This window comes from Thermobia domestica, unplaced genomic scaffold (genome assembly GCF_964235325.1).
Source record: "Thermobia domestica unplaced genomic scaffold, izTheDome1.hap1.1 HAP1_SCAFFOLD_118, whole genome shotgun sequence".
In the NCBI taxonomy this organism is placed as follows: Eukaryota; Metazoa; Arthropoda; class Insecta; order Zygentoma; family Lepismatidae; genus Thermobia; species Thermobia domestica.
In genome coordinates, this window is record NW_027655890.1 from 398,927 (window position 1) to 460,988 (window position 62,062).

General features: G+C 36.4%; 1 protein-coding gene across 1 annotated transcript; it reads right to left on the bottom strand.

Annotated features, from left to right (window-relative positions):
• Positions 1–4,312: 4,312 nt before the first annotated feature.
• Positions 4,313–60,668, bottom strand: LOC145676366 (uncharacterized). Its single transcript, XM_081747219.1, has 2 exons — positions 60,008–60,668; positions 4,313–7,579 (listed from the first exon to the last, which is right to left on the bottom strand). Exons 1-2 carry the CDS (start codon positions 60,328–60,330, stop codon positions 5,572–5,574), a joined length of 2,331 nt encoding a protein of 776 aa, XP_081603345.1. The 5' UTR covers positions 60,331–60,668; the 3' UTR covers positions 4,313–5,571.
• Positions 60,669–62,062: the final 1,394 nt, after the last annotated feature.

The window sequence follows — 62,062 nt, forward strand, 5'->3', positions numbered from 1 at the left end:
AAATTCTCGACACGAAAAAAATGAAGAAAATACGCAGTGACGGGTTTGAAAAAAAATTGCTCATTTACATCTAGATAGTATCTACAATCTCTGAAAGTTTGAAAATTTTTCGATCACCCCCACCAAAATGAAAAATATTCAATTTTGAGCATCTCGATACAATAATTTAGTAAGGGGAGGTGGTGGGGGTCAAAAACTTTTTGAGGTAATTTAGGTCCAGGGTTACCTTTTGGAACAATAGCGACGCAATTTGGATCAAGGGCCGATTTTACTATCTTACTAGGAAAGACCCTGACATAGACAGCGGGACGCTCATCAAAGCAAGAAAATTAAAACGTTTACTTTACTTAGTTTTCCATCTAATTTTAGTGAAAAGGACACTAGTTGGTAACAGTGAATTCAGTCTAATCTTCGAACCCCGACTTGGAGACGACAAAATTAACTTATTTCTGTATGTGTGTGTGTGCCTAGAACAATAACCCTTTGTTCGAAAGTTGCTGAGAGACTTTCTCTACTTCAGTTCCCATTAGAACGAAAATTAGCAGGTCACCCCAAGTGTCTATGTGACATCTAAACTAATTTGTGATTGGACAATTTATGGTCATCAACCAAAAGTGGACGTTATATTTAGTGAGTGGTTGCTAGTGACGTCACCGACGGTGACCAGAAGAAGCACAAGCTAGTCAGGCGAGGAACAGCGAAGCCCCATCACGGGCGAAAGAAATCGGACGACAGACTGAAATCTCCACAACGGAGAGGTAGTGTAGAGAGCAGCCCGGCAAACTAATAGTCGACAATGAAGTCAAGTGCTTTAACCGAACGGCAGGTTACAAGGAATATTTTGTAGTTCTTGAATATAAGTCGTTTGTGATTGAACAAAGAAGAAAGCATCTCTCTTGGTCATCAAGCAGAAGACACTCGTCAGTGGTCTTAAAGTGCAGACAATTTTTATTGCCAGGATACCAAGTCGTCAGAGGACCATTTCGTCATACTTCTCGACAGGACACGTTGTTCTATAGAATTTTACCTGGATGCAATTGTAAGTAAAATGGCAAGTTTGTTCTGAGACTGCGACAGGAGTATTCAGTGAATTATCTCTCGCGAGGGCTGTTTCATCAATTGTGTTAAGATCTAAAATCATTTTAATTAGCCAGCACGCCTACTACGAATTTATTAAAAAAAAGTAAAGTAAGATTCATTATACGCATTATTGTGGGAATAAACCACTTGCGCCGAGAGTTAAAATTACATATTTTAGTTTAATCGATCTTTAAGTAAAAAAGAAAGTTTAGTTAGTACAACAGAATTTATTTTAAAGCTTCTCACGGCCGAATAAATAGTTCTTGCAAAATGTCAAGTGTATTTCTTATTGTGTTCTGTTGTGTATGTTAGGTTACTTATCTAAAGAGGAAATATGTAATTCAGATAATTTTGAAGCTGAAATATGATCATTTAAATGTATATGTTACTGACGTAATCATTTAACTTTCAACTTGACAACCCTTCATACCGCGAGGACGTAGGTTGTGGTACGTGCTTTCTGATAATTTGCAGGAGCAGTGACCTATCCCTCGCACGAAGTCCAAAAGGTAAAAAGAGTACTTATAGTGTTAATCATCACACACAGATAACTCGAACACGACCGACGACGTTCCGTACCAACTTTCACTCAATCGTACAAAAACATGTTATGTATCTCGGTGGAGCAAGATGTTTGGGAGACTTAGAATATATATTGGCTATTGAGTACAAGGATAAATAGAAGCGACCTTTCACACCAGCGATAACAACCCTTTGGCCGTAGGAAAACTTTCTATGTATTAAGATCGTCTGTGAATTAAGTGGAAATGTTAGAGTTAAACAGTAGCAAAGGTAAAAATCGTGCTTCAGTTTCAGAAGAATATTTGTGCTATCTCTTTTTTATCATTTCCATTCAAACACAGAAGTAACGTTACGGCTATAGTTCTGTGTTTGACAACGCAACGCTGTAATATATCAAGCTGGAAAGGCAGTGAAATACCGTTATTTTTTGTTGCTACATTACGCACTCTTAACATAATTTACAATGATCAACACAGATAGCAAGAAAACAGTGAGAGTGACTTGGGCAACGTCATTTCACGCGGGAGAAGTGTGCCAAATCACATGCTCCATAATCTGTATTTGTGTTGTGTGGTGATTGTACAGACGAATGCTGGTCCAAAGTGCAGTGAACAGAAAACCGCGTTTAAGTATACTACCAAAATATACAAAGCATTAAAAACGAATTTACGGATAGTGCTATTAATATTAGTTAGTTCCTGGAATATTACTGTTAGTGATGAGTGAATCATAGCTGAGTGATCCGGAAGGGAACATTGAAATGCCTTTTCACAATCAATTTTCTATATAGAGGAATGGCCGCAAGACCAGAGGGGGCGGAGTGTTAGTATGTACTACAATAAATGGAGCAGCAGAGGCAAAATGATCTCATACGTGAGCGTGAAATCATTTGAGCCGGGGTAAGTCTGTGCAAAAAACAAACTTCAACCAGTGTATCTGCAGACCACATAGAAACAGCCATCGAAGTTTACTTGAAACATGCCACGGTATACTTTCAAATATTGTCACAAGATAACAAAGTTGTTCATTTTGATGACTATAACTTGGGCTTAGAGTGGATCGACAATAAACATGAGATAGCATCAGACACAAATGAGACCCATTCGTCGACTATTTTATTCAGAGACTCGATTTGGGATAGTACAATATGCATAAAACGAGTAAAAGTAACACCTTAGATTATGTCCTCTCTACTTTTTCGACGGAATGTATCATCTCATATAAAAAGATACATTTCCTTGACCATGAATCTCTGGAAGTGACCTATCGCGTATCATATGATAGTCAATGAATATATATTAGAAATTGATTTGGAAATATACGCCACAATTCCCAAGTCTTCTTTTTATTTCGGAATGTATCTCGAGTCTCTTTGACGTGTTGGAAATTCCATCGTTTTTATTTTATGAATAGTGCAAAATCTTTTACTGTTCTGTGAACATTGGCAAAGATATCCAGTGCCACGTACATTGTTCTTTCTAGAAAGTGTCTGCGGTAACATCTATAGAACCCTATAAATTTAACCGCAACTTCCTTTCACCATTCAGGTAGAAGCTTTCCTTTTGAGTTGGGTTGCTGTCTTTTGGGGATTGACTATGATAGGGTACGCGATCGGTCACTTTCCTAATATAAGACATCACACGAAAAAGCTACTCAGATGTAAATATATACTATATTTTAAAAATTCAGACACCAGCATCAACAACACTAAACAACAATGGTTTCTTATCAGATTTACGTCTAAACTTCTAGAATACATCCTCCGGTGTACAATGATCTATCAAGTGCAGAAAATGAGGAAAGAACAAAATTCTAAAAAGCATAAGGAACGTAGTCCCTTTTTAATTCATTATCTCATTTATCTATATAAGTCCTAGAGAGGATTAGTTACTCTTATTTTCTCTCCGACCTCAGAGAGCCGCTCGCACGGACAATATAAGCTAGCCCTTTCTGTGTTCGACAGCATCTATTATTTCTTTTCCACTTTCGCTCATTTTTAATAGATGTTTCAGGGGAGGCTGTTTTCTTTCTTCTTGGAAAACACGCCGTTTCTCCCATTTTTAAATCTGGATTGAGAGATCACATGTCATCCTAAAGCAACATGTCACTTCTCTCAGACACATCGATCGTCTGCGAGAAAATTATCAAAGTTTTCAAATTCACCTCTTCCTATCTTATCACAGCTCAACATGGTTTATGTCTACTGCTCTTGCCTCACTAACCTCATTAACGTATTTAATCCCGCTGTACATTGTGTTTCTAACAATGCAAAACTTGACGGCGTCTATCTCGGTTTTATTAGTGCTTTCAATTCCATTAACCATTCTAATCTAACTTACAAAATTTGCAATACATTCTGTGTTCATGTGACACTCATATCATTGTTGAATAGAGAGTTGTTTTGGTAAGATAGATTTCTAACCCTAACATCCGGGGAAGCACTGGGAAGCGTAATTCAAACATTCTCATTGACATTGAACATGAATGACTGGACTAGCTGCTTCAACTCGAATTTTAAGAGAATGCTCTTATTTCCAGAAAACTGCAGTCTTCAGAGAAGTGAAAAGAACAGAGGACCCGAGCTGCTTCAAAGCGACATTGATAATATTTCCTTCTGGTGTAACACATGGCTTCTAAAAGTGCATCCCATCTAAAAGTAAATAAGAGTAAATGGATAACATAGCATGAGCCGTAAAGAAAAATATTTACATACTTCATAAAACATAATCGATTTGGCTATCTCAAGAATCAATACTCATAAGTATCTCAGAGTTACTCTTGGCACAAAACTAACTTTCACAGACCATACAAAGACTTTCACTACGCATTCAATGCGTCTTCTAAAACCTCTGAACACATTAACATAATTACAGAACATCTCATACCTAGCAATTCATACAGAGCAATAAGTTTACAAAAACTAAAACAAACTTATCTCAGCTACTGTGAATAATTCTTCTTATCAATTACATGTTATTATTATTATTATTATAGTTACTGTGATTACTATTACTATTATTAGTGCTTTATACTATCATCTCTTGTGATTTGTGAACTTTTAACAAAATATCTTGCCATACTCTTGGCTTGTACAGAGTTTGTCATCTACATGTTAACATTTGTCTTAAGGAACGTGATATTGATGGATTTTGTCGCCACTTTTGACAAGTAAGATATTTCGCACTTGTATGTGTTTCTATGTTTGTAACCTGACTACATCCTCTCATGTACAAGCATGATATTTTAGTAAACCGCGTCACATATTTTTTGTGTATTTCCACTAATAAAATATGAATTCAAGTAAACGATTTTCACACTTTTGCACACCAATTTTTTACCTGTATGGGATAACATGTCTTTCTGGGACTAAACTTCGACCAAATCATTTTCATAATTATGGCACGCTCAATCCTTCACATCTATATTAATAAAACTGTTGCCAAATATTAATTTCAATGAAATCCACCCTACCTATTTAGAACGATTTAGTTCCTTCCTTCAGGTAGTAAAATGTTTCCCGTGAGTATTTTAACACGTGCGTTGGGAAATATGAGCTTGATATCCACCTTTTATCACGTGCGTCCTGCGGTACCTGATACTTTTATCTGTATGGTAAAAAGTCTTGGAATTTTAGAAGATTGAGCAAATACTTTCGGCACTTATTGCATATATGAAATTTCTAGCTTATGTGCATTAAAATTTATCTTGGCAAATTTAAATGCGAATGAAATTAATCGTACGACATTAGTTTTACACCCATGTAGTTATGTTTAGCCAATCTTGAATTGAAACTTAATCCCCTCCCACACCCTCGGCTTCTGCGAGTAGTGTCAACTGTATCAAGATGTATATCCGAACTAGAACCCGACGAAATCATTTTCGATCTTCATTGGAGTGAGCTTTTACAGCTCTGTGGATTAATTTGTGATTAGCCAAAACTGAAAAAAAAACCGTAAACACTGTTCTACACTACTGACGTTTGTCGGCTGTGTGGATTAACCTGTGTCTTGCCAAAGTTGAAAGTTGACTAAATCCCTTTCCACACTCTTGGCATATGTGAGGTTTCTCCCCTGTGTGGATCGTCATGTGATTTGACAAGACTGAACGTTGACTAAATCTCTTTCCACACACTTGACATTTGTGAGGTTTTTCTCCTGTGTGGATTAACGTGTGTGTAGCCAAATTTGAACGAACTCTAAAATCCTTGCCACACCATTGACATTTGTGAGGTTTCTCTCCAGTGTGAATTAACATGTGTTTAGCCAAATCTGAACGTACTCTAAAGCGCTTTGCACAGTTATCGCATGTGTATCGCTTTTCTCCTGTATGGATTAACATGTGTATAGCCAGACTTGAACGCACGCTAAATGCCCTGCCACACTCTTGGCATTGGTGAGGTTTTTCTCCTTTGTGGAACATCGTGTGACTTAACAAGGATGTACGTTGACTAAATTCCTTTCCACACTCTTGACATTTGTGACGTTTTTCTCCTGTGTGAATTAACATATGTGTAGCCAAATTTGAAACTACTCTGAATCTCTTTCCACACTTTTCGCATGTGTGTCCTTTTTGTCCAGTGTGGATTAACATGTGTGTAAGCAGACTTGAACGGACACTAAATGTCTTTCCACAATTTTGGCACGAGTGAAGTTTTGCTCCTGTGTGGATTTTCATATGACTTGCCAAGCCAGAGCGTAGTGTAAATCCCTTACCACACTCTTTGCAGTTGTGAGCTTTTGCTCCTGTGTGGGTTAACAAATGTATCGCCAAGCTTGAACGTACTGTAAATTGCTTACCACACTCTTCGCACATCTGTAATTTCTCACCTGTATGTATCATCGTGTGTTTTGCCAGGTTTGAAGATTGACGAAATCCCTTTCCACACTCTTTGCACCTGAAAGGTTTTTCTCCTGTGTGGATTAACATGTGTTTTGTTAAGTACGAACGTTGACTAAATCCTCTTCCACACTCCTTGCATGTGTGAGGTTTTTCTCCTGTGTGAATTAAACTGTGATATGACAAGCCTGAACGTTGACTATATCTCTTTCCACACCTTTTGCATGTGTGAGGTTTTTCTCCGTTATGGACTAACATGTGTGTAGTCAAACTTGAACGTACTCTAAATCCCTTTCCACAGGTATCGCATGTGTAACCCTTTTTTTCTGTGTGGATTAACATGTGCATAGCCAAACTTGAACGTACACTAAATCCTCTTCCACATTCTTGGCATGTGTGAGGTTTTTCTCCTGTGTGGATTAACAAGTGAGTTCTCAAGTATGAACGTTGACTAAATCCCTTTCCACACTCATTGCACGTGTGAGATTTTTCTCCTGTATGTATTAACATGTGTACTGCCAAGCTTGAACGTAGCGTATATCCCTTACCACACTCTTTGCACGTATATAATAACTCACTTTTGTGTATCATCATGTGTCTTGTTAGGTGTGAAGATTGACGAAATTCCATACCACACTCTTGGCACGTGTAAGGTTTTGCTCCTGTATGGATTAACATGTGACTTGACAAGTGCGAACGTTGATTAAATTTCTTTCCGCACTCTTGGCATGTGTGAGGTTTTTCTCCTGTATGGATTAACATGTGTTTAGCCAAATTTGAACGGTCACTATATCCCCTTCCACACTCTTTGCATGTGTGAGATTTTTCTCGTTTGTTGATTAACATGTATGTAGCCGAACTTGAACGTATGCTATATCCGTTACCACACTGGTTGTATAGCTGGGAATTCTCAGCTGTATGCATGGACTTACGTCTTAACGAAGTTAAACTTTTATCAGTCTTTCGGTTCGCATGATGCTTTTCACTTTTGTGTGTTACCATATTACTTGACAAACGCGACAAAATTATTTCTTTTTCTAACTGCTTCGTAATATCAGTTTTCTCATCTGAATGAGAAATGGCTTCCTTTAATATAATACACGTATTCACTTGTCTGTGACGATCATATTCGTTGTAGCGCCTGTAACAAGTTCAATAAACAAGGAAACGTGAATTGAGTTAATAAGTAACAACCAAAAATGAAATTATTCATTCTATTTCAATATAAAATTACGTTTATTTTTGTTCTGTTACAATAAATATTATAGAAACATGGAACTGAGAACTATTGAGGTGTCTTTAAATCTCTATATCTTGAAAGAAAAGTGTGTAATTTGCTTTACTATATCAAATTTTTCAATTATTTATATATACGATATCAGAGTTAAGTGCATACGAAGGCATATACCGGGTGAGTCAAAATAAGTGTTACAAGCCAATATCTCGCGAACTATACTGTTACACAGTTGTGCCTCGAAGTCCTAAGCCGGACCCAAATTATGGGCGAGACGCCCGCGCTTTTCAAATTGTGTGTGTAGTATGGAAAAGAGAGATAGGGAGAACGGAGTCAGTTGAGGGTCAGATTGAATTAGTGACCTGATGCCTCATTGACACCAATCCACACGCATGTATTAGTGGTATGACCCTAGCTATGATTTACTCAGATCACAGAGCTGGGTCCTAGATGCAATACTTAGGGAATACCACGAAAGCAGTAAATACATGAAATCTATTATGTAGTTAGAGTTAGGTATAAAATAAAACTATAAAAATAAATGTAAAATAGGAATTTCAATCCCGGCGTGATAGAGAAAAAATCATAGAAAAACCTAGAAGTCTTAACCACTATTGAGCATGCGCGTGAAGAAGTCTCTCCCATGCTCGATGAGGCTCGTGACGTAGCGTTCGAGCTACGTCAGAAACTGGCAGAAATGCGTGGGACGTAACGCCTATATAAACGAGGCTTGTTCGCCACTCCGGTTGATTCTGAAGTCGACGATCATCGAATGTGTGTGCTCCCTAGATCCGGACGCTTAGTATAACAACAGGTATGTGATTATTTTTTCTAAGTTCCCCCTTCACTAGAGATGAGCACTTTGAGATTTGTAGTAGCACTTTGTGAATGTTTAATGACGAATACGAAGTCCCTTCAATCTGAGACCCAAATTCCCTCTTCGAGACTTAATAGTTTTCCCTTCGGGCCAATGCAAGTTGCGATGCACGGAGTTCATGTTTCACTATTTTCAATAAATCGCGGTTTAGCATAAATCCTTCTAGCACCCATTGGGTATTATAGGGGTTGTGCTCCCACTTAAGTAATGTAGTCTAACTTCCAAGTTGTCTTTCCAAGTAACCGATTGTGTAAAATTCATCTGTATTCTTATTTTTATTTTTTTTTAATAAACAGTCAAATATAATGGTCTCTTTGATTTAGTCAAGCTATCCCACCTAATTAGATTCAGCTCACAGTCTTCATATGTTACCTGGGTTTCGATTTCTAGTACCAAGCTCTACCACTGATAGTGCGCTTTCTCATCATCTTCGAACCAGTAAGCTAAAGACGTTTTCGAGACCGAGGCTAAAAGGGAGTTGGACTCCGAACCAACTTTGTAATACTGGGTGAAGAGTGAAGAAGTGATCTCAATTACGATTTCACAAAGGAAAGTGTACACAATCGCTACGCCAATCTCAGAACAACAAAACATCATATATATATAACATTTTATGGTGTTCGGTGTTCGCCGGGTAACCAACTGTGTGTTCTTGAATCACTAAACAAATCTCTGGTGCTCATTCACTTTATAGGGGAACCAACTATCTCAGTTGTTCTAAAACGCGATTTTAGCAAATCGGGAGTGATTTTTTTTTTTACCGAAGAGCTTTCACTAGATAAAAGTGAAAGGTGTACGCAAAGTTTTCTTTTGACTAGTCAAGTGGGTTATCTGTAATATGTAAAGTCAGTAAAGTTCAGTGGCGTACTTAGCCTAGGCGGTGTTCAGCCTTTGACTCTGATATACAAATATAATTTTTTGCCGCTCTAAATAGTGCGTTTCACAAGTAGTGAAGTGGCGACGAAAAAGTTTTTATTCTCAACTTCTCTCGCTTTAATTTGTTATAAGTCAGCGGAATAGTTGCTAGGTTCCGCAGAGCAAGACTCAGTTCACCTCACGACGCTTTTTTTTTTGTGTAGTAAGGGAAATGGAAAATCGGGACGCGAGTGTTAATACAGAATACAGCTCTTGTCTCATGTACTTGCAAAACCCTAAGTCTGCTTATGCTTCCGCTCGCTTTGGTGGGGTCACAGTCAGTTTTATCTCTAGACAACAGAACCTCCCGTTCTACGGGATGAAAGTTCGACTAGTTTGTCCGGCGATAAGTGGCTAATACCCTCACCACGTATTTGGGGAGGATCACAGGCAGTTTTATCACTAGACAGCAGAACCTCCCGTTTTACGGGATGAAAGTTCGACTAGTCTGTCCGGCGATAAGTGTCTAAAATCCTTTCCCATGCAAAGCTTGGGGGTCACAGGTATCTTATTCTTTAGGTCCAGCAGGGCCCCTCTGTACTAGGGGTGCAAGCCCGACGGCTGCCTGGGAATAACTGCCTAAAACTCACCATTATGCAAATGCAATACCTAAAATCAAAATGCAGGTACATGAACCAATGGTTGGATAATCGAAGTCCCCCTTGTGAATTTAAAAAAAAAAAAAAAAAAGTTAAAGAATAGAAGTAAAAAGTAAAACTCCTCATAAGTGAACAAATAGGCATTATCTTTTATAAACAGCTGTCTAGTCACTTTCCGTTTCCCGTTCTAAAAAGTAAAGCAAAATTTATAAAGAAAGGGAAGTTGAGTATTTCAAGTTCAAAGGAAGTTAAATGAAGATATTGAAATAATAATAAATCTCATAATACGTAACAATTTGACGTAGTATTTCCGAAGGAAGTAGCTATCAGTGATTAAATTCTTACTATATCAGAGGAAATAGGTTGATTACCCACTGCCCTGGTTTGAGAGGCCACTGACTTGCGAAAAACAGACTTATTATCAAAAATGAGTTTCGCGCAGAAAATAAAAGAAAAGCTATTAGATTTAGGGCAGTCCCATTGTCCTAAGACACCCACGGGCAAACACCGTTATATTTTAGATCGGTGGAATAATTATTATTGTATTGAGTGCAATAAAATAAAAGTCCACGGGCATTCTCCTCCTGAATTTGGCCGTTGGAAAAAGAATCCATTACCGAGATACTTGGATACGTGGAGTCAGCCAAGATATCGTGAACCAACGACCGCGAGCCCGCAAACCCCAGAAGCACCAGCGAGTGGTTGCGATTTAACGCCGCTGGCCGCGTCTAGTCCTATCCCGACTAGAAATGATATAGAATTACAAAGTGCTGGTTCAAGTGAAAAACCAACGCCAGCTCCTAGGACGATATATGTGAATTCAGATACGGACGAGACCCCACCGGGGGTAGATCCAAAAACTCTAGTGAATGAAATAAATTTAAAAGACGAACTAGAGGTAGCCGAACTAATAACTGCAGGTCAGGAATGCCCGCAGGCAACAATTGAGATAGAAACAACAGCAGGTGTAATACCTGATGTCCCCTCGAACCAAAGTCCCTTAGATAATAATAAGTTAGCTGATAAGGAAAATAGATTAAGTAATTTAGTGTTAAGTGCAGAAAATAAAGATATTGGGGTATCGAAGGGACCAGATAGCCCAGTAGCGCTATATTTTCGTATTAAATACGAACTGTCAGATCCTAGAACGCCGTTAGAAATGCAAAGACCCAACTTTCAATCTTTTTACGCTGGTAGTAGTGATGAAACTGTTTATGCTGAGATCGGTCCTAGAACTATGTATGCTAACTTAGATACTGAATCACGAATCTCAGTGAGTAAGGAGCCAATTTACGAAAATATTGGTCTCGAACCCAAGGCAATCACGAATAAAGAGCCAATTTATGCAAATATAGGAACCGAACCAAGGGAAACGAAAATTGAGAACCCTGACGAGAATAATGAAAATGAATCGCGCTCTTTGTCACAATCTAACGATGAAGCGTTAATAGACCAGATTAAGCATTCATTACAAACAGAACTGTCCTCAGCAGTAGGAAACTTAATTCGACCTTTAACTAAACAACTTCGGAACAAGAAAGTACAGGTCACAGTTGTTCGTCGCCAAGGTGACGAAGAAGAGAAATTAGGTATTTTATTCCAAGCGGACCCCTCAGCCCCCTTTGAAGATTTATTACCTGAGGAAAATGTAGTTGGAAATTTTGATATGGAAATACAGACCGACGTTTTTCAAAAGAAAGATGTTAGTGTTCAGACCGAATATAAGTTTCCTAAAATGATCCGAATTGATACAGACCGTGAACTTAAGGTTCTTCGGACAACAGCTACCCAAACTAACGCTGTCATGTTTGAAGATAGCCTAACCCTCCAAGAGAAACTGCAATATTTGGACAGTATAGATAACATACTCAGCGTAGTTAGTAAAGTTAGGTGGTCAAACGGAGATATTAGTAGTGCCGACTCAGATGGGGGTGAGTCGTTGAAAGACGATTGGTTAGGTTACGAACTAGAGAAATTACAAAACGACGAAATAGCGAAATTACAAGACGACAACCCGGAGTCTTCTTCTGCGTCATCCCTGGAGGATGAGTCAAAACCTTCGTGGAACTCCGAAGAAGAACCCCGATATGACCATTGGGATCCTCCCACGGTTTCTACTCCCCGAGCAGCGAACCAAGACCCTCCCACAGAGTACGCTGACCAGAGAAATGACCTCGTTGCCCCTGCTCCAATTGAGAGTAGGTTAGGCGAAGAGAAGAAAAGTGATGATGCTTTTCCCTCAGTTTGCTCTGACCACCTGAAGCAAATTGAAGAGGAAGAAAAAGAAAATAACGATTCCTGGTCTGAGAGTAGAATAAACGAAAACATTGGTAAAATCTATGATTACGCGGAATTTGGTGCGTCAGTAATTTGTTTAGATGAAGTAGAAAATAGAGACGATCCCTCAACCTCTCCAACCCAAAGTGAATCCAACAAACAAACTGATAGTGTTAAGAATATTGGTTTACAACCCTCATCTAGTACTAGTTCTAAATTTAGTTCCTATAATGAACCTAGTGAATCACCTGCGACTAAAGAAATGAAAAAATACCAACAAGAGGAAAAGTTAAATCCCTTACAGATAGTGTTTATTTCGCCACCTAGTAGCGTAGTTACACCCATGGCCCCCATGGAGAAATTTGAATTTTTGCGAAGGGAAAAAGACAGAAAAATCAGTATTTAGCGAACAAGATAGAACTTATACATCAGAATTTAGTTCAGAACAAACCTCCGAGTTAGAAAATAGAAGCGTAACTGATACCGACTATAGGTCCGTCTCTGAAAATTTCGACACCTCGGTTTCTTTAGACAGGTCCTTAGATCTGAAAGATGAGCCCGTCTCCCACTCATCAAGTGAAGATAAGACCTCTGATAAGCAAAAATCCAATTTTTCGTCCTTTTTAAAAGTAGATCCCGAGGATAAGCCTCATATAAATTTAAAATCTGAGCAAGAAATTAAAACTAGTCCGGTTACCGAGCCATCATTACCATATAGTTTTGAGAAACCTAAATTTACGGATACAGTAGTAACAGGCAAAGTTAGCAACCCTCCTCCCGAGGGAGACAATCAAAATTCTACTATTGGTGCTAGACCACAAGCATTTAAGATCTATCCAAATGTTGAAATTCCCTCCTTTTCTGGTAATAGACATGAGTGTGTGGAACTTTTCCTGCAAGAATATGAATTAGTGGCTAGCATATACGAATGGTCAACCCTAGAGCTAGTAAATTACCTTCCTTACTGTCTAAAAGGGGAAGCTTTCTCCTTCTATTTAGTAGACCTAGCAAACATTTTACCTTTAAACTATAGTGAGATGAAGGAAAAACTTATAAAGGCTTTCCCTAGTATTGGGTATACTGCAAGATTAGAATATGACGTTGAGACAAGAAAACAACAACCCAATGAAAGTACTTTAGCATTCATTTATAAGTTAATAAAGGATTTGAAATTCTTACGAGGTTGGGTTAATGAAAGTGAATTGATGAGTAAACTTAGAATGAGTTTGTTACCTGATATCCTAAATAAACTGATGCTTGAGGTAGCTGATTGCGATAATCTCGAACAGTGCCTACAATACCTTAGAAAATTTCACACGGCACAAAGATTAATTAGTCAGAGAATTAGCCATGACGTAATATGGGAAAATGACCGCCTGGACTGGTCTAGCATTAAAGAACAACACCAACCAGGATTTGTACAGATTAGTTCTTGTTACTCCGACGAAGTAGTAGCAGAACCGGGTTACAAAACGTATAGGAACAATCACCAAAATACCTATGGCCTTGGCCATGGGCAGGCGCAGCTTTGTACAGTCAAGATAAAAATAGGAGACCGCTGGGCGCAAGCTCTTATAGATTCTGGCTCTGAAATTTCGATAGCTTCAAAAACCCTCTTACCTCCAAAATTTCCACTAACGGAAAGACTGAAGGGTTATGTTAAGCTTCGTGGGGTTGGTGCCCAGCCCACAGATTACATTCCTGTGGTGAGAATAGCGTGTTGTTTCAAGGATCACTTGAAAACAACCAAACGAAGATTTCTAGACGTAGCTATAGTTGACCCACAGTTTAGCGCCTATGACGTTATTTTGGGGATAGACTTTTTGCACAAGTATGTCACAACCATTCATTCCAAATATATGGAACTAGCAGATAAAGACGGGAATCATGTCGAAGACCTATGGTTTACAATCCCAAAAGGTACATATGGGAATCGTCACGGTGTGATTCATACCCTAGATTTAAAGCATGTTAAACGATACCCACCATCAGTAGGGAAAAGATCGTTTAGTGATTCCCAATCAAGACAGAGCGTTAAGGCTAGACAAATGGCTTTCTCTATCCCCCCCTCATAAAAACAAACCAATTTACAGGAAACGGAACCTCTCATACAAGAGGAAGGATCCGTCTCCAGAATTGGTCACCGGAAATCACATAAATCCCGTTGTTAGTGTACCTGAAAAGAGACAAAAACTCCCCGTTAAGGAAATTACATCTCGTGTATTTGTGTGTTCCAGGGAAACGACAAAATCTTCCTCGGAACCTATGAATAGAACGAATAGAAAAGTCAATAGTCGTAAAAAGGCAAGACGTAACCGAACTAAGAAAAGCAAGGTATCTTCCAGTGCTCCTGAGCTGGAACATACCAAATCGCCTGACTTAGAGACAGAGGAAAAGAACCTATCCAACTTTGACCCTCAGCCAGGCCCTAGTGGAACTTTAGCAGTTAGTCCTACAGAAAGTTCGGATACAGAGATTGTTTCTAGAAGGAAAAAGAATGCGCCTTATGTGACAAAACATAACAAAAAGAATCAACACTCTGTAAGGTCACCCCTGGCCTCCCAGGCGCCTCATGAGCCTGTAGAGGAAAAATCAAACAGTGGACGGTTAGAAACATTAGAAAAACGTTTGACAGCGCAAGGAAGTGAAAATGATCCAGCAACTCTCCCTGACCTAGAGAGTTCTGCTCAGGATCATAGTCAGAAAAAGGTCGTGCCAAACCCCTTGGGGCTGAGCGACGAACTTTTTGATATCTATCCGGACACTACCTATAAGGTACACCTTCCAGCAAATGTCCGCGTGCCGTCCAAGGCTTCGTATGACATAGAAATTACCGCGCCAACCGGGAACGTACATATTTGGGAATTTTTACCCTCCAAAGGAATTCGATATTGGCACTCCAGTTTGATCCCAAGAGGTCTAGTTTTTACTGACAATGGAAATATTACTCTGACTATTTTTAATAGTTCAGATCGAACTAGATCTTTGTCTAAAAACCTTTATTTAGGGAAACTGGTTCCCCAGGTCGAGTCCGTAAATGACGAAACGGACAATGACGAACAGGCCGTTAATCAGATTATACAGGAACATCATAAACAACTCAAGTTAATCCGTAAGTTAGCCCAGCAGGCTATGACGCATGCACAGCAGCAGACTACCCCCGGAGATACCTCACGCGAGCTGGAAGTTTCTAGCGATAGTGAGGACGATGAATGCTAAGCGTAACGTACAGGTTGACCATGAGGCCTCGCCGCCTCAAATTGGCGAACTTATAAAAAAAAGGGGGAAAAAAACTTGGCGTATATTCATTAGTGAGTGTGTCGAATATCTCATATATCACATAGACCTCTAAAAAGGTGGAATACACGTAGTTACGCAAGACCTCTGGCATACCGGAACATGTGCATACAGGGCTATAGATAGAGTCTGAAAGGAATACATTGTGAAATTGAAAAAAAAAAGTTATAATATACTCTTTATCAATCAGAAACGAAAAAAAAGTTACTTCCTGGAATCCATTCTCCCCTCCCTTCGATGCTGGAGACGGCATTAGACACCCATGGCCTACCATGAGTAATAGGCAGTCATCTTAGTTGGCGGCGCTAAAAAAAGTGATCTGAGGAGCAAATAAGTCATTTTTAGAATCAGGGAAAGGTTAGACGCGTCACCGAAAAAAAAAGTTATGTCGAGTTGATACCGAAATGAATGTTTTGCCAACATATTGGGATAAGTATTTTTTTTTTTTGCTATTGTGTGAATGTGGCCGGCCACGAATGAGTTACCCTTCCTCTTCTACTATAGGACTCCCAATATGCTGCCAACACAGAGAACCTATAAGGAAAATAAGTGTTGACATAGCTGAAAAGTAAAATATTATTAGTAGCTACTAACATTAATACGTACGAGTGTGATTTTTTTTTATATATATATACTTAACTCCGACTTTAAGTATACGTCGTTGCAGCTGCAGACTCCTCATTGACAGTACAGGATTCCATCCGTTGCCGCCGCCTGATTATTTCATTTCTCCCTTTTGAGAAACTCGCCGCTCTCCCTCTTTGTGTCTAGGACTGCATTAACCTAGAAATTAAAGCAAAGTCAATATTGCCTGTTCTGGGTTGTTCCGCTACAAACTTATTCCTACTTAGGATACACGCGTGCTTACGGGTTGATTTCGTAAAAAAAAAAAAAAAGAAAAAGAAAAGGAAAGCTGGATTCCCCCCCCAGACATTTACATAGGTTACTCCCCACCATGCTTACCCCATTTGTTTTTCCTTGAGCAATTATTATTTTTATTTTTTTTTTCGCGTAGTTCGGGCGGGAAGCATATTGGCAAGACAATTTAAAAAAAAAATAAAATAAAAATTTACTAAAATACAATAAAGTAGAAAACGAAATATGGAGAAATACGCCTTAGTCGCTGACATGTTGTTCTCTCCTGCTGCTGTTATTACTGCTGCTATTCCTAGATAAGAGTGAGATTTTTCTGCGACCCCTTCTGGGTGAACACAAGTGACCCCTTTGCTGTTGTAAAGATGGCCAATCTATTGGCAAACTACGGCAATGTACTAGCATACTGCGCATATTGTACATAATGCGTGTACAATTATATGTGTATCGATCATTTTTTTTAACGAATGTAAATAGCTACCTGTGTACTATAATTCGCTACATTTAGTTAGTAAGATTACATTACCTTTAAGTTATGTTCAGTTCAAGTTAAATTATGATTAAGTATTAACAGTGATGCTTATTCTAGAATAATGTTTTCAGTATAATAACATCAGTTATGTTTATCAAAATACTAGATAGTATCATATTGTATCATTATTTCATTGTGGCAAGATAAATTTAAGCTAGTGTTAAGGTTACCATATGTATTTCGTTAGAACATTTGGGGGTAGATTGATCCCCCCCATTTTTTTTTCTTCTGTCCTCCCATCATTGGGTAATGGGCTAGACCCCGCTCATTGTAACTAACTTGATTACTATCACCATGTTATGTATTACTATCACCATGTTATGTAAAGTCGCGGTTCCAAAATGGACACCATTGTGGGCTATAGTAACATTCAAGATGTTGTCCTACCACTACACCACTATACTCGTGTTTCTCAATCATCCCTGTGTGACTGCCTTCATTCAAGTTAAAATCTTGGCTTGAATTGAATTAAAAGGCACACCACGCTGATAGTACCATGCAGAGTGGTATTAAATCACGTTATCATTGGTACATTAAAATAATAATAATAATAATAATAATAATAATAAAAATAAAAATAATAAAACATTGGAAGCGAATCAGTACGTGTACATCATTTCGTAATTAGGTTCGATACTCGAATAATAGAGATTTCCATAAATTAAAGGACACATATTAAGGATGTTCGAACTCTGTCAACTTGTTTTAAATAAATCTGGTATATACTAACTTAATTCTTTTCAGAATAAAACTTATGATTATACCCGTCACAAGATTTAAAACTACAAGTCATGAGACTTTCAAAATTTGTTGGCCCCCTCAAGAAGCGGCCCTGTTTAATAGGTGAAAACACTGCTTCACAACAGCGCATGGCGCACACGAACTTTAGGATATAAATATATGAACGTGACAGTATTTAAAATTTTAAGTGAAATAAAATGTCAAAGTAAACAAACAAAAGGGTAATTTTTAAAAATTAAAAGTTAATCGAATAGCATTTTGTTTTGATGCAAATATTTATAATGTTCACAGATACTTCCTCAACACTCGTCTTTCATTCTACCTTTAAACTAAAAGCAAATCACCTCTTATCGGGTGACGGAAGTGAGTCCAGCTGTTAACAAGGACTCAGGATGTTGTTGCGTGTAGCTTCTATACACACCAACATTTATAACGGGAAAATAGATAAATAAGAAAATAGGGAAATGACGTCACAACGAAATGAATAATAATAATAAGGTTGCCTCATAAATCATCACGATTGGGATAAACCATAGTCTCAGATAAACAATTGATTCTTAGCGATTCCTGGTTCGATCCCCTAATGGATCATTTCTTTTATCCCATATCTACATTAGCGCCCCTCACGAGCGCAAGTTTATATTCGAATTGGTTATGTGGAAGTAAGTGGAATCAAATGCTTTCAATAAAAAGTTAGTTTACCACATATCATCACTACCTACACTAGAGGTCCCGAGTTCGAGACCCGGAATAGTCCTGTCAAACTTAATATTGTTGTAAAAATGGTCTCAGTTACCGGTGATTATTGGCAGTTACGCAATTGTATCTAACGTTGAAAGGAAACCGATAAGTCGGAGATCGAGTCCCGACTCACGCACTTTTTGTATGAGTGACACACACTAAACAACGTTTTTGTTTTTCCTTAAGGAAACACTAAATTCACAGGTATTGCAAACCGCACTTCGTATAATCACTGTTACATTGTAACTTAGGTCACTCTCGTTCATTATGATTTCTTGTTTTTCTCAATTAATTCAGTAGTAATAAAATCAGTATGGGATGCTCCCAGGATATGAACTGTGATTTCGTTGCACTCGAGTTAGCACTCAACTATGTTAACACTCACTAGTAAAAACCAATTGGTAGTCTGACGTGAAGAAATTGAAAACACATGTTTCAAAAATAATAAACTAACAATTCAGGGAGATAGTACTTACCCCGTAACAAGAAACCTCCCCTTATTGACTCTGGAGATGTAAATCTTCCCTTCTCCTTCTTTTGCGCTCTTCAAGCAAAGGATGATACGTATACCCCAACAAGCTGAAAAATATAAACCACAAAGTTAAGTTCTCATTTAAACTCGTTGATTATCATACTTAATAATTAACACAGTGCAATAATTGGCATCATACGTAATAGTTAGAAATTAAACAAAGGAAACTACTAGGTAAATCTAGTCACCCCCTAACTGCCAAGTTCGTTAATTGTCGGCTCATAAGAAGCCGGGACACTACACTCAACTTCAGGTCCCCGCGTCCAATCTATAATGCTATGTGTGGGTGTGAGAATTTTTTGTTTCAGGTTTTTCCTTTCAGAAGCCTAAAAGCAGAACCTGGCCAGGTAAAAAGCAGTGGAAGGACCTACACCTTGGAAATAACTGAGTATTCGTTTTCCTTTTTATACTTCTGTTAAAAGTTATAAGTTTTTAATCACTTGAGTATCAATTTGCTTAAAAAAAAAGGGGGGAATTTGACATTTTCCTTTATTATTCTTCCTAAGTTACTTACAAAAAAGGATGCAATATAATGGATAAATCACCATGTGCCCAAGATAAGACGGCCTCCTCTGAGGGACTCATTTATCTTAATTAACCTTATAGAGTTCAAAACCCTACAGTATTATTTTAAGAAACCTATAACGATTGAGACAACATATTATTAGAGATTTAGCGAGACACTACAATTGTGAAAAAATAATATGCACGTTAACTGAGCATTTCTCAAGTGCTGGATTGCCCTATTGTGAGATACGTCTTGTCTTGAACACTATGAGTACATAAGGTGTAATAAAGTGTAAAGCTAGAAATGCAGTTCAATTATGAAATTTTGCATGTTTAAAGTTATATCAGTTTTTCTTGAGTTTGTTTTAAAATTTTAGTTCAATTAATTGCCAGAAATTTATATCAGTCTGCTTGAGATAATTTACAATTTTTTTTAATTAAATTAATTAACAAATTTTGATGATACTTTGGAACTAATTCTCTTAACTAGCATATTTGCAATGGTATAATTCAATTTAATTAAATCTTGTTGAATCTAAACTCTGATCATTAGTTCTGTGGTTTATGAAGTAATCTAAATTCAAATCTCATAATTTTGTTAAAGTTTAATTAAAAAAAAAACGAGAAGTAATATTAACATTTCAAGGTATAAAAGATTGTATACAATAGACTTCTTGTACTCATGCATAGAAATCCGAACGACTGACCACTTCCTGTCCTCTAAATTAGAAATACAATGCAAATATACTTATCTGACAATGCTGAGATGTCGCTGGTCTGAAGCTGGTTTCTGTAACTAGATGTGTTCTCTCAGTTGCGATGCAAAACCCTTTTTCCCCTCTCTCTCTCCGAACATTCGTCAGCTGAGCTGATAATTTACATGCCACTTATCATTATACCAAGCTGTATAATTAGCTCATTTCCGCCACGCTGGCTAAGTTCAAACTTTCTTTTAACACTCTAGTTCTCAACCTGACTACATCTGAAAACAAAATATACGGTAAATGTATGTCAATATGGCAATTACGTCCTGACGTTGTCATAACAAACCAGGTATTGCCCATCTTGTAAAGTACCTTGGATTTACTCACCATATGATTCATCACCCATTAATCATTACAGTAAATGGAAAGGATAATTAATAATTCAGCCTCCTCCATCATTATAATTCCACTCACAAGGAAACACACCGAGTTAGGTACATCAATCAATTTGAGAAGAACTTGACTTACCGTGACGTTGTTTGATCTTCATCCACAGTCACGGCTGGAACACAAGAGGCATTCTAACAATAATGTGTGGTCAGCGCACATACACTATTTTCTAGGCTTTCGGTTTAGTTGCTCATGATACAAAATTGACTCTTGTGAAATTACTACAACCACATACCATACTTAAACAGGTTTCTATGCCTAGATGCTGACGATGTGTGGTCAGCACATGCAGGACATCTGGAGAAAAAAACATTCTGTATTCGACTCTCATTTTCGAATAGCCTCATTTTTGGGTAACCCCTGCAGGTTCCATTGATTACTATATATTGATTACTATATCTTTCTTAGATTTGATGTGTGGTCAGCCCCGTTGAATAAATATATGTAACAAACAATTACAAAAGGGATTCGGTGGACTTCCTATATAAACAAGTACTTCGCATAATCCAAAGGTTATTCTGTAATGCATTAATGATTATGTAGTCTAATAGCCTATTTGATTGCAGATTCATATCCATTGCCTACCCAGTGTGATGACTAGAGTAAGGCCCCCCCCCTGGTATCTGGAGGTACCCAAGGATCCAGATTGCAGCCTGTCAGCCCCCTCCAGGGCTGATCCAGAGGGACGATATGGAAATTGATTTTTATTATTGTCACTCCATCACTGTTTATTAGTGGACAACAGTGACCCAAAACCTAAACTTCCATCCGGATACAGAACTTTCTCTGTGCCGTAAGAATTATAAACTTCTACTGTGACACGAAAATCCCTTTTTATCCACGGACAGACTCCCATTGACTTACCTCAGTTCATTGCTTACAGGTGAAAAACTCTTCCCGTATCAGTACAAACACAAAATTTGGACAAGTGATAAGACTCAAAACTAAAAGGAATAAAAACTCCTTCAAATCAGCGTTGTGAAAAATCATAAGAAGATTGTAAGCAATGTCAAGAGACTTTAAAACTTTTTCAATATATGAAACAACTCAATTTCCTTGTATTAACCACGATCCAACGTACCAAAAACCATGGACAGTTACGGTCTAAATGTAAAAAAAAAAATTGAATGTCTATTGTTTGGTCAAGTAAAAGCACAAGTTTGTTTTTAAACATGTAACGAAATCTATATGTGAGTATGGTACTCGAGTTTACACATTTTCATTCCACCATGTTAAAAACCGTAAGTTTTGGAACCCTCTGTATAGCGATCTTTTGGCAAACTCCGAAGCTAAAAGACAAGGGAGTAATTTATTAAATCCTCCATTGCACATTATATTTAACTGTGCTCAACAACAGGTCACCGTGACGTCATCATATAGAGTTATTCTCCGCATAACTAAATCCCTTACACTAGGCATTTAAGATTTAAAAACAGAAAAGTTCACCACAACGGAAACCGAGGCCGGTTATCAGTCAAGGCTAGTAGAATTAAAAGACAGAACGGAACACACTTCCGGTGTGTTTTAAAAACATATCAACCATAGCTTATGTTGTGGTTAACTTTTGCGTTTAAAATCTATCCTATAAATCAACAAGATCCACTAACATGATGAAACATGATGTAACTTTACTTCGTAAAATTACCTGTGTACCCGCAAGAAATCCCTCTCGATTTCGGTGTGTATATTAAAAAAAAAAAGAAAAGGAGACATAAAATATGTTAATATTATTAATAATAATAAGAATAGGAATACTAACAATACTAACCTATAACCCCCCCCTCTAACATTCCCCCATTATTATAAAGAAATGTTACGTAGTCCCCTGCAATAACATGTACTCTGGTATAGCAAATGTAACTGCATCCCCGACTATTAAACTTTGTATCTGTCTTTCTGTTATGTTAGGGCATAAGCTAACACACTAACCATAGGGTCAGTATTTTAACCATTCAGACACCCCCTTTGCTAACAGAACCACTCATGGAAAAAGAAAGCTAAAGTAATGGCATATAAATCTCTAGGTGCGCTAAATCGCACCAATCATTTGTAATGTCTGTATATTGTCAGTATACGTAAAAGTAATCAATGTGTATAGTGTATTGCATACCACACAGGATGAGAGAAACCAAATCGAGGTCGAAATAGCAATCAAGCTGAGTAGAAGCTTAGAAAAAACACATGTATATACTATGCTTCCCCTGTATAGAATAAACCTATACGGTAAGTTTGTAATATATTACATTTATTGCATTATCACTGTAAAGAGCAATAACTAATAATGTGCGATTCATTCTCCGATATCATTAAGATGAGTTTAAATATATTATGCGTATAGACGCACTTAAAACATTTATTAAGCATTAAGCCACTGTGTTAATCGCTAGTTGTTAATTATTGAAGTTATTTTACATATGCGGTTTAATCATTTAGTCTGCAATCGCTTCTATGTTACAAATAAATATATTACCAGATATGTAATGGAGTACTCAAATACTTACAGTACATTACAGGTTATAAAATATTCACTTGATTCTGGAAAGTAGAGTATAGCCTATGATTTATGAAGTATCACTGGTATATTGACACAACATAAGAAATGTTGTTCACAAACTGTAAGGCACAACCCCGCAATAATTTAAAAAACATTTTTCAGGCAACACAATTGAGTGTCCTAGTCTAGATCATTGCATGTTTTTTCCATTTGATTTATACTATAAACAATGAGAACTACTCTTGTAATTTTATCGTTCATCACAGTCAAACGTTAAAGCGCTTCACGCTATTCTTGTTTAAGTGTATTTAATGTTAAATTTCTTTCATTTATAATTGAATAAAAGTAGTAGCCTGAGACAATCACATTTGACACGTATATCTATAATTGTACTCAGTACAGCAAAGACAATTGTATTTAAAAAAAAATCAGTAAACTCACAAAATCTAAATTTTCTTTATAATACTAGAAGTTGTACTCATAATCGGTTCGAAGTCATACTTAATAATATGGTTAGGAATTGGTTTAAAATATATATATATATATATATATATATATATATATATATATATATATATATATATACTATTGTGAGTTCATGCAAAACCTGTTGGTAGATATAAGCTAGAAGGAATCCACGATTGTAAGGTTTCATCCTACATAGTTTTAATCTACTAGTTTGTTAATGGAATTGAGTAACATTTAAAAGTACTATAGTTAGTTAAGACACATGAAATCTTACAATCCCGCTCTCTTGCAGTTTAGTCGTGCATAATCTCCCAATCCCTCAAGAAAGCTTGTTTTTAGTTTCCTAGTGCCTGACGTAAGGCCAGTTCTATATTAACCCTTTAACTCCCAGCAACTTGCCTTGGACAACCGTTTCTGTACTTGAATATAAATGCCAGAAAGATAACTTTCGACATTTTTTTTGTTTATTTTTTTTTTACCGAGGTCGGCGGATAACTGTTACACAGTTGTGCCTCGAAGTCCTAAGCCGGACCCAAATTATGGGGTGAGACGCCCGCGCTTTTCAAATTGTGTGTGTAGTATGGAAAAGAGAGATAGGGAGAACGGAGTCAGTTGAGGGTCAGATTGAATTAGTGACCTGATGCCTCATTGACACCAATCCACACGCATGCATTAGTGGTATGACCCTAGCTATGATTTACTCAGATCACAGAGCTGGGTCCTAGATGCAATACTTAGGGAATACCACGAAAGCAGTAAATACATGAAATCTATTATGTAGTTAGAGTTAGGTATAAAATAAAACTATAAAAATAAATGTAAAATAGGAATTTCAATCCCGGCGTGATAGAGAAAAAATCATAGAAAAACCTAGAAGTCTTAACCACTATTGAGCATGCGCGTGAAGAAGTCTCTCCCATGCTCGATGAGGCTCGTGACGTAGCGTTCGAGCTACGTCAGAAACTGGCAGAAATGCGTGGGACGTAACGCCTATATAAACGAGGCTTGTTCGCCACTCCGGTTGATTCTGAAGTCGACGATCATCGAGTGTGTGTGCTCCCTAGATCCGGACGCTTAGTATAACAACAGGTATGTGATTATTTTTTCTAAGTTCCCCCTTCACTAGAGATGAGCACTTTGAGATTTGTAGTAGCACTTTGTGAATGTTTAATGACGAATACGAAGTCCCTTCAATCTGAGACCCAAATTCCCTCTTCGAGACTTAATAGTTTTCCCTTCGGGCCAATGCAAGTTGCGATGCACGGAGTTCATGTTTCACTATTTTCAATAAATCGTGGTTTAGCATAAATCCTTCTAGCACCCATTGGGTATTATAGGGGTTGTGCTCCCACTTAAGTAATGTAGTCTAACTTCCAAGTTGTCTTTCCAAGTAACCGATTGTGTAAAATTCATCTGTATTCTTATTTTTATTTTTTTAATAAACAGTCAAATATAATGGTCTCTTTGATTTAGTCAAGCTATCCCACCTAATTAGATTCAGCTCACAGTCTTCATATGTTACCTGGGTTTCGATTTCTAGTACCAAGCTCTACCACTGATAGTGCGCTTTCTCATCATCTTCGAACCAGTAAGCTAAAGACGTTTTCGAGACCGAGGCTAAAAGGGAGTTGGACTCCGAACCAACTTTGTAATACTGGGTGAAGAGTGAAGAAGTGATCTCAATTACGATTTCACAAAGGAAAGTGTACACAATCGCTACGCCAATCTCAGAACAACAAAACATCATATATATATAACAATACATTATATAATAAATATATGAAAAGACAACGTACAATACAGAAGGGCCTAAGAAATGAGTCGAACATTAGGTTTCTCCCGCCCACCATTTTGGGGGAGGGGGTGAACGTGAAATTTTCAAATGGGAACATAGGTCGAGAGATGCCTCGTTCGAAAGACCTTGAAAAATTGAACAATTTTTGTAGGAAACAATTTTTGATATGGGGCACCGTTTTCAAGATGGGCCCCAAAATGGTCCTGCATCCGATAAAATTTCCAGAACTTAGAAATAAGTGTTACAAGCCAATATCTCGCGAACTATACATCATATTAAAAAAATATTAAGAGACAATATACAATACAGAGGGGCCTAAAGAATGAGTCGAACAATAGGTTTCCCCCGCCCCCATTTTGGGGGAGGGAGGTGAGCGTGAAATTTTCAAATGGGAACATAGATCAAGTGATACCTCGTTCGAAAGTGCTTGAAAAATTGAACAATTCTTGTAGGAAACAATTTTTGATATGGGACACCGTTTTCAAGATGGGCCCCAAAAATGGGATAAAATTTCCAGTACTAATAAATCGGATACGGCTAAGTAGAAAAACATGAAACAAAAAATGAAAAATGTAAACGCCATAGGCAATGTGGAACGGTGTTGTCATGGTGCCTCAGGGCCCCATCGTGGGGCCCCGGGACCAATTTTAAAATTTCAAATCTGAATATAGGGCGAGTGATAACTTGTTTGATAGATTATGGAAAACCAAACAGCTTAGTAAAAGAATTGTTTTGATTTCGGGCAAGCCCGTTTCAAAATGGCCGCCGAAAATGGTTCCACATTCAGATAGAAAGTGCAGTGTCCAAACTGAGTGTTACAAGCCAATATCCCGCGAAGTATTGCATCAAATAAAAAGTGTTAAGGGTCAATGTACAATACAGACAGGCCTAAAAATATGTCGAACACGAGGTTCCATCATCATACTGTAAGTGAATAACAAGTAAAATATTCGGGGGCAAAATCTGTCTATAAGGATTAAGTTATTATTATTATTATTAATAATAATAAGAAGAAGAAGAAGAGGAAGAAGGAAACTACTACGAAAAATAATAACAAAACTAGTAATAATAATAATAATATGAATGTAAATAAGACAATGAATAATACTAATACGTATGCGTAAAGAGACGTCGTTCCTCAATCACTACAATCGTATGAGAAAGGGATAGGAAGGTACCTATTAGGCCCTACTTGTAGGCAACATCTCAACTTGTGCCCAGTTAGAGTAAGGAAAGCACGTCAACTTCATTGCCTGGGGAATGGAACCGATGGCCTTTGGAACATAGTACAACGATAACGTTGTATATTGCATTAACAATCTGTACCATCTTATAAAAAAAGGATCAGAGGCGAATTATTTGAGCCAATTTATACAAAGAAAAGAAACTTGCAAAGAAATATCTTTAGATTATTTTTGATCGTCAACTGTTAATGTAATCGCTATGGAAACGTAATAAAAGTAAGTGTAAGTGTGCAGACATCTTGTTAAATATGTAAATGTGGAATATAAACGCTTCTCAAGATTAAGTATTAAAACCAATTTAAGAAAATGGTAAATTGTGTTCACACGTAATTTAAGAACCGGGATACAATCTAGATACTACGTAGAAATAAATGTAGTAAAATTAGTGGTGTCAACTCCAGAAAATAGACATTTTAACGTATTATAAATTGGTGCCAGAAACCCGAAAATAGACATTAGAAACGTAGCAATAGCTAGTACTCTACCTCCTTGCCTACCGTTGCCTATGATGTTTACCTTTTTTCATTTTCTGTTTCATGTTTCTCTACTTAGCTGTTTCCGATTTATAAGTACTGGAATTTATATTCAATTTTTGGGGCCCATCTTGAAAACGGTGTCCCATATCAAAAATTGTTTCCTGCAAAAATTGTTCAATTTTTTAAGCTCTTTCGAACGAGGCATCACTCGATCTATGTTCCCATTTGAAAATTTCACTTTCACTCCCTCCCCCCAAAACGGGGAGCGGGGGAAAACTAATGTTTGACTCATTTCTTAGGCCCCTCTGTATTGTACATTGTCTCTTAATATTTTTTTATATGATGTATAGTTCGCGAGATATTGGCTTGTAACACATTTCTTTCTAAGTTCTGGAAATTTTATCGGATACAGGACTATTTTGGGGCCCATCTTGAAAACGGTGCCCCATATCAAAAATTGTTTCCTACAAAAATTGTTCAATTTTTCGAGCTTTTTCGAACGAGGCATCACTCGACCTATGTTCCCATTTGAAAATTTCACGTTCATTCCCTTCCCCAAAAATGGGGGGCGGGGGAAACCTAACGTTTGACTCATTTCTTAGGCCCCTCTGTATTGTACACTGTCTCTTAATATTTTTCTTATATGATGTATAGTTCGCGAGATATTGGCTTGTAACTCTTATATTGACTCACCCTGTATATGTTGTGCTATGAAATAAATATTTCATTATTATCAGTGAAAATAGAGATCCATTATCACTAAAATATTTATATATCATTAATTTTTGTGTTACAAAATTTAGCAATCGCAAGAAGTTGTTGCAAATACCGCTACAAAAAAATGCGATGACAAAGAAACAAAGGAAAGGTATAACAAGTTTTATAATACTGCACAAAATATGTCATTTGAATCAGTTCACCAATCTCTACGTGTGTTTTTAATATAGTCTGATTCTTTGAGATAGTAAACATTAATACATAATACAATCGTTGCGTCTATTGATATATAGCTAAGCGGTTACATTTGATACATACTTAAGTCCTCTTATTAAGTAAATACTTTCGAGAGGCGACGAGTATCAGTTTCTTGTAAATTTTATCTGTTTATTTGAAATATGTGACACTATGATTCCGGAAGTCCACGTTAAGGTAATGTAGACAAGTATTACCACTTTCGTCACCCTTAGATTATTACTAGTGGTATTGTACGTTTCTGCTCAAAAAAAATAAATACATAAATAAACACATTTCTAATAACCTGGCGTAATACCGTTCGGAGAAACAAAATTCTATACTCGGTTTGGAAACCTGCAATTACTTTTTTTTTTTAAACAATGCCCGGGAGTGTTACCGTCATCGTGAAAAACTTTAGTCATTATTGTTTTTTTACATTAAAAGTTAAAATGGCGTTTAAAGATAGATGCTACACGAAGAATAGCAAAAAAGGCAAGAAATGTGTTATGCATTAGGTTACATAAGACAGGAAGCTGAACTGTGTGAAATAAAATATCTAATTTGTTGAATGTCTATATTTATGTGGCATTTTATCATGTAACGTTCATTCAAATGGTTATCATAAGGATGGGAGGAGGATTAAATTTTTACGTAAAAAATTGTTTTTTGACGAGCCTCTCTCTTTAGAGAGAGGACAGTTTTATACTAGATTTTTTTTTTTACTTTTGAAAAACTGTCGCGTGCACCAGTATTGTGGAAAATACAACATTCAAGACGGAGAAGATAAATAATCTGCATATCGTTGAATAAGAACAAGAGATACGTAAATCCATTTTCGAAGGTTTACAAGCCAGAAGACAAAAACATTGTTTTCTTAGAAAGATGTGAATTTAATACAATGGTAATTGAGCTACATTACATCAGACGATCGACAAGAACAGATGACGTTACGTTCCGTTTACACCAAGTAGGGGCTTTCAAAATTGTGTCCAAACATGAAGAAAATGAAAACAGAATTTCTGAAGTTACGTTCCTCTGGTTTTCATGCGACGATATTATATCTCAGTAAACAAGCTAGACATCTAGCTAATGTGGCTTCAGCTGCGGAGATGAGTAAATCGATTGAAATTAGATTTTACACTGCAGTTAGCCAGACATGCCTCTTAGCTAGAAAACTTTTTCCTTCCTTTTTTCGCTACTGTCAGTAAAATGAAGATCCTACGAGTAAGAGAACATTTAAATTTTAGGCGAAAAGCAATGTATCTGACGAGTGGATTATGTTAGGGAGATGGAATTTGTCATATAAAATCTCTACTCAATACCTGTGAGCAAGTGATCAACGCCCTACGACTTTAAAACGGGTAATATCCGTAGATTTTTTTAGATATAAATTTAACATATGATATAAAATTAATATGTAATGTATAGAACTATATCATGTACTCTCTGATACAGTTAAGTGATCGCAATTTTGCTAGCATACAAGAAATTTTAAGAAAACTACATTTTCAAGCGGATGTTGTGAAATTACCATGTAACTTCAAATCAACTTATAGACTTGTATATGTTTGAACACATGCAACGCAAAAAACAGCAAAAGACCTTCTAGTATGCGACTTAAGAATTAACGAAAGGGAAGCAAAGCTTCTTCATCATTTCTTTTTCAAATAACGCCTTTACAGTTTTCGAACGTACTTCTTTACTTATATGGAACATTCTATTTCATGGGAAAAACATCGAAAAATCACTACTTCTTCCTCCGAAATTCACATTAACATTATATGTTTCATCCCCGCGTTACTACAATACAATACTCATCAAAGACGACTATGGACACTCTACACTGGGTATGTCTACGTAGTTTTAATGGCCTTATACATAATATATCTTCTTTAAACACAATCTTGACGGAATAAAAATTATATAATACTATATGCCTAATATTATCATGAACACTGGACATTTACTGTGTGTTTCAGATGTAAAGCATCACGGGCAATAGCCAATGGTGCGCGATATTCCGCGCGGTGTTGCCGGATCATGGACTCCCCTTTCCCTTCTTGCTCTTCCTCCAGTTGAGATTATGACACATACATTGGCAACATTATTCGCAATGTAAATATACTATTCCAGCAAACTCAAGAATTTTGACTGTGCATCCTAGAAGTATATATAGCAATTGAATTATCTACCTATTAACTTGTCCAGTGGATACGCTAAACACTCGTCTTCAACACTACTTTCACTATCGTCTATGTCAGTTAATATTACGACATTGTCTGAATCTAAGTCTTGCAAAAATTTATTATCATGGGCTAAAAAAATTGTAAACACAAAAATTAATTCTTCGACCCTGATTTCGTAGCTTTTTTTAAAGAAAACTCCGCACTGTTACTCGGTTTGCTTAAAGACATTGTCAACTATAATTTTGGAGAACAAACCAACTACCACGAAAGAAAGTAACCCAGACACTGATGAATTATGTTTGTGCTAGAGGATAAGTTACGTTCCTACACAACTAGTCCCTTTGTTTCCTTCTCAGTTTTCATAACAAATAACACTCTTGGGCTTGGTCTAGGTCACACAAAAACAATCCGTTTGATTCCTAAGCAAGTCCGTATGATCGAGTTTGTTTTGGGTTACGATAATTTACGACACCATTCAGACGCCTGGCTTTTGAATCCCTGCTGGAGGAGGAAAGAGGGAATAAGTGGTCGCATACATGTAAGGTAGTGAAACGTGAAGGGGAAAAATAAACGAAACATACTGCGTTTTTTCTGTCGAATAAGGAAGAATTTATCCCGAAGTAAATTTCAAAACAATATTACGAACTTCCCATACTTTGTTCTTACGGCACATATATATATATATAAATGAACCAGATTCCAAAGGCGTGTAGCCACCGGGGAAAAGGGGTCCTTGTCTTTCCACACTATTTCCAACTCCAAAATGAGGATCGTCTGGTATATGTTTAATAAACTTATTTAATAGTTAATGCAAATGAGGGAAGTTTATAATAAAATATGAAAATTAAAAAAAATCAAACATCATGAATACGGTTCTGTACCTAATTAAAACAACTTAAATTAATCATATGTGTTACGACTAAAACGCACTCAATACCTTTATAAACACTATACTACTGTGAGAGCACTCTATTCCACTTAAATAAGATTCACATATGTTCTGTACGGTTTAATTTCCCAATTAACTTCGAACAACAGAACTTTACAGCTAAACTGTAAACTAAAACTACATTCCTTTCAGATATATTTTAGTCCTTGACAAAACTACAGGCGTCTTTTCTCTGTCCTCGTGTGTCAAGAAAAAAAAACTCATCGTCCAAAATCACCGTCCTTTCTTCTTTCTTTCCGTCTTCTCAGAGGATTCTACATCACTCCCACCTTTTGATGACAATCAAAACAAATTACTCTAAGTATCTCGACGGAATTTTCACTTTCCGACCACACCTCGTAGATAAATCACCAACTCGGTTGCTCTTCCGCAGGAGATTGTGACTCCACTGATTCCGCCACAGTATGTTCCGGCTCCATTGGTTCCACCACAGCATGTTCTGACTCCATTGGTTCCACCACAGCATGTTCTGCGTCGTTAACCAAATCCCGAGGCATCGACACCCTTAGAGTATACAGTCTCTGCACCGGACGAACAAGGATCCCGTTTTCTGTTTTCACTTTCACCACCCTAACATGATCATCTTCACCCGGGAAGAAATCAACTACTCTCCCTAATGGCCAGCTAATTCTACGTTTTTCTTCAGTTTCAACCAAGACGACGTCACCCAACTTTATGTCCTTAGCATGCCCTTTCTCTCGTTGTAGCTGCACTAATAGTCCCAAATATTCAGTCCTGAATCTCTCTCTAAATCTCTTCTTCAGGTCTTGTAGTTTTCTGTACTTCTTTGTTAACTGCGAACTTCCAATGTCATCCAAATCTGGCACTCCTTTTTCCCGATTATCTTGAAGAAACATGGCAGGTGTTAACGGCTGTAAATCATCGTCATCTTCAGATAAATAGGTCAAAGGTCGGGAATTCAAAACTGCTTTACAGTCACATAGTAGGGTCATCAGTTCCTGATTGTTCAACGATGCCCTCTCCAGCGTTTTCTTTAAGAAGGATTTCAATGTTCGTATAATACGCTCCCGCCAGCCACCCCACCCGGCCGCACTAGGTGGTATAAATTTCCACTGAATTCTCTTGATTGAGGACTCAACAGCTATTTCTTCCCACTTGATAGTGTGGAATAGATTACTAGTCCCCACAAAATTGGTCCCGTTATCACTGTAGATGATTTTAGGTCTTCCTCTTCTCGCTACGAATCTTCGTAATACCAATAAAAACTCACAAGTTGATAGAGCTAGAACCAACTCAAGATGAACAGCCCTGTATACTGCACATGTAAACAACACTATCCATGCCTTCCTTCAGAATTAACGGTCCAGTTAAGTCCACTCCAGTGATTTCAAAAACTGAAGCATGTCTTACTCGATCTTCGGGTAAAGCAATTGGATTTACGGACATTTTCTTCGCATCATGTCTCCTACACCTAACACATTTGCGGATAACAGAACGCAACGTCTTTCTTGAGCGTAGAATCCAAAATCTTTCCCTCAGTTTGTTCAATAGAATCTGTGTTCCAGCGTGTAACATTTCCAAATGTTCTTGCATTATCAACATATGCACCAACTTGTGGTCAGATGGCAAAACAATAGGATATCTAAAATATTCATCATCATCTCTCCTTGATATCTTTGTTTTCACAAGAATCCAATCGTATCAAAAATCATGTGCGCCGCAGAATGGATCTTCTGGTAACGGTCTCTTCAGTTTCGTCGAAACAGTGTAGATCACAGCTCAGAACATCTTTGCACTTTTCCCAAGGTACGCCTAGTACCGGAATAATCTTTTCTTCCTGACTTTCTGTTTGTAAAACTGTATGCTCCCATCCTCGCAGGTCAAACTTTGCTTCAGCTAACAACTTAGTAGAATGTTCGATAAAGATAACCAGTTCTGCCTCACTACTAACGGAAGTTACAAAATTATCTACGAAAAATGACTGCTTCAGTCTGTCCGCAATTTCCTTGTACATCGGAGGAGCATTAGTTAAAAGGTGGTTCAACACAGCTCCCAGGAGAAATGGACTACAATTCAAACCGAACACAACCCGATTGTGTCTGTATAATTTCTGTTTCTTGCTGGAGAAGTCCTCCCACCATACGAATCTTAAAAAATCACGATCTCATTCGTTTACCACTATTTGCAAAAAAGCTTTCTTTATGTCGGAGACAACCCCAATCTTTTTCTCTCTAAATTTCAATAATAAAGCTGGTATAAGTTCGACTAGATTTGGGCCTTTTTCCAAACAATCATTTAATGAAGGCGTACCTTTCACTTTACAAGAAGCATCAAACACCGGTCTGATTTTAGTTGTCGAATACTCCTTAAACACAGCACGATGTGGTAAATAGTAACCTGGAGCCAAAACTTCATCTTTATGCACCTCTTCTGTAATGCCGTCCCTTTCCCATTCTTGAAAGACTGCATCGTACTCTTCATACTTCCTCTGTTGAACTAATTTCTCCGACACCATCAGACATCTCTTTCCCGCAATGTTTAAATTATCAGGAAGCGATTGATGATATTCAATCCACGGCAAACTCACTTCGTACCTCCGTTCTTCATTGATCCTCAAGGTTTTCTCGAAGTGCTCGATAACTTCCTGTTCCCGTTCTTTACGTGTTACACTCTGCACCGGGTCTGTGGTTCCTAATGTATCTCACCTCCACAGATCAGCTATTGTTACGTTCTGTGTCAACAGTGAGGTAGCGCACATTGCTGACACCCCTTGGTAGTTTTCCTTGTGGGCAGGGATTTTCCCCATCACGACCCACCCTAGCTTCGTTTCCACAGCAACAAGACCTGAATCTAGTTTATGCACATTATTGGTTAACAATTGTCAGGCCATATCAGGTCCAATAGTTCAAATTCACTATCATTCCCACCAAAGTCTGTTAACCATATCTATTTCGCTTTTATTTCCTTTAACCACGAACCCTTTTTTAGACTTTGAATATTGTTGCAAATTATCGGTCTCTCCAACACTTCTAGTTTTGTGGTAAAAGTTCCACAGACGGCACCCACACAGATTTCATAACGTTTGTGCTTTTCTTTGTTTGAATGAACACCTCCAAACAGTATATGTACTAATGTTTCCTCCCCTTGTGGAACAAGACCAATTTCACGCGCGGTTCTTTCTAAAACATACGAACGCTGTGATCCCGTGTCAATCAACGCCCTTATCTCACGTACTGTTCCACTTACCAGTACGCTAACCTTAATCGTCTGTAATAGGTATTGTTCGCTAGAATTTTGATTTGTTAAGGTACATGTGGCAGATTCTTTACCATCCCCAATTTTCTTATTACTTTGTACCGATAATTTATTGCACATAATCGCGAAATATTTCCCCTTGCACTTGAAACATTTAATGTTCAATTCACACTCGCGCGCGTAGTGTTTTGGCTTGAAACACGAAAAATAACGTTCGTTCTTTATCAACAACTTTTTCTTTTCTTCCAGTGTTAAGTCTCGCGCTTCCACACAATTTTGTTCCGCATGCATTTCTTTACAGAACGCGCACCTTTTTCTGATTGGTACTTCTTGTTGATGGCTGGAAAACAGGTTATTTGCAGTTGCAAGTTTGTTTTCTGTAGAACTCTTTTTACTTCTAACCATACTACCACTACCACTGCCTGCTAGCTTAAACCCTGCTTGTGCCAAACTGATTCTTTCCTCACCTTCCACTTCATTTCTTAAAAACACCAACTGGTTCATTTTCTCACTGCAAAAATTGGATCCATTTTCATTTGCATTGTCTCTTCCGGTGTGTCTTAGCCAAACACGTAACACATCCTTTGGTAAACACGACTCTACTAGAGGAAACAGCATCGCTGCGCACTTATCACTAGTCACTCCTAATGTTTCTAAGGACCGCAGGTGTGATTCCAGTTTATCATATAACGAAAATAACGGCGAACATCCACTGTCCTTTGGCGCCGACACGTTCTGGATAACTAGTCCGAGTTACTCGCGCACGTAGTACTCCGTTAAAAGTTCTTCCCTTCCGAACCGCCTTTTTAAAATTTCAATCACTTTATCATAGTTTTCACCGGTAGGCGGGTAACTGGCTACATCATCCCAGGCTTTTGTACCTGTTACGATTGCCTGACGAAGGTATTGGAACTTGTCCTCTTTCTTTAAGTCTTCGTCGTCATGTATACGTTTAAACTGGCTCCAAAAACTTAGCCATTCATTAATTTCACCACCAAAACTCTTTAGTTTCAACTTTGGCAACTTCAGCTTTCTGCGTCCTGCAGAACCTGCCTGGCTACCACTATTACTGCTTTTGTACGTTTCGCACCTTAGAAATTTGTCGTATTTCACGCGCACTTCATCCACTTTATTTCGGTACTCCTCTATTGACCTGTATTCTACTTCGTACCGGATATCACAGTCCACACCTGTATCACAAAGAATTTCACCTAAAATCTTTTCATCGAAAGTGGAAAGTTCGGTAAACAACCTTTCTAATTTCGTAACGTTTAGTTGTAGCGTTTCATCTGGATCGTCCTTTTCAAACTCACCGATTAATAGTTCACAAGTTCTTATTAATGAAGCTCTTACAGGTTTCCTTCCAATAATTAAGTTGTTCATTGTTTCCATTGCAACTAATTCGAACAAACTAAAACTGGACTCTTGTGCTCTCACAACTACAAGTCACTGCCCCACGCTGGGCGCCAGAAATGTTACGACTAAAACGCACTCAATACCTTCATACACACTATACTACTGTGAGAGCACTCTATTCCACTTAAATAAGATTCACATATGTTCTGTACGGTTTAATTTCCCAATTAACTTCGAACAACAGAACTTTACAGCTAAACTGTAAACTAAAACTACATTCCTTTCAGATATATTTTAGTCCTTGACAAAACTACAGGCATGTTTTCTCTGTCCTCCTGTGTCAAGAAAAAAAAACTCATCGTCCATAATCACCGTCCTTTCTTCTTTCTTTCCGTCTTCTCAAAGGATTCTACAATATGCTTTATACTCTCATTTCCCTAACTGGAAGCACACCGTATGAACTCACTACTAGATTGTTGCATAATACTATCTGAGTTGATATTTTTTCGAGTTTTTTTTCCTTTACTGTTTTAACCCATATAAATACAATCCGGTTTTCAACTTCGGTACTGTCAAGATACATCTTTTGATAAGGTAGCATCGTGAAAATATAATATGTGTATAGTATGTATGGTGGGTTAAATTGCTTTTATATTCTGAAAGAGAACATTTGTTCCCTTTTAAATGTATGAAAAGCTTTCCTCATCCTGAAAGTAATGTTCCCCTAGAAGAACCTACTGGTTACAGCTAAGATTATTCTGTAATAAAAGTTGAGTTCTATTTCCAAATTGAAGAAAAATCCACTGGAAATTACGCGGGACTCATCGCTCGTTATACTAATTGTTTTATATGGAAACCTTTAAAAGCGTGTATCATAACAACCAGTTGACATAAAAAGATGTAGTTTTCACGTATGTGTTCGTAATTATTTTTTCTACTTCGTAAGGTGGGCAGTTGATGTGCTAATACAATATTTCTAAAAAGCGCCTCTGGTATTGTCAAGATTCGCAGTAGCGCGAGAAGTCAGCGTGCAAAACTGCTTGTCGCGAATTGTCAACACCGCTCAAAGCCAATTGGACGCCGCGTGAAGCCAACTCAAGGCCATGCCGCTTATCATTTGAAACTTGCAATATAAACCATTTCAAAATAAAAACAACAAAAGTAATTTATACTTAACCCGAGAAAGCCCATGCTAATTTTAACCTTAAAAGGCCTAAGAGGTGACTGTGAGGCTCCCTGCTGCATATACAAGCTACCTGAACTCACCGCGACCATTTTTATTTTCCGTCATTAATAGGAAGGGCTAATCACTAGTTTGCTATGAAATCATTTGTCAATGGTAATAAACAAGGAACAGTATCAAATAATTAGAAAAGTGCATACTTCAATAGGAGCGTCAGAGGTACCCCTTAACGTTAGCATAAATAATACCGGTATTCTTTCTGAGGTAAAGTAAAAAAAAAAAAAAAAAAAAAGGAAACGCAATCAAAGGGTGTATTTCAAAGAGATAGAAGAATTTTAGAGCACAGGACACGGGACGAAATATATTTTAAGAATAATGGCATTAAAATTGAACAGGGTGCCTCCGAGGCACCCCTTGAGTAGTGATTGACACTGGGAATATTCCCGGTAGGAAGAAATTAAAAAAATGGGAATATGCCCGGATTTTCCCCTGGCCCATAAATTACCGGGAAGGAATTTATTTCCATTTATTCACTTTATCTTCCAAACTATAATAACCCTATGACTAATTACATTATTTTAACATATTGGGCCTTATGCAGAGTCGTTTTGACGTCTGATTAAAGCCATACTACGAGGTTGACTAAAGGATGGTTATAAAAATTGTATTCAGAGTCTCTGATTAGGACGTCGTATTTGACGAAGTTAATAACATGTGACTAATTAATCTAGAGCAGAGGCTAATTTTATACCCACGGTTTAGCGCGCGACACAACATTTCGGATATCGTAATTCATCTACTTTGATTTTCAAAGATTACGCATGCGCTCATATACTTTTCCGTAGTTGCCAGATTCATTTTTTCACCAATGCATTGGGGTTGTGTAAGTTAATCATACCCAAATCAACATTTTAGTTGTACTCAAAGTTGACTCTGAATACCAAAAAAGTGCACCTTCCTTAATAAAAAATATAGTATGCCATTAACTAGTCCGCGACAAACAAACGATTAACTCATTCTCTCTGAATACCGCCCATTATGATTTACTTCTAGGTTTTAAAGAATTTCTTTGACTGTACTTTATATAACTAATAATATGAGTTTTAATTTCCACTTTCATTTGCGTTTAAAAGTAGGGCAATTCTTTACTATTAGGGGCCTAAAACTAGCAAAAATGAGTTGATAGTGGTGTTCAAGTAGTCACGAAAATATCGGACACAATTTTTTTTGGGGGGGGGAAGTAGGTGATATGTACAAACCGTAAAGATAAGTGTATGTGATTTATGTGAAAAAGGAAAGTGAATTGATGGCTACGAAGATAAAAACAACGTGCCCTACGGGGTTGTACCAGCCTTCACTCGCTAACGCTCGCTCGTCAATACTGTCTGAATTTAATGTTTGTAACGTAATTTAACCTATGAAATTATAAAACAACCGCGTCGGATTAGAATGTCACAAAAAGTAGGTGCAAAAACTGGCCCGCCAAAGCTAAACAATAGCCAAAAGTAAGAAAGTTCTAATTTATAAATGATGGAAAGAACCATTTTGTGAATTAATGTAGAATTACGTAGAAATAGAGATTAAGTACTATTAGCAGGCCCGGAACTACTGTTAGTAATAGACGTCGGTCTGTCTCCTATCTCTGACTCGAATTTCTGAAAAGGTACTCGGACTTCTCTTACATGTGAATTAACGCATGAAATTTCGAGAAATAGGTAGCAAGAAAGGTCGTGTGTGGCAATGTTAACACTAAAAGCACGATGCAGTCATCTTGAATGCTTCGAGAAATATAATTTCGTATCACTTCTGTAATGTTTCCGCTAAGGTCCTGAAATTCAACGACTTTTAATATTGTTGTGCTCACTTGCTGATAGTATTAGCAGGAAGCTTATGTCTCTTTTTACAGTGTTCTCGTGTTAGTTATACCTAGAAGCACGAAGCAGTCAATGTGACTGCCTTATAAAGAATATGGAATATTAGTGTTTCTGTTTCTGTCTTACAAATGCCATCTCAAACAGTTTATATTTCTGTACAAAAGAAGAGTTGAAAACTTTAATGATTGTAATTTGAGGTATTAAAATTAAGATAACTTATTCTTTTATTGAGATATATATAGTTCCAACAATAATTTTTATGAGATATCTATAGAAGTTTTTTCGTTGCCTTACAACATATCTCACAGTGATTTATTGACGAAAAACAAATTAGTTCAGGTACATGTAGCCAATATATAAATGTTATAGTGTATGTATAATTGGCTGAGGTGAACTGTGTACATGTTGACATTTTACAAGAAAACCTCAAGAAAGATTTCGAGTTTATATGATCTCTCAGGAGATGAGTCTGAAGAAAATAATGACAATTTGCAGAATTTGAATGAAAGAGATGGAAAGTAAAATGATTCTAGACTTTAAAAGAACATTTTAAATTCAAGTCATGAAGCAGTGAAAGACGGCGATGGAGAAGACAACGCCAGTAGTGGTGATAGTTTTATTGCTCCAGGTGAAACAATGTGGACAAAACTGGATTTGGGACAAAGTGTCATTGACCATATATCTAACAAGGGACATGTTTCGGTTCGAACGCGAGAATCAACATAAAACTTTGGAGACATGTACAGAACTAAGTACTGACCATTGTATGGTAAGTCATTCCCGTGTAAAACTCGTTTTCCGCCAACAGCGCCACCGATCCTTCGAAACACTAGTAGTTAGGTTCCACGTTATAGGTGCTGAGTGAAAATCAGTCAGGTGCGCCAGTGTGTGGTAGTAAGCTCGAATTAGTGTTAGGTGTGGTAGTCAGTGTGGAAAAAATGAGTGAGGTGTTGGCATTAACCCCTTCATGTAGCTGAACTGTTAAAAGACGAACTAAAGCGCAGATTTAAGGATAAAACGTCAGTTGGAGCAAAAGATGAGTCATTTTCGACATTTTAGTGCCATTTAATTATCAATGAGTGCGAAAATGAATTAGAAATGATACACACATGGACATTCGACAGAGATGATAAAGAAAATGTCACGGCACAGAAAGATATCTATGATAGCAGTTCAGAACGGGAAGAAGACAGCAATCCACAGCAGGAACCGAGAATCGGGAAATGAAACTCCAAACAGTGAAATGTGAAATCATCAGATTATTTGATGAAGATCGTACTCATTCGTGAAATAATGTCCGCTTGTTTCTAAAGATTTTCAATGAGAGTCGGCTACGTTTTGAAATCCGATAAGCCAACTTCTTTTGCCGCTTGGAGAGCCCAGCACTGTAAAAACCAATAATGCTCTGATGTTCCATGCTCTCGCGCCAAGTCAAATAATCTGATGACTGCAAACTTGATTGTTTGGAGTTTCATTTCCTCATTCCCTTTAAATGAAGCGGAGTTCGTAGACAGCGCGTGCCCATAACCCAAGAAAGGTTTGCAGTACTTGAAGAAATAATTTATTGTGTCGTGCCAGATGCTTCCTGTATGAGTTATATTTTCCTTCATGATAATCTTTGTATATACTCCGAACTTCCTCGTCCGTAAACTGCGATAAAATATCTGTTCTTTTCAGTCTTCATGCTGAAGACACGTCGTATTCGCTTTGACTAATGCCCTGTTCCCGCTCTAGACTGCTATCTTCTTCCCGCTTTGAACTGCTATCATAGATAGCTTGCTGTGTCGTGCCATTTTGTTTATCATCTCTGGCGAATGTCGATGTGTGTCTCATTTCTAATTGATTTTCGCACTCATTGATAATTAAAATGCATCAAAATGTTGCAAATGACTCATCTTCTGCTCCAACTGACGTTTTATCCTTAAATCTGTGCCTTAGTTTGTCTTTTAAGAGTTCAACTACTTCAAGGGGTTAATGCCAACACCTCACCCATTTTTTCCACACTTACTACAACACCTAACACTAATTCGAGCTTACTACCACACACTGACGCACCTGACTGATTTTCACTCAGCACCTATAACGTGGAACCTAACTACTAGTGTTTCGAAGGATAGGTGGCGCTGTTGGCAGAAAACGAGTTTTACATGGGAATGACTTACCATACAATGGTCAGTACTTAGTGCTGTCTATGTCTACCAAGTTTTATGTTGATCCTCGCGTTCGAACCGAAATATGTCCCTTGTAAGCAGAATATTGTTTAAGAAGCTCCAGGACTGACAAATTTTGTCAAGTGGCGATTGTCTGAGGAAGAATATACTGGTGCTTTTCGTGAACTAGCTCTATTTGATAAATCAATGATGAGGCATATCATAAAGTACACTATTGCTGAAGCAAATATTCAACTGAAGTCAACAACATGGATTTAACTCTTTCTGAACCACAAACTTATTTGCGCCTTATTATTTACGGAAGTGCTACTGGTGCTTCAGCAATACGCATTACGATCTTGTGGAGGAAAAAGAACCGGGCCACCAATTTATAGGAAAAACAGCGAGTAGGAACAGGATCTGTGAAATGAAACGGTACTTGAGATTTGATGAATAGGCGACAAGATCAGCAAGACTTCAAAAGGAAAAATTCGCATTCGCACCCGAACTGTGGCATGGGTTTATTGAGAACTACACAAAATGTTACAAATTAGTTGATAACGTGACTGTTGTTAAACAACTTTATCCTACGAAATTCAGATATCGAATTCTGCAATATATGCCAATGAACTCGATAAATTGTCATCTAGTTCTGGTTACTTGCCGACATAGAATACAATAATATCCTTAATGGTTTTCTGTAAGGATTTGGAACGTCCTGCTGAGTTAGAGTAAGGTGAATTTGTAGTGCGCAGTTTGATAAATCCTTTTACTAAAAATAAGGAATAAATATGACATGTGATAACTTATTCACAAGGAAACTAGCTGAATATGTTAGGGCTAAAGGTATTAGTTTGGTTGCGACAATAAAGCAAATCGAAGAGAGCTTACTAAAGGTTGTGCATCCTCAAAAATCAAAGACCTGCATCACTATGATGTTTACTGCCATCAGAGAAGTAGTACATTAACTGTCCACAAATGTAAGCGAAACAAGTGTTAGTGTGTTGAGATCCATGTACAAGTGAGGGTCAGTTTTCATGGCACCAGAAAAGACCAGAAATTATAACATATTACAATGAATGTATGGTGTACGTTATCTTCAAAGTGGTGGATTTAGCATATTTGAATTCCGCAATAATCAAAGAAGTTACCGGACAGAAAATCAGTAGGGACAATATCTCCAACGCTTGGCCGAAAAGTTGATGATCACTCTCGCTGATGACAGTTACAATGTATCTCAAGACGAGGAAGTTCCTTCCACACGCATGCGAAAATGTCAAGTAGGATTACATAAATAATAAAACAGCTGAGATATGCTTCGAATGCCAAAAGCATGTTTGTGGAATGTATAATGCAGAGATCTGAAAGCGAGTTATCTGCAGCAAGTGTAAGTGACTTGGTAATGATTTAATCCTAGGAAGATATTTTAGAAAGATATGATAGGAGATGTTATTTTAAAATAAACATTTAATATCTTTGATTACTTTTCAATTATTTTAAAAATACTGGTATGAAACATATTTTATTCGTAAATATTGTTAATATTACGTATTGATGCACGTAATGTTTATAAATAAAAATAATAAAATGAATAATATGCTTCCTAGGATTACTTGTAGATGTGACTCATGGAGAATGTCAATAAAAACTGTAATCCTGTAACAACATTATTTTCTATTTGAGTGAGAAATGGAAAGCAATCAATTTGACTGCTTTGTGCTCATAGAGGGTTAGAAATTTCCGTGCTTCTAGTGTTAAATGCTAAATTATAAACAGAAATGCATCTTCTAAATATTGTAAACATACATATTTATGCACAAATGTTGACAAAATGGTGGGACATATGTCTTCTGACAGTTACCCAAGCTAATTTTTTTATAATATTTAAAAATTTAATATGTATATATCAGTAGTAGAGTCAATTTTAGAAAATCCATTTACATGTAATGTGCACTTACAATACCATATTTGAAACATGTTTACATTCATAGAACATATTTTAAATAAATATCCATTTATGCGTACTCTCTAATTATAATAAAATATTAATAAAATAACATAACATCGTTGAGAATATACATTTTAAAGACTCCTCTGGGGACAACAGAAATAATATACTGTGATAAACGAATTTAACTTTGAAACTATAATATAGTAGTGTAATGCAATTATATTTCTGATTGTACACAAATTCCCGGAAAATTTCCATTTTTGGGAATCTTCTCGTGAATATTCCCGAAAAATATTTTCCCGGAATTTACCCATCACTCCTTTAGGCTTTTACGTCAATATAAAAATAAACCTATTTCTTCTGAAGTAAAATAAGAAAACGTATGAACGACCCAACCAGGGGCCATATTCCAAAGAGATAGGATAATTCTAGAGGGGAAGACACGCGACGAAACATCTATAAAGAATAATTCCATTAAAAGTGGACTAGGATGCCTCTGAGGCACCCCCTGGGATTTCTCGTCTTAAAGTTTTAAGAAAATTTTTCTGCACTTTACGAAAACATTCCGAACAAACTATAAATTTTATTATCTCAGACAAAGTCCCTTATGTTTCCGTCTTGAAACTGGTTCATATCTCATTAAAGTAAGAATTATTATCGACATAATTCAGAAATCCTGAATGAGGGACAATAAGCAAAAGCATGATAGAGTTTGTATTTACTGAACGATCTGGAAATTTGAAAGTTTAATTTAAATATTGGATTTCTGCATATTATGTTGCAGATATCGCACTCTCGTGATCAGGTGCGACAACCTGGTACAACATACTGAGCACACGTTCGCGAAATTATGAATGAAGTCCGAAAGAGTTAATTATTTGCAACAAACGTGACTTTCCTTTGAAATTTTCATAGTAATTTGCGCAGTATAATTTTAGCAGGAAATATTAAAATCTCACGAAAACAAAATGCATACTTCACTTTAAACTCTAGTATACGAAACAACTCATTCACCAAATGACTAACGAAATCCGAAGTCCCAAACCTCATAAATTTAACTTCTCAACAGAATATCATCCTACACTAAACCATGCAAACTTGGATTATAATCACCATTCTTAGAGTATCGTATTGTACAATATTATACATTTGTTTTTGACCTACTAACCTTTCACAAGAATTTTACAGTTCCCTCCGTATTACTGACACGAGCGACATGACCCATCAATCGTAGACATATCGATTTCATTATATCTGTAAAAATATGTGATGTATTCCTATTGTAAATATTAACTATATACAGCAACCTTAACTTTCTTTTAGTTCATATCACGCTAAGTAAGATAATCAAAATTTAACGATTCTTTATCCTGATTGTTAATAAGCATCTCTAACCGTTTCAGCTCTCACATACACAATTGTGCACATAGATAGAGTGACCAACATATAAAATATCAGCGGGAACACGCACAATTGTGCAGGGTTTTTTTCCCGAAAGCCCTTAGTTTAAAAAAGAAAACTAAACCACATTTATGAGGATCGGTAGATCATACTAGATTAGTAAAATTTTTTTTTCTTTTTGTTTTTAAAAAAAAAAACAGTCGTACGGCTGGAAAGGAATATAAATCGATACCTTCGTCTTGTGACAATTAAGTTTAATTGAAGGTGATATAGAAGAGAAAATCATCCTTTTCTCAATTTCGTCATTCTTGAGAATTGACTGCATTGAGATGACATTTTGTAAATCTGGTCAACCGATATTTTTACCTTTCTCATCGACTGCGAGTAAAACTGTAGCTGCATGATAGGTCTATTCTAACCACTTATTCCATTGATTACAGCAACAGCTAACAATTACATAAATTATTATACATCCAAAGCAAATGTCTCCTACAAAGTGATATTACTGGTATTAATATTTAATATTTTACAAACTAGTAAATTTTGAGGACATGCATGCAAAATAAAGTTTAATGAACGGGACGAAACTTTATGGAAATAATTATTCATGCACTAAGGAATATATCATTATATACCAGAAAATTGACCCAAACCGGAATCAAACTCATGAATTTACGCTTTAATTATAACACCTCGGCTTTAGTAGAGAGCCGATATCCTCAGCTATTCTTTATAAGCCAGTTAATACAGGGAATGAATCTGCCAAATTATTGCATACAAATGGAAATAAGGAAATAATGAAGTGTTTAAAAATCTCACAAAAACACGTTGTTTACGCAAAGACAACTACCAAGATCTAGTTCAAGATGATCAAAAATGGTAAAATATTTGCGTTTATGGAGAAGTGATACAGTGTTAGCGGAATGTGTGAAATATCCAACGTAAATGTCGGAATAGTAAAAACTTGCCGTGTCATACATCATTGGCTGAAGGTCAAAAAAACAGCATTCCTTTGTAATAGGATAACATTTCAAACCAGGATAAAGGTTTAAACTGATGGCAGTGAAGGACAAACTGTGAAGGCGGCATTATTTTTTTTAACCATTCATATAACTTCTGCCAAATATCTGTTACATAGCCACAACTTTTTAATGGATGACTAACAGTATCAACCTGGTGCGGTGTATTGTGAAGATATGTGTTTGGACACATGGCAAATTATCTTATTTTGAACAATGGGACATTTTATTTTAAAAGAACATTACAGTGAAAAGAATAACCATTCGTTTTAAGTTAAATCACTTTTCGACTCTTTTCTTTCTAAGTTCATTTGCCATTGCTGTCTGTCATTTACTTCTTACGTTTGTAATTTCTCAATTAATAAAACAACAGATTGCTTCCCCGTCTGCATTCCTATCATCACCTTACCTTGGTTAATCTACGAGCATGCACCTTTTTCATCGAGACACAATCAGAGTGAATAACCCAGGATATGAACCCGGAAGGAACGCCATACAAAATCGATTGAAAGACTTTGGGAAGGGACAGTCGACATGGAGCGAGAGACGAGTTAGATTGTAGACCGCGAGCTTCATTTTGAAATTTACGATTGATAGCCTTGCTCTGTCTTATAGAGCACCTTCGTTTCGGCTAATGCCAGATAGCCGTCCACGACGATGTATTGCTTTTTGAGAAGGCGTTTTAAGTTCAACTAAAATCGCGGTCCCCGTAAAGTTGGTTTCTCAGTCCGGGTTTCGCCGAACCTTAACCTTGGTTACTTGGATGAACGGCCAGCCAAGCAGAGATAGACGGACATCAGCCCGCTGGAGGAATCGTCGAGAAGGCAACCATCAATCCCGCAAGTAAGTGCAAGTAGATTAACCTATCCTGAAAGTTACTCCCTTCTTACCCTTCTTCATCCCCTTTTACATCACAGTCTGTTTCTTTTGTACGTGTTGGATTTTCTTTAAACGCAACCCAGGTTGGATCCCGTACCTCGTATTTTGTTAAGTTCTATGCATGCAAAATCCTGGGCGCAACTTGTCGGTCCTGACATCCACAATTACGTCATTTAGAAGTACATCATCTGAGCTTTCAGACGGACCAGGGGCAACTGCAAATGGCGGAGATGTGGTTTTAACTTGTGTGGATGCACACATATCTGTGACCCTCGATTTCTCCCATTTAGCTGAACATAATTAAGATTTATGTTGCATTAGTTTGTTTGCCGCCCACCGTTAGAATTTGATGAGATTCTATTTGTTTTACAACCCTCCCTCCACCCTCTCAATTTGTTGTGTTATTTTGCTTTATGTGCATTTTAGTTACATAATTTATAAATATTTAGAGAAAATGGTGAATACTAGCTTTATGGCACAAGCTCGACTTACGTCTCTAGATTCTATTGAGCGCCCCACATTTTTTCACGGCAAGTATGGGGAAGACGTTATTCGATTTTTTGAGTATTTTGAATCTTACTGCGTCATTTATGAGTTCAATGCAGTAAAGAAGCGTCATTTGCTTCCATATCTATTACGGGACGGAGCCTTGGCGTGGTTTCTAGCCTTAACTAGGACAGACGAATTTGTGAATCTGTCGTATGTAGACATAAAGAGACGAATGATCACATTATTTGGTGGTTTTGTGGTTAAACAGGTGACGGAAAACACTATTCGTTCCAGAGATCAAAAAGAGGGGGAACCTATTATGAAATACAGTTATGAGAAACTAGACCTCATACTTAGTTTCGATAAAGCCATGCCTATACACAGCCTGCACAGTATTACAAGGGTTATACTTTACCCAATTTAAACAAGTGAATATCGTTTCGCAGTGTGAAACTAATGCTTCCTAAATATGCGAATACGATAATTAGATTCCAAGTTGTCCATCTGTAACAACTTGTTGATATAGAGTAACAGGATCAAGATAGAATCTGTTTCTTGGAAGCTGGATCCATCTCAAAAACTATTACTAGCTATGCGTTACTCTTTTACTTCTATAGAGATAAATGTTGAAAAAATCGTTAATTTGAAGCACTTCGAATTTGAATAGAAAGTTAGGGAAGGAAATAGAACGTATCGTTGGGACGCTGATGCGATCACAGAAGAGCTTTTCGACGTCTTATCCAGTATTTCCATATGAAAATCAAATAACAAGAATACTAATCATTTGCAAGAAAACATCTCCTCGATACCTGTAACCATTTTCGTTTTTATAATGATAAATGTTGAAACTGGAGACAGATAATTTTAATCCCTTTAAGTTTGAACAGGTCTTCAACGAGAAACATAGATCGTTTCCTCGGCAAGCTGACTCGATTGAACACATAGGGAGCCGCGGTGGCTCAGTGGTAGAGCTTTCACCTCTGTTGCTTGGGGTCCCGGGTTCGATCCCCGCCCCCACCAAGTGGACTTTGTGGTGGACAAGCACCGTGTGCGTGCGTTTTCTCGAGGTTCTCCCGTTTCCTCACACTTTCTTCATTCCACCATTTTCATTCATCACTCATCATCACCGTCTCCTTTAGCCTAACCGGCATATCCGTGGGACGTAAGACTCAAAGATTTCATTTCGATTGAACACAACCAGATCTCAATATCTCTTACCACTTTTGCTTTACGGAAATCAGTATTGTAACCAGTATTGTAAGTTGTAGAAAGTGTGGTTCTGATATAGTGCTGCGAATAGTAGAGATATGTTTAAGATGCTAAAATGCTTTCAAAAACGCTTCTCACTATTTGTTACTGTGTTTGTTTTCTGACGATAAACATTGAAACCAGAAAGGTTTATTCTAACCTCTCCCAGTGTGACAACTTCAACGGAGGAAGTGAACATAGTATTTGAATAGAGAATCGTTTATAAGAAACTGCAACCTGGTAGGTTTCAGCATTCTTCCTCTAAGAAAATAAGTAGTAAAATTGAATTTAATGGTAAAATTGAACAACTTACGTATTTGACAGTGTCGCGAGTTGTCATTATATATTGTATTGAGACGCTTGCAGGAAACTTAATTTGGTTACATGCTATCGTTTTTGTTGTATGGCAATAAAAGTTGAAAAAATATATTGAAAAGGGTTTTAATAGTAATTTTGAAATTTGAACCATGTTCGTTTCATATAGAGTTCAATGGTTAATCATGATATGTTCAATTTAAACATTCAATTGTTTGCAGAAAGCCACCTTTCGATATCTGTTACCTTTGCCGTTCCGTAAGGGTAGATGCTAAAAGCGGAAATGGCTAACTTGAAATGCTTACCGTTTGAATAGAGGGTTAATGGAGGAGTTGGCCCTATTCTTGAAAAGCTAAATGAATTATACGAAACCGTATCTCGATATCCCTTATCGTCCTTACTGCACAAAAATCAGTATTGAAACTACCTGTTGAGAAACCATCAACAACTTCCAGTTTGGTAAAGTGCTGTGGGTTGTGGTATTTCCACTCCAAATCCTCAATCGCTTGTACAAACCGTTTATTACAGTTAGTTGCCGTTTCCGTCCGATGACAACAAATATTAACACCACAAATAGTTCGTTTCAATCGATCCGCTTTGAATAGGGGTTTGTGTGAAATCCTAATCGTGCTGACACATATTGTGTGGCCAAACACGTGATTTGACAGAGCGTCTACGTTCAGAAAACTGCTGCCACCAGCTCTAACAGAGTAAAAGGTTCAGCTGCATAGCACATTCTCGCAGTAATTTTGTGAATAAAGGAAAAGCAAAGCATTGCTGTGTATGGCATCGTTCTATATTTTATGCGAACATATTCTTACCTAATTACCGCTAACACATGACCACCGGCCCACGGTTTACGCTCGCTACATGCAATGGCTTTTGGATCAAATATAGTAAAATACCACATTATAGTTTTTGTGAAGTTTCAATCTACAGAGATAAAGTAATCTATGTATGAGACTATGCTATCTTTGAATTGTATTTTATTCGACCTTTCAATTTAAATTTCAGGCCAAAATTTGTACATGTATAAAAGTTGGTTGTCTAGCGATATTCTGCACATTTGAAGCTGGTCACACTGTAATCCTGGATGTGTAGGTCTTAATCAGAAATATTCGATTAAACATTTCTTTTCAAACGTAAAAGTTATAAAACTGCCTTCTGCAACTTTGATGACTCGCCACGGTGCCTGTGTTAAGACAAATCTACAAACATGGTAGCTTATTATGATATAGCTATAATTTCGTTATTTTCACTGCGTTTTCTTTTGGAACAAGAAGGTAAGATGAATATTGTATAAAAGTTGTATCGTATAAGAGTTATAAAGAGTAGTTACTAACCGTAGCTTTCAAGATTTGTTTGCTTTAAGATTTGTGCAAGCAATGAGTATATATTATTTATTTCCCTCCGTTTGCTTGATTGGAAATTGTTCCGCAGGTGTCAGTTTCGCTGATGATTAAACCAGGAAAGTAGTACCAGAATCATGTCCTGCCATGTCATGATACAATTGCCACCTCGCATACAGTTTTGAAATTTCGTTACTTTTCATATCACACTGAGTTAAAAATATAAATGAATTGATTAACAAATTTTTCATTACCGTAAACAAGTAATAAAAATCTCAATTAAATTTCATAGACGATTCACTTGGATACAAAATTGAAACTATCTATCTTGCAACTGTTAGTGAGCTCCAGTTCTGAAACTGCGTTGTTCATCACGGAGAAATTTCCTACGGGGAATTTCACACCAAGTGTTAATAATAAGATAAAACTGGCTTAGCAAGAGCAATGTCATAAGCCACAAGGAGCTTAACAGATTGGGTGTCGCGCGAAACACGACGTTGTAGGGAGTGAGAGCTGATGAGGGGGAGGTGCCGAAGACACGAGGAGGGGACATAATTTCTCTGTGATCAACTCATATAAATTGTGCATACCTTTCCCCGCAATAGTCTAAAACATTTCTTTCCATAGAATGTAATCATGTGAACTGAATTGGCGTGTCATGAAATCATAGGAAATACAGAAGAGAAAAGTTTAAAACTGTGTGTTTTCAATTATGACCTTGACAAAATCAAAGTATGACTAACCGGTACTCGAAACACGAAAACTTTTATCATGACTTGGTATGTTTCGATCCAAGGCGACTTTCTGATTTAAAGTTCAAACTACCCATAGAAAGCAATTAACAAAATCTGTGGGGAACTTATCGACTAGAGAAAGGGAAACTTATCGACGAACTAAAATTATTTGCAGAGGTTCGATCCAAAACATTGAAAGCAGATGTTGTGAGTGAATATGATAGTGAATGTATAAGCAATGAGTATGAAGAGGAAACATGGTAAGACGATATTGAACCAGAGATGTAAAAGTCAACTTAAAGAAAGCTAGTGAGTCTTGCTTCACATGTGCGTTCAAAATTATATACGAATGTCGCATGTATGTCTTATGTTATACATAGCTCTTTAAAGTGTACAAATTCCTCCTTACGATCCGTCTAACACAAGTAAATTGTTAACGAGCGTTTTTAAACTCAAGATTATTAAATCTAGATTAAGGGCGAAGCTCGGTCAAGACAACATTGAGTCGTGTTTGTTGATGCAATATGAAATGGAATACTAAACAAAGTGAATTAAGATGTCATGATTAACAAACTCTGTCATGATAGAACAGAATTGAAAATATTTCTGATGTAAGATAAGAATGTCCTTGTTTCTTGTCATGTAAACAGATCAAATTGCTAAAAGTTAAATGCTCTTTACATATATATATATATATATATATATATATATATATATTGTGGCACTGCACCAATAGTAATCAAGCTGTCTGAAACCGAATTGAACTTTCATAACTGGGCCATTCTATCGTCACGGGCAGGACATTTACACTACATTTTTGATGCTTTAAAGTTGTATATTTCTAAAAGTACAACATAAATACTGCTAATTGTATGATATATGAACAGCACAGACTTAGGAGTATATGTAGCTGATGTTTTCAGTATTTTTTTCCGTTTAGAGTAGAAAATATTAATCCCTAAACGTCTGTCACGGGCGGGGACAAAAAAGAGAAGTGACTTTCGACACACCAAGTGAATGTTACAAAACTCTGTGAATTCTTAGCTCAAAGTGTTTTTATTTAAACGGAAATGTATAAATGATGAAATTTTAAAACAAACCTCATATAAGAGAAATTTGACAAATATGTGTATTGGTAAATAAACTAAACTTTCCTGTGTCACGGGCAGATCACCGTGTGAATCAATACACAGAATCTCAATAAGAATGATTTCAAACATGAAATAAAATCGAAAATAAGTCAGTTTCTGCTGTTCTGTTATAGCATTGTACACAAATAATTCTATTTACTTTACTTGAGGCTCGCTTTTATCACATAAAAATAATATGTCGTACACTTTCTCACCACCTACACTTTAAGAAATGGTGTCTAACAGTAAATAAAATAGGTGCTGGTATCCAGTGTCCGTGCCGTGCGAAATCAGCGCCCGGGGCGAGAGTATACGACGCGTCGCGACGGCGTCCCGTAAATATGAGTGAGGTCGACAGACCAGCCGCAAAGCGTCACCATGGTTGGCGCGACGCGTAAACCCTGCTTTTCCCTGATTTTGAGCACTTTTTAATAATTTTTTCCTTCCATTTTATATATATCTTTTATTTTTTTTCTCCTGAGTTTTGTGCCCCCTTACTTTGACACCCGGGGCTGTCACCCCGCTCGCCCCTTCCCTCCACGGCCCGGCACTGCTGGTATCACATGTATTATTTGATCGAAATGCACGTTAGACACATCATCAACAATCTTAAAAATTTTTACCGCAATCGCTTACGGTCTTAATACGAATTTCCTTGACTTCTTCCTCCTCTTCCACTGGGCTTTGTGCGATAGTTGCTTGTCTATGTTTTCTTTTTCTGTCCACTAGAGAAAAATTCCATCAACAAAAATGTTCCTTGTGTTATATCTTCAACAACTGGCGTAACATAAGCCTTGTTAACATGCACAACTAAGTCGTCCCTTAGGATAGCTTCATGGCTTTCGGAATCATCATTTTCAGAATCTGAATAAAAGTCTGTTAGAAATTTAAAGATTTTACATGGATGAAGCTCTGATTTAAAAGTTCGACGAAACTAATGGCATTTTTGGTCGTTTATTCTTGTCCCGTACTTTAGTAGTAAAACAAATATATTTTGAAACGAAGAGCTTAAAGCTACTACGAAATCAGCAGCACATTCTACAATTACTTTCTTTTGTTTCACAAAGTTCCACACTGGCCTTTTTGTACGTACTCCAATCCCATCCACTTCTCACTTGAAACGAACAGAAAGGTGACGCTAATAATAATATTTATATGACACTTATTTTTAGTTAAAACATCATACTGACAGTAATAGATAATCCTGTTTTTAAGTAAATAATGTTCGTGCTTAGAAGACTTTATTTTAGTGCACATGGAACCATTTTCTATCATGAGTAACCAATGTATACAAACTATCCCACCAGTGGCATGCCCACTGTCACGGGCAGGACAAGTTTTCAAATTGAAATAAATCGAAATACATTATTAGCATTAGTCCAAAATTTGGTAAGTGTGAAGTACACGTGCAAATTGTTACTTCTACTAAGTACGAACTACATTCTCAGATTTAGTAATTCAGTACAATAACTTTTGGTAGTTTTCTGTCACGGGCAGGACACTCCAGTTGACGTTTATATCTTTAATGATATTATAAACAATTTTTATCCTACAAACACTTTTTGAACTGCAGCTTGTAGCAAAAAGAAGCATCTTGAATAGCTCGAAGTTACTTCAGCCAAACATGCACAATATACCGTAAAATGTTGCTGATTACAAGAATAAAAAATTTCCTCGCAGCTGACGTGTTACAAATTCACAACTCAGACTTAAAATTTTACGTGAATTCTAAGTATAAATAAGTTTTTCTTTGTGGAAAAGTAAATTTCGTTCTATTTACTTCATATATACGTAAAAATGCATTGGTTTTGACAGTTTTCAAAAATTTGGGTCCATTCTCACTTTCGCGTGGAATGGCCCAACTGCATCTTCGAGGTGACAACAAGTACGTTTAAAACTTTAAACCTAGTATCTACAATACGAAAAAAGGTAGATTCCTACATTGTTACATCATCTTTTAATGTGAGTTTATCTATCACTGTTTTCAAAAGCGCTAATTTATCAAAAATCAGTAAAAACTACATAGTTCAATCTGGCTAAGGATAGTTCGAAAGTGCATTTAGTTCACTGCTTTCACACAACTCAATTGAGAACCCATAATAAAAGGGATCTAAGTTATACATGACGTTTCTAATAAGGTTTATTTATATTCAAAAATGTACTCTCCTCAGCACAATATATTTACTAATTAGAAGAACAACATCGCAGTCCACTTTAAGCTCTACAAACGATTGAACTGCATCGTGGTTCTCCTCCAAGTTTATATATTTCACTATGGATGTTTTCCTGGGTATAAATAAACTTACTTTAAAAGTTAGTTAGTCCCCTTGACCTCCAAGGTCTTCGCATTACGTTTGATGTAGATGTTTTATTGGGTTTAACGGAATAAAATTATGTGGTTCTGAAACGTACAGTTTGAACGTTGAAACGGACTGCGATGATAGTTTTTAATAACACGTTATATACTACTGTTAAACATAAAACACGCGTATGTAATAACGTCTCTATGTTAGAGGTAATGCGCCCTCTTGGTAGAGGTAGTGCCCCCTCATTATGATCCTGATGGAAATGAGAAAACTATTGATATTAGAAAAAAACTAACCCAGAAGCATGGGAAAACATCACATGATAAAATGTAGAATCAAATTAATTTCAGAACTTAGCTAAACATATAATCAAGTATATGTCGTGGAGAAAAACACAAGAAAAACAAGAAAAAGGTCGTAACATTACTTTAGCACAAATTATAAATCTTTATAAACAAAAACGTGAAAATTTGTTATAAAAAATTAGCTTCTCTGGAAATAACCTGGAACAGGTGTACTTCACTTTCGTTTTGCTAACGAACGTTATAATACATGTTTGTGATTCCAGGTGTGTTTGTGTTTAGTGTGGCAACAAATCAAATGCAAGAGAGGACAAACCATAACCAAATGAGATTTGGAAGAATGAAAAGAAAGTCAAGAAGGAACTTTTAGATGATATTCCTGTTGATTAGCATCAGTATCTTCTTGCATTAACTCCATTTTAACTCGAACTTTATCTTATTTACATTAAGACGATACTAATGGTAATTAATATTGAAGGATTTATCCAAATAATAACATTAACTTTAACTGAAGACTAAAAAGGGAAACTAATTTTTTGATTCACTCCCAGCTCTTTTAGGATTACCATGTGTGTAAGGTATATACTTTTAGAGAAATTTTAAAAATTCAAAAAATAACGGAAAAAATAGAAGGAAACGAAGGAGAAAGGGATTGAGTTTAACTTCACAGACCATCTAACATCTGAAATGCATAACCGTAACCTACTGAGTTATAATTAAACAGAAAAAGGCGGCAACGGAAAAAGACAATTACAAGGAAGAGAAAGGCATGAGGCAAGTGCCCTAGATAAGACTGTAAGTAGCCGACAAAGAAAGGGGAGGTGCGGGCTATAATCTTAAAAGGAAACAATAGTATAACTTAAAGAAATCCATGTTTGATAATGGAAATTCTTGTAAAGGGTGATGCATAAGCTTAAAATCGACACCCAAACCAGTATCCCATGAACTTTGAGCCATCTGCAAACGCTAATCGAACAAATATGAAGCACGCAACATTTTGTTGGTAAATTGTGAGTATTTTCAGAACCTGTAATTTCAAAACTGACATCGAAAACAATGTGAACTTTCCAATTTTCTCCGCCAGCTGGTAATACTATTTGAAATGTTAAATTTAACTTTAATTTTTAAGGCTTCACTTGTCAACTTCCTGATTTTATATCGAATAGCTCAGCGTTTACCGGTACATCTTCAAGTTCAAAATGTATGGACTTGTACAAAAAAACTCAATATACAGTACGGTAAATACTATAAATACACGACTACTGACAAGATAATAGAGAACTCAGATCCTGGTGGAATAAGGCGAAAAGAGTAAAAAAAAAAAATTAAAAATTGAGAAATGCTACAAATTAAAGAAAGGGAAAATACGTGGAAACACAAAACATATTTTTTTAAAAAAACTTATATACAAGTAAACTATAAACCCTTGGCTTAATAACCTTCTCGTCAATTTTGTTCCTTGTACTCTCACGCTCCTGCACTTTCGATTGCATAACAGAATATATTTTAACGTGCAAGAAATCTAATACAAGTGGACAATAGTTTTTCTTAAAGCAGTTTATATCTTTTCTCTCATAAAACCTTGGATTCATAGCCATCATTGCGCTTTTGTAATGTAAACCTGCATTAAAGAAGGTGAATTTTTCTATGCTACTATGAAACTTTTGTTCGAAAGGATGGATTTACTTAATAACTTCGTATTTAGGAATATATTGTTAATCTGGACTGCAGACGGCTAATTTACAAGTAAATAAATAAATAAATAACGCTTTGCTGGATTTTGTGAGTACAACAGTACACCGCAATGAAAATTGACTTAACGTCGCTCTGAAATCAATCTAGTTATAATGATGATGCCAGCCTAAAGGAGTTCTAAATAGAAGAACCGTTAATAAAATACCATTTTCAAATGTACTAGGAGGATATTGTCAGAAAATGCTGCTGCTCTTAACAAAAATTGAGACTAACCTTACTTTGAAATCGATTTGTAGTCTCAAGAACCATCCCTTTTTAAAGGAAATCCACAGAGAGATAAAAGCACCATCGGGCACCCTTTTTAAAGGTATTAAAATTATATTTTGTAAAACAAAACAAGATACCTTGCATAGTTATTTCGTACTGAAAAATCTCTTCTTAATATTCCCTTCTAAAGTAATTTTTAATGAAAAATAAAAATTCCTGCGGGACTTGTATCTAGGGTCATTCTCATGTTTGTCAAAAATTTAAAAGCAAAGTATCAAAATTTATTTCACTCACTTAGTAACAATGACCTGATGTCAGGTTACATCCTCTGCAGTTAGAAGCAAAATAGCACCAATAGCTATTAAAGTTCGAAACATGTTTCAAATAGAATGATAACGCACTTTTTATTTTTTGTACCTGGGATATTCTTACCTTCCTTTATGTTCTCAAATAAGATCTCAATTCATTTCAGTTGCCTAAAAGGAATGAATGATTTCAGAATTATACCTTCTGCAGTTAGATTCAGAGTGGGAAACATTCTCATCGACAAGTTTGAAACAAGTTTAATGCTACGAACAAGATTTCTTTTCTTGTTCGTCAGTACGGACATTAACGCTTCCTCCTTCATTCAAAAAAAAAAAATAAATAACTAAATAAATAAAAATTAAAAATAAAAAAATAACGATTTACTTCCCTATTCTACTAGGGATAGCACGATATTAAAAACAGATTTCTATCTTACGCTCAGAGCAACGCAAACAAAAAGTTCAAATCGGAAAACGCTTGAAACAGAACTTTCTTCCAACTAGGGATATTCTTACAAATTTCTAAATTTTACAAAGCACAAACTTTAAATTTGTTACACTTAACTACTAAGAATGAAAAGGAATAAATTATTCATTCCGCAAACTTGATTGTAGAATAGCTGCAATTAAAAGGTACAAATCCAAAACATATTACAAAAATGTTTGTAATTCTTATTCTTGAAATATTATCGATCTTGTGGTTGATAATAGTTTATCCGCTTCTCAACGAAGAGGATATAAATTGAAATTATCTTATCCGTATTAACTGAGGGAAACACATTGTTTACAGTTATCTGATACAATATAAAGGATACAGGTATGTCCGCAGATAACAGAAACTAAGATTATCCATTTCTTTTGTTTCTTACCTATTAAAACATTTGACCTTTCATTTACGCGCTCTGAGGAACTAAGGTTTTATTTCCAATAACGTTATCGGTATTCCATGAGTGAAATAGTTTGCTATTATTTTCTACAATCTGAAAAACGATAAGAATATCTTTGGTATGAGCTATTAAAATATTCCCAATCGTTTTATCTGTAACATGTTTTGAATATGGATCTAGTAATGGCGAGTGTTCGGCCTTTAAACATAGGGGTTACAATTTGAAATCACGCCATTTTGTAAGGTAAGTAAAATGACTTTAAATTTTGTTGGATCTTAAAGAGAGAACGCACCTAGATATGAGTCACAAATCATTTCCAACTTTTGTACTTATTTTAGACGTTTTTCGGCACTGCAGGGAGCACTGATGCTTAAAAATTGATATAAATAGTTTTATACATCAGTGGAATAACTATGTATTGTCCTGGATTACTCAATAGGTTATTACTAATAATGTATATTTTGCAGTTATATTTATTGTATGCTATGTTCAAAAACTAATATATATATATATATATATATATATATATATATATATATATATATATATATATATATTTACAACCTTATGTAAAAATTACTGTTATAATACTGTACAGACTTGTATTTTTCCATGTACCAGGCGAAATAGCAGAAAAACAGCTAGCTTCAGAAAAAAGAAAGCTTATACAAAATATTTTGAAATAAGAAACTGATGAGAATAAATATGAAGAGCAACGTTCTTGCAATTTCCATGTCCACTGCCGATACAATTAACATTTCTAATCATAATTCTAATAATAATTATTATTATAAAAATTGCGCAAAATTAATACCAATGAGCAAAAACTACTGAGCCTAAAAACTATGTATTCGACACTGATAGCACCCCTATTTGATTAATCTCTCATCTCTATTCTTCGTAATATTTTGGGCTCTTTCACCTCTAAAGAACTATTTTCCATATTGTTAGTCATAAGTGTATGTTAACTTGCTCTTGTAAATTTGTATTCGAACCAAGCTTCATCTTTCTAACATGATGACAGAGAGAGAGAGAGAGAGAGTAAATTTCTAATATCTTCTTTAACACTTCCTTTCCCCTGTTATGGTAAACCAAATAATGACACAGTCTACAGTTTCTTCGAAACTGTGATGTCTTGCATAAAAGTACTTTGAAGTATACAAACTCTACGGTGGGAATTTGTATACAAGAGCAACCAATATGAAAACTTTAACTGGTCGAGATTTACTATAAAAACAGGGAACTAATTCGTAATAACATTTTAAATAATACCGTATTGTGCATGTTATACATAAATTCGTTCACAAAGTAGCTAGCAAACACTGTAAGCGACATGAATAACAAAATTCAATGTGCTAAATCGTAACACGGAAAAAAATATTTGGGACTAAAAGAATCTACATAGGTAAGATATTTACGTTCCTAATGTATTGTGTTATTTTGTAACGCAAATATGCAAGCAATGAAAGCATTTCAGGATGTTACTCACAATGTCTTAAGGAACGTACAAATACATATTCAACACGTACGATATGTAGGCTTATGCTATATACAGTGCTTTGCGCTATCCTCGGTTTCGTGTATACTTATTTGCAAAAAATGAAATATGTGAGTTTTACGTTCCACGCTTATGCCGGTTAGGCTAAAGGAGACGGTGATGATGAGTAATGAATGAAATGGTGGAATGAAGAAAGTGGGAGGAAACGGGAGAACCCCGAGAAAACCCACGCACTCGGTGTTTGTCCACCACAAAGTTCACTTGGCGGGGCCTGGGATCGAACCCGAGACCCCAAGCACCAGAGGTGAACGCTCTACTACTGAGCCACCGCGGCCCCTGTATACTTATTGGCGTTGATCCAATTGATCCTAACAGACACATCCCTGTACTTCCAGTCGGACTAACAACCTACGCCTTGCCCTCATTTACACATTAATCTTTTTCTTTTACAGACCGTCTAGCACATGTTGGTTAGTGTTGATTGCACAATATTTTTTGTATCGCCTACGTGCGACTTCGTATGAAGAAATAGATGTCCATATCCTAGAAATGATTGGTGAATATATAAAAAGGCGACAGTCTTTAAAGAAATGAGTACCAGTATGAAATAAACTTATGTCTGTATTGTCATCTACAATTACTGAACATCCATTGTGGGTTAGAATACTCTTTTACCTTTTACATTTTCATGTCTGCCGAAGCCCTCCGGAAATTGAGGATAGACTCATTGGAGCTAAATCCTCAAAAAAATAACAAACGTACATAGTTTTTATTCCAGAATAACCATTTCACTTTAAAATTTCGAAAATTTTAGGATAAATTTTCTTCTCAGAATCGGTTATTTTACCTAAGACTCTATATAAATAAAACACTATCGTCGAGCACCCATATTGTAAATATATACAACAATAAACTTTGGTGAGAAATTCGTATTTAATAGTAAAGAATCATTGTTTTATCAAGATACGAACTACATAAGATTTGTAACGATGGTGTAGATCTTATTATTATAATTTTGTATACGGTTACTCTATGTGTGTCATGTTATTTCCAAATTACAGATTAGTAATTTACGTTCGAGATATCTCTCATTTAACCTACAAACTCTCCGAACCTATGTATCCGTATTATTAATCTGAGCCAATTACTTTATGAAAAATTGAATATTACCTTTCTGGCAGAACGGAATTTAAACTATTTGTTGTTAATTGTTGGGAGTCCTTAGAGTACGACGCGCAAGTCTCTTGAACCACTAGTTTTCTTAGCGTTTCTGATTTCACCGTATCAACGTTTAGTTTCTCATCCAAAGAATACATAACAGCATCCTTCTCCATTGTTTGCTCTCTTTCCGTTGCAGATAATACTAATTCTTTGTTTTCAGTCATCAATTCGTATGTCCACCCTTTCCCTTCCAGTGGATCTTCCTGAGGTAAGTCATAATCAATTTCTTCTTTGCACATCAATTCCAACTTAACAGATGCCTCACCAGCCATTATGACTTCAAATTTAATAAGAATTTTACAGTTCTTGTACTTCCCTTGTTTTTTAAGCTGCCAGTGTTAATGAATTAATTGACAAGAACGTTCACTCCAACTTTACACTTGCAATCAAACATACGATCAGATTTTAATAAAATACAGAATAAATGCAGTTTGAAAACAATAAGTTCTTCACATTTTAATGTCCCAGGTAACAAAGAACATTGGACTGTTATTACTTGTATTAAGCGTGTAATAAATTATAAAAGCGAAGTACTTAACAAAAGATTTAAAGTATAAAGTAGATAATTATGCGAAGAGAAGTGTTACCAAATCCCACCCCACGCCGTGAATAATGATGGGCAGTGGGAATATTCCTTGCTGGAAGAGAAAATTGGATTTTCCCGGTAGAATAGAATAGAATAGAATAGAATATTTTATTGTCATTGAGCTTTACAAGCAATAGACAACGTCCGAATGAAATATACATATAGATACAGATATATAAAATACAGATACAGATATATATAAAATAATCATTACATACAATCAGTTATTCGTTAATATTACATATATATACATATATATATATAAAATAATCATTACATACAGACAATCAGTATTGGTTAATATTAAATATATATATAAAATAATCATTACATACAGACAATCAGTTATTGGTTAATATTATTATGAACAACCTAATAATATTTGAAATAAAGTGATACTGCAAACTAGGACACAATGTCTTGACATTCACTAAACTCTTGAATTGAGTAAAATGGATTCGTTATTAACCAGTCATATAACTTTTTCTTAAAAACCTTAAATGGCAGCTGTTGTATGGAGGATGTTAGTTTATTAAATAGCTTTGGTCCTATAACTAAATAACTATTTTTGATCTTCGATAATCTAGTGAAGGGTATATCAATTTTCTTACACAATCTAGTATTATATGTATGTACTTCATCTCTGAGTGTCATATTTGCCAGGTTTTTCTTAGTGTAAAGTAGCACTTGATAAATATATACATTAACTACTGTCATTATCTTAAGCCTGATAAATAGTGGTTTGCAGTGTTCTTTATCATGTGTTCCAACAATAATCCTGATGGCTTTCTTTTGCAAAACTAGAACATCATGTGCTTGGCTACTGTTACCCCAAAGCAAGATCCCATATCCAATTATGCTGTGAAAAAATGCAAAATATGAATTCCTCAGATACTCATAAGGAACTGTATCTTTCAATTTTCTTAACAGAAAGAGCACTCGGGAGAGCTTTGTACATACATATTTGACATGTTGTTCCCAGGTTAGTTGGCTGTCTATATGTATACCAAGAAATTTAACCTCAGATACATCATAGTTTCCTCTATCATTGCAGTGATTGAGACTAAAGGTTACTTTTTTTGTTTTATCTTGATTTAGCACAAAACCATTTCTTTTAAACCAGGTCGCTGCCTCTCTTAATGCGCCTTGAGCTTCTATATACACTTCTTCAAAGCTTGTATTTATGTTAAGTAGCGTAGTGTCATCCGCGTATAGAATTGATGTGGTATTAGTATTTAGAGGCAAATCATTTATCATTATTAAAAATAGTACCGGACCCAGAACAGAACCCTGCGGTACCCCATATTTCACTTCTAAGATTTTTGAATACATGTTGTTAACACTGACTATCTGTTTACGTTCCTTTAAATAGGATTTTACAAAGTTTAAACTGCTACTGTGGAATCCGTAATACGCTA

What these genes read in the sequence shown, in the direction of transcription:
- LOC145676366 (XM_081747219.1), bottom strand. Translation starts at nt 60,330, where the DNA reads ATGGCTGGTGAGGCATCTGTTAAGTTGGAATTGATGTGCAAAGAAGAA. An exon ending in AATTCCGTTCTGCCAGAAAG is followed by an intron (nt 7,580 to 60,007) that starts GTAATATTCAAT and finishes AACTTGTTACAG; the next exon opens with GCGCTACAACGAATATGATC.